Source organism: Cariama cristata, unplaced genomic scaffold (genome assembly GCF_000690535.1).
Source record: "Cariama cristata isolate BGI_N322 unplaced genomic scaffold, ASM69053v1 scaffold34499, whole genome shotgun sequence".
NCBI classification, from domain to species: Eukaryota; Metazoa; Chordata; class Aves; order Cariamiformes; family Cariamidae; genus Cariama; species Cariama cristata.
Window position 1 is genome coordinate 1 of NW_009634749.1, and position 55,020 is coordinate 55,020.

The 55,020-nt window shown below is 43.3% G+C and overlaps 1 protein-coding gene across 1 annotated transcript; it reads left to right on the forward strand.

The window, feature by feature from the left end:
• The first annotated feature begins 15,658 nt into the window (after nucleotides 1-15,658).
• Nucleotides 15,659-34,171, forward strand: LOC104167113 (3-oxo-5-beta-steroid 4-dehydrogenase-like). Its single transcript, XM_009707250.1, has 8 exons — nucleotides 15,659-15,834; nucleotides 20,330-20,446; nucleotides 24,489-24,566; nucleotides 26,845-26,967; nucleotides 28,716-28,825; nucleotides 29,315-29,480; nucleotides 30,268-30,350; nucleotides 34,006-34,171. Exons 2-8 carry the CDS (start codon nucleotides 20,435-20,437, stop codon nucleotides 34,046-34,048), a joined length of 615 nt encoding a protein of 204 aa, XP_009705552.1. The 5' UTR covers nucleotides 15,659-15,834; nucleotides 20,330-20,434; the 3' UTR covers nucleotides 34,049-34,171.
• Nucleotides 34,172-55,020: the final 20,849 nt, after the last annotated feature.

A 55,020-nucleotide genomic window follows, 5' to 3' on the forward strand; every position in this document is an offset into this window, starting at 1 on the left:
TGGTTGGGCTGCACCGAGGCTGTGGAAGCACACCTGATGCTTCTTCCCTATGCGCACCTGGGAGCTCAAAGGCTGCTGGTTATCTGCTGCCTTTCCCTCTCCTAAACTGCCTGAACTTTCAGCAGTTCTTTTTTGTTTGTTTGTTTGAAGAGTAGGAAAAGAGGGATCATGGCCAGAACTCTTCTTGTGTAATAGTATCAGAGTTGAGATGCAATATTGTGTGTATGACTTCACACAACACAAGGAATTTAAAAATACCTTTTTTAAGAAAACTCTTGTTTATTAAAGCCATTTAACAACCACTAATTTGACTATGATATATTAATGAGTGTCGAAGAAGATCTTGAATAAACACTGCTGCAGGCACTGCACGAGTGGTGCAGAAAGGGTGTAAGAAGTCCCCGGGGCTCCCTGGTTAACAATGCTGGTTTACACGGGGAGAATCGGCGGGAACCTGCAGCCTCAGAGGCTGGGCACCATCCCCCTCGTCATTAGAGTTTCTGGAGGTATTTTCATCTAGTGCATTCTTTGAATAATGGTTAGTGAAACAAAATTAAGCTAACAGGAGTTTTAATGTAGCAAAGCAGACTGTTGCATAGTTTGGTGACAAAATAGCTCTGAGCAAACTTGAAGCGTCCCTTTCCAGGCTTGCGTATCATGCCCCCAACCCTCGAGTTGGAATTTTACAGTAGTTTTAAGTTGAGAAAAATGAGGCTGCCAGCAGAAAGGGTGCGTGCTGCGCTTCCCGCCTGCAGCTCGGGTGAGCTGTGGCCTGACGAGCGGCAAGTAACTTGCTGGAGTTGAGAGGAGAGGCAAATGGGATCCCTCTTTCAGAGACAGCTTCTCGGCAACACTATAACCCTACTAAGAGTTCATTCTGCAGAAATTCAAATGTCCCAAAGTCAGTACAGCAACAGTTCTGCTGCTTCCCCCCCCACCCCCCCAGTCCTGCAAAATCCTGCTGCCTCCTTTGCCCTCCTGCAGCTTGAGGTGGACGGTGAGCTTTTGCATGGAGCTCAACCAGCCAAAATGAATAATTTTTGGGTAGGGCTGGCTTTCAGCTGAATCAGCCCCAGCTTTTTGCTTTTTTGCATGTACCGCCTTTGTTTTCTGGTGACAGAATGGGGGGATGACAGGATGATGCAGGCAGGGCATTACTATGACAACTCTAATTTAAAGTGATTGAAGCTGCTGTGTAGCTGCACCCTCAGTGGGGACGGGTGCACATACCCAACAACTCGTTCTCCCTCCCTCCACCTTTGTAGGAGTTTGATTTTCTGAGCTGTCTTTCTCTTTCTACATGATAAACATGTTAGAAAGTTATGGGGGAGCTGAGAAGAGGTAGAGAAAGCAGCACTGATAGTGCACTTGCAAAAGCATCGTTTTCACAGAAGACCAGGTGAAACAGTACGTAGGAACTTGGCTGAAGCTTTACACTAGGATTAGGACTATGTATTTAAGCCGGGAACTTGCCATGGCGGGCAGCTGGGGGAACACTGTAGCAGCGTGTTACAAGATTTGTTTGCAGATACTAGTTAGTGATGGGGCAGGATGTTCAAATAGGTCACGGCTTAAAGCTTGCACATCTCAAAAAGGCTGCTTTGCTGATAAGAGGACAGGGGTCTTCTGTCAACACCTTGCCATGGCAGCGAAGTGCTGTTTAGCTGGGATAAGCTGCTCTGCCGAGTGCTGACTTGTGCCTGGCGCAACTTCCACCGGGATGCCTGGCGAGATTTCTGTCCTATTCCTCCTGCCTAGAGAGCTGAAAGGCTTTGTGGTAACTCGGGACCGTTTCAAGGTTTATCTTAACGAGTGAGGCTATAAACTAGCACTGACATACTTGCCTTAAAATGCTTAGCTGTAGCCTTTTGTGGCTGAATTGCTTAAGAAGCAGCAGCATCTGAGACACCCATTCTCCAGTGGTGGGGGCAGGCAGCTGGTGGTAGCAATGGTTCCAGCCGTCCCCAGCATGCTATTTCTGCTCATGAGTCAGATCTCCGTGACTTCTAGTCATTTTGTGCCTTGATACAAAATACAGAGCCATTCATTTGTCAGATTATTCATCTTGCTCTTGGAGAAAGATTTTTTTTTTTTTCCCCCAAAGGTTATATGGCACCTCCATGTCAGAGCAGCTTGTCCAAAATAAATCTGTTTTCTCAATCTAATACTATAGCCCAGTAGCTCGTAATGAGCCCGGAGTGTTCTTCCTGAAGTGCAGGAATGAGCTTACTGCTTAAGCAAACCAGGCAGATCTAGTGAGCCATGGAGCAGGGAAACCTGCTTCTCCAACGGTCGGTTACAAGAAAACAGAGGCAGGAGGCCAGCTTTCATGTTTTGGGCTTTGTCTGTATAAATTGCACAGCAGTGCCTTCAGAATTGATATGTGTCAGCAGCTTGCCTTGCTCATCTTAAATAACTTAATTGTTCTCCCGAAGACAACTTTGGGAGATAAGTCATACTTCTCCGGTTGTGAAACATGCAACAAAAAATAACTCTATTGAACAGAATTTGGTCCCCTGTACAAGTTTACTGACTAAACGAAGTACATCACTTAAATGGAACAGAGCTGGACCACTGTGGAAAAGGTCTATTTGATAATATCAGATTAATTTTAATTGAATGCTCTTCCCCCCTAGATGTAAGAGAGCTTTTCTTTTGACTGGATACAGGTCAGGATGACAAGAATTCAGCTAATTCATTGAGACTGAACACACTGGTAGTGCAATGCTGTGGGTTTCTTTTTGCTTCACTCTCCCAGCACAGCAAGAAAGTGCAATGAATCCATTTGCTATCAGCTCATCTGCTAGCAGAAAGATAGGAGTCTTCACATGGTCATATTGATAAATTGGGGGGGGTTTATCAAGAAAAGAGAAATATTTTTTGCGTTTTAATTGGTGTTTCCTATAATTTTTAAGGGAAGGTAATAATTGTATAACTAAAAAGCTTAGTTTTCTTTTTGATGCAGATTTCAGTGTGTCAAAGGAAGGAAAAGTGTTAGCTGTATTAGATCCTTGCCTATGTAAATTAGGCTGTTCATCCTAGCAAGGATGGACTCAAGTGAAACACTGAAGATCTCAGTCACTGACTCTTTGCCCTATTCTCTCTTCCCATCCTCAAGTATCACTTCTCCTCCTGGTTCCTGAGGGAACCACAGTGGCAGCAGCAAATCTGGACTATCAAGGCCCTCCAGACGGCTTTAAAATTTGAGGCCAGTTCTGCCTCTGTCTGGCTCTGCGGATCCTTCTGGCAAAGCCCCGCGCGTGCAGGAGCGGCTCTGCCAAGGCTCCAGCAGATGCGCCGCATCCAGCTTTCCCTTCCCGAGGGCCCCTGAGCCGTTGACCCAATTCTCCAAGGTATTAAATAGATGGGGGGGGAAGAGGGAGAGGGCAACCCCATAGGGGAGTGTGGAGGAGGACAGCCCCCTTGATGAGCCTGTGGCATCACCCCATGCCACACCAGAGCCAGATCAGCCCCCCGGGCTCCTGCCACCGCCCAGCGTTGACGCTCAGCTCCCAGCACAGCCCAGCAAGTGGTACTGGTACCCATCTGGAAGCAACTGGGGTGCGGGGACAAGCAGGCTCAGAGGGGAAAGGTGCTGAAAACACTCCTAAATCCTGGAAATCCTATGCCTCATTAAAAAGGCACTTATGCTCGCATCACTTTATAACTCATCCCTGTCAACACGGGTAAGATCATCAGTCCAGTGCCTCCACATAAATACTCGCTGTCTCCCTGGAAGGTCAAGGGGCCTTGGCCACAGCTCCTCTCCTGCCTTCCTGTTTTGACTGAGGGAGGAGAGGGCTTGAAGGGAAGGGTTGTAGCAACCACACTGTACACAGGCGCTGCTTCTGAAACATAAGATTGGGCAAAGCACTCAAGAATAGCACTGGGTGAGGGTTTTTGGCAAGTTGCGACTTTGCTAAAAATGAGGTTCTGAGGTAGCCAAATCCATTCATAAATTGGAAGCAGTTTTGTGGAATAGTTTCAGGCAAAACAAATGGCAAAGCATTTCATTTTGGGCACTGGCAGTACAAGCTGAGGAATCAAAGGATTATTAAAGCAGTTGGAGGTAGCAGTTGCCTTTCCCTGAATAGCCCGCTGGTGAGGGAATCCACACAGGCGGTGGGAAACCAGATTCAGTCCTCCTCTCTGCCTTCAGGGATTAAATTCATATCACACAGCCCAGGGACATAATGTGATCGTGGGGGTATGTGATAGCTAGAGAGGGGCAAGAAGAAACACATACAGGCTGGAGCGGGAGGAACACCCTCCCCCTGGGAAAGCACGCTGCCCACCAGCCCCACAGCTTTGGATGTTGAAGAACTTGGTATGGCATCCAGCCAGGAAGGAGAGAGACCCGTTTCCCCAAATCCTTAACCACCACAAAGTAACCCTTGTGAGTGCCCAGACAGTCTGCGTTTTGTTTAAGAAGAAATTGCTGGTTTGAATCGGGGAGAGGAAAAGTTCATCCAGGGCTCCCATACCCAATCTGAGTGACCAAGTAAAAAAAACTTGTTTCGGATAAGTAAAAACACTGTTTTGGCACCCTGAATTACCTTTTACACCCAAGCTAGAAGCTGAACAAAGTAACTTTTCGTTCTACGGGCCTAACAGCCCCTAGTGCTCTCCTAGGATCTTTTATGTCAAAAAGTTCCTCACACAAGGATGTGCACGCACAGACTGTTTCAGTTGCTCTTAACGGTGCAGGCTACATCTCTGCTGCAGGCTGCCTGCCTTTGAAGCTGCCGTAGGCTACCTTTAAGTCAAAAGAGGTAATAAGTGACTTGTTCCCCTGATGCGATCTGGATCTCTGAGCTGCAATAAGGGGGAGGGGGATTACACACAATTTAATTCCCTTTGTTTTCCTACCGGCCATCACTAGCTTCTGAAACATGATCAGCTGGAGACAGCAATAATCTCGGGTGACTCGTAGAGAAAGTCACCTAGCCTGACCCAAAGCTACGAAATGAATCATGTATTGAAAGTCTCAGGAAGAAGTGACACCTGAGATCTCTGGAGACAGGGCTGAAGCTTAAAGGCTTCCACTTCTTGATCTCTTTCCTACAAATTTCTCCTTCTTTGGCTCAGACAACCGTGTTCCTCCTTCATCCTGAGGTAAACCTCCCACTCGGCTTTTAGATTTTTTTTCTTGAAAGAGATAACAGAGGCGGTGGCAAGAGCAGGAACTGCTGTAACATGCAAGTGTCCTTATAGCCTTAGATTACTTCCCACGACACGCTATTAAAATAAATATATGTAAAGAAGATACCACAGTCCTTTTAATGTGAACAATTACACATGAATATGTGTTTGAACTCAGCAAGTACAGTGTCTGAAGTTAGCTCTGTGATGAAGTGATCCTTGTGAACCTACATGAAATCACTGCAGATGTAGGCCAGGGAGATATTTTGCCTTTTTTCCCCCCTAAAAAGGCTATTGGGAACCTGATTTGAACAGAGCTGAGGGAATCAGCTGAGATATTTGACTATGGAGCCTCATATTTATGCCCTGAACTTAAGAAGTGAAGAAAGTTCCGAAAACTGAATTGTTTTTTTAAAGTTGTTGGGCCATATCGCCTGACCAACATTTCCAAAGTACATTGTGCGCCTTTGCAGTCCCTTTCGGTAATCGTCACTGGCTTTCCATTTGCTTTTTAAGCAGCAGTATTACCTCATGCAGTACTAATTCTTCTTGTCTTCAGGGAGCACTTTGGAGCAGCAGAGCTGCGGCTGGCCGACACGTAGCAACACACAGTCTTTCAGGGTTGGGATTTCTGAGATGTTTCAGAGGGTGGCCTTATGTTCCCTTGGTCTCTGAGGATATCCTAAAACCATAGTCCCAAACCTACATCTGTACACTTGAGGTAAGGGCAGAAGGGAAGGAGATACATTACTGCAGCCCAGGAAGAGAACTGTGCCTGATCTGCTATGCGTCCTGGAGGGCTCCTTGACTGCCTGTCAGTAAACTCTTAGCCTAGCCTTCACACTGATTGATATTTGTCCTGAAACCGTATATCTGTAGCCAGATCACTCACTGACAAAATCATGACTCAGCTAGTTTCACGCTTGGAGGACTAAACCATACCCAGACAATTCTGCTTGCACAGACCGCAGATGGCATGCTGTTCCTTTGGTGGCTGGTATCCTGGTGTTGAGTGATGCCCTTGTTGCTTAATCTCTCAGATTTTACTTGTTATTCCTCGACTAAGTCACAGTTACTGGCACACCCAGTTGCCAAGAGCTGATAAAGGCAGGATTTCTTGGTATTTGGTCCCCAGATGCCTTGAGAAGGCACAGTAGCAGACGTCAGCTTTTAGCACGGAGCAGAACAACATGGCTCTTGGGCAGGAGTGCAGCTGCTTGCTGGAAACACAATCAAGAGCACCGCAAGTAAGAAAATAGAGAAGGAGTCTGTGTGAGGATTCAAGAAACTGCAATGACTTTGGGCTGTATTATTGTCTTAATCTATCCCTGCTGTTTGCTACAGAGATGGCAAATATGCCAGAGGATGAGGGATGAACAGATGAACACTTAAGATACTGCTTTCACAGATCAGACTTCTTATAGCAAACAGGTGAGGGTACAGAGTAAAAAAATGCCCTAAATCAAAAGGGTCTCAGACAAATTCTGCTTTCATCAATGACTTTTGCTGAAAACTGAATGTTGCATAACGCATCTTAAAGTTCCCTTTCATATAGGCCTTAATGGCATATTTACCACCTACGAAAAGTAGAGTTCGTTTATCTTACATTCACCTTTTCGCCTCTGCCATACAACTTTTCTGTTCTGCTGCTGGAACAGTCTTTCTACATTTCTGTGCCTTCAATGCTTTGCCTTCTTGGTGTTCAGCCATGACCTCTCCTCCCCTGCCTGCAACCACCTCGACGCCTCAGATCCTGCTAGCTCCATGTAGTCTCATGTTATACAATGGAACATTTTTGGCTTGCATAAATGCAAGATTGCATCTTTATCTCATTAAGAAAGGAAAACTATGTCATCTAATTAGAAAAAACAGGTAATCAGAAAAGGTAGCTGCTTTTTTTCTGAAATGTGGCAGGCTCAAAGACTCCTATCTTTTGTGTAAGTACTGTACTTTAACCATTAATGTGAGATTTTAAAGTTGGATTTGACAAAATGACTTATAATTCTCTGTCAAGCTGGAGGAAAGACTCTTGCATGCAACTTTCTTCAGGACCCAAGCTTTGTTCTTATGACTTTGATTTGCACAAAACCCATGGCTCTAAGGCACTGTTGAATTTGCAGAAATGCTCATTTACCTCCATGTATCTCCTCTGCTGAAATCTCTGTGGTTCTTCATTTCTATGAATCCTGAAGCTTAATAGAAAACAAATTGATAGTATGACTAATCTCTGCTTCATGCCAACGGTTTCTGCGGTGTTTCCAGCTATGAACACAGTTAGCGTCTAATTATGTGTGGCAGATTAAAAGCTGCATTTACTGAAACGGTCAACATGTAAAATTCCTGATGAGGATGGGCCCAGCTTTGTAGATGGGGGTGAACGAAAGACTAACTTTCTAGCTACAGAGTTCATCAACCTATGGAAGACTTCTGAGCAAAATGGCTACAAAATTGCTAGTCCTGGAAATGGTGAATTATTTTAGTTTGCCCTGAAGAGTAGATTGTGCTCAGAATGACTCCCCCCCCAAACCTGAGCATGCTTTAAATTGTAAGCCTTCAAAAAAACTCTTAAAAAGACAGTACCTACGCTGACATCTCAGCTGCTATGTGAAAACATTTTCAGACTACTCCAAGACCAAGAGACATGTCCCGCCACAGAGCAGAGGACTTCTGCTAATGAAACCGTTGACAGCCAGATAATCGCCTGGCCCTGTGCAGCGATGCCTGCCTAATCCAAGCAGAGGGGCTGGCTCTTACAGCCAACCTGGCACCGCGTCACTTGGCTCCCAAACACGGTACCGACACACACAGCCTGGGACACCACAAGAGTAGTCCAGAGGAAAACGTTCCCAGAGCAAGGAGACATTTAGGAGATGACAACTTTGGGAGTTGGTACGGCTTTCGGATGGTGGATATCAGATGCCAACATCACCCACTGAGCTTCCTGTCTGGCTATGACATAGGGTAGAATTGCATTTAATCAGCCCAGAATCAAAACTAACAGAAGGTTGATTTGGATAAGCTTTTAGGACAGTAGCACTACCCAAAACCAGTTGCATGGATTCTTGTTTGAAAAGTTACCAGACAGAAAGCAGACCTTTTGCATTCCATAGCCACGTACTGCAGTGACCATCACTAGCTGTTTCATTATACCCCTCTTCCAAAAACTACAAATCTAGCTGTTACCAAAGCAATAATACCAAGGCCAAATATTGAAACACACAAAAAATAAATTCATTTTTTCTCTTTGCTTCTGGCTTTCTAAACATGCTGGACTTTTAATCCTGCTCAAGAACCACAGGGAAAGCCCTCCGATGTAAATAAAAGTTATGAAGATTGTTTTACAGGAGATGAGACAGGGAATCACTGATATTGTTGAAGCGGGGAAAAACTGAACCCCTACGAGCGAGTAATCTGAATAAAGACAATTGAAAGATACATTTTCTGGCAAGAACATTTAGAGACCATTTTTCCAGACAAACCTCCATTTTCTAAAACGTCCCTAACTGACTCCATACATTAAATATGGCTGTGCACTCCCATGTGTCCCTGATTCCCTGCAGTTTTCTGAAGAACAGCATAAGCGTGTTCTTACAGCTCATGCGGGAAGCTAACATCTGGGTTGTGTCTTCAGTTGACCTAGGAGGCCACATTTGTCAAAACTTGAAAACACCGTGCAGAAAATGCCTCTCTAGGCTTCATCAAAGCCAACTTTTGTTGGTTAAGCTAACTAGGTGGTGGAATTCCCCAAGTTTTACATCTGCCCTTGCAAACACTTCTTCAAACTGACGCCAGAAACCTCTCCCCTTTAACTCTAGGGAACAAAGTAGAAGAACTACTGGCAACCTTTTCTTTCTCCTTTGCTATTGCACAAGCTGGTGCTTTATCTTCCCCTCATACCTCATGCATCCCTGGGATCGCATTTCTTGTCTGATAGCATCCACCCTTCCAGTTAGATCCGCAGTTTTCAGGGCTGGCTCTTGTGTCCTCCAGCTCTTCAGGAAATTCTCCCAGTCCACCCCGCTACCACTGCAAGTATGGGACCTGGGTGTGCGTGTAATTTACTTGGTTTGCTTTAATCCTCTAGTTGCCAACAGAGAAGCATGGCAGCCCTTTAGCTTAGGCTTGCATTAAGTGAATTTACATCAAGTGAAAAGTTGTGGTGATCCTAAAGCTAAGGATTCTGCAATCAAGTAGTAAAAATAACTCCAGCAGCTTCTGCCAGCTACAATAATAAGACTTTCCTGAAGACAGCTTTGGCTAAATCCTAGAATAACAATGTCACAGGAATTCTAGAAATGCTAAATCTGCAGTTATGCAATCTAATTTCTGTTGTATGGGCAATCAAACCTCACGCTTCGTGCCACTGACAGGACATCAGGCTAGAGGAGAAAGGCATCCCTTATCCACGCTCATTCACAGCATGACACGAGGCAACAAGCTTCACCATTCCCCCCATCTTCTCTGGGCGCATTTGCTGTCCTCCAGTTTCTCAGGCAATGCACTGCATGACACAAAGCAAAGCTCTGGGCCGGCATAGCAGCTCGTGGCTCTCAGCTGTGCTCTCTGCCTCTGTTCTCAGCTCTACCTGCTTTTGCAGAGATCCCCTTCACTGGGTTTTGCTTCCTGGATGGTGGCTGCCAGTGCTTCCGGGGGATGAAAGCCAGATTTTCCTGTATACGAGAGAGGGATGTGCTGGCAGTTACATTTTCCAAGAAAGAGGTGTACAGTACAGCTTCTCCTTTACAAGATTAAACAATTCTAAGAACGTACCCTTGTGTGGCTCATATGCTCGGGCTTTGTAAACTCAACCTGTGCTTTCCTGTAATGTCTTCGGTAGACATTTTCTATACTCTGTTCCTAAAATCTTAAGCCAGTCCTCTTTGTCAGTTTGTCCGAAAAACAGGCAAATGGAAATAAGCAATTGGGCTTCTAGAAACTTGCATAAGAATGTGTGTGAGTGCTGAGCTCTGGCGAAGGAGGCTCTGAGCCCAGGAATGTACCTACTTTCTCCTTCCTGTATTTAGCTGACTAAGATTCCTAAACAGCGGCTCCACATCTCAAATTATAGGTTAGGACAGGAGTACTTAGCCCACAGTTTGGATTCTTGTGTAATTCAGCTGCAGCTAAATTCAGATTTTTCCAGGAGATGGCCCTGTCTCTCCCAACACCTGAAGCTCTTCCTCCAAGGATCATTATTCCCAGCTGAGGGACTGGATACCATTGCACTAACCAGGCAAGGTGCTCAGGACTAAAGTTAACGGTTCCTTCCCCGAAGTGCTGCTTCCTCAGCTCTCACATGCTGCCGAGACGGGTGCAACTCTGTAAAGCTGCATATGCAAAACAAGGCAGAGGAAAATCTGGGAGCCTGAGTCAGACTGTTTTCCTTTACTGTATGCATTAATAAGGAATAAATTACAATAGTGATGTTCAGACATTCATAAAAGCAATGCCCATGGTAGCTGTTCACATGGTTTTGCAAGATTACAATCTGCTGCTAATGTGTCCGGTTACCTTTGTCTTTGGAGGTAACCAGAATCCCTGGAAAGCTGACAGAAATTGCTGACCAGAAAAGGATGCTATAGAAAAGGCAAAAGAATTGGAGGGCAGCTGAAATGCAACACTAAATAACAGCAATGAGTAGGGCAACCACTAACGCTGCTAAGCAAATACTGTTCTACTTGACAGGGAACAGTAAAATTCATGGGTATGCCTGCACAAAAAAATATTATTCTGTGGCTTGGTCACATTCAGTCATGAACAAAACTGAAGCTGCACGTTTTCTATGGTAGGGAGAATAGTTTTTGACAAAATGGGATGTGATGGAAGGTGTCTGGAATAAACATTAAAAAATAAAAAAGTTCACAGTCTCAGAGGAAAAAAGAGAGCAGACCCTTTCAGACAGGCAGAACTGATGAAGCACATTGCTTTTGCAGACTCATAAAGTGTGGTAACTGGCCAGGTGGCTACTTCCTCTGCGGAGAAGGAGCCAAATTGCTGCTTCCTTTCTTGCAGTGAAGGTGCAAATCTGAGTCTGCTCCCCCTGCCCTCCTGCCGGATTTATTTACCATGGAGCCTGAAGGAAATGGATACTGGTTTAATCTGTCATGCATGGTGGTAAATCAGCAGGTATACAAGCTATTGATTGATAGAGGGAATAATCGTGTGTGTTCTTTCCTTAAACTCTATGATCTTAAAAGTAACTTGGATGTCATTGAAGGAGTTATTAGTGATTGAGTGAGTGATTCTAGTCAACCAACCAGTTTTTCTTTTATCATAAAACATGTAATAAATTTAATACCATTTTTGGCACAAATAGTGACTGACTGTAAGAACACTGAAGATAAAAATCTGACTTACTGTGTACAAGTGGTTATAAAATTCCAGTTCTAAAACAACAGTCCTTGATCAAAGTAACATAGTTGCAGGGCACACCGATTAGAAGCTGAAACATTAATTACAGCTAAGGATCAAGCATACCTCTTATCTACACTTAAATAAAAAGTAATAAATAAGCAAAGATTTGTGTTAAGGCCAAAGCATCCTGAGTTACTATGGACAAAGCACAAAGGTTTATAGCACGGAGACGTTTCAGTACCTCATCTGGTATTTGTGCTGCTCTAAACATAAGCCCTGCTTATTTGGGAACGGTGCAAGACTAAAGACCTACCTGAAAGAAGTAGACAGCATAGGCAACCACATTTTAGATAACGTACGCTAGTGAGTATAAGGCACAGTAAAGAGGAAGAGGAGGAGGAGGAGGTCTGTCTTTCCTAGTGAAGGTGGCTGCTCGGTGGCCAGGCAGCCTGGGAGGCACTGCTCCATCAGCTGCTGTGGTTGAAGTGCAGACCCTTGTACAACACCACAACATGTAAGAGCAGTCGTATCACAAACTTCTATCTGCACTTAAGTAAAAGTTCACTTTCAGTTGGTAATCTCTGATCTGGTCCCTACTCGTTAGAGACTTTATTTCCATGAAAGACAGAAGAGATTGAAACACATCAGGCTGACCAGTGGGGTAAAGGGGAAAGATCCAGGTTTGTGCCATCTCTGATGGAAAGAGAGATGAGCAGTGGTGATCTGAGTCATCCAGCTTTAATATGGTCTGTCAGGAAACAATGGAATAAGATACAAAACTTAAGGCAACACTTCTAAAAAGTGGCAAAACCACAACATGACTAGCCTGTGCAGCTCATCAGCACGGTTTACCACAGCCCATTACTGCAGCATTTGGAAGGATTAACCATGCAAAATGCTAGAAATGATAGTTTCTCCACTAGAATGAAAATAAACATATGGTACAAAGTTTCCAAACTTGCAGACGTCCCAGGCCTTCAGCTGGGATGGTTCAATAGAGGCAGGATTTTCCAAAAACTGTTCCCTAGGTTGCCTTGCATTTTTATATGAAGCACCTTAGACCAGAATCTGTCAGAATTAATATACCACATCAGATGAAATGAACTAGTACAATGAAAATATTTATATTTAATATAAACCCATCTCTGGTCCTTGGTAATCAAGACCTGATCCAAAAAAACCTCCTCAAGCCCCTAAAGAATAAGATTATTCCTTGAGATGGAGGAGTCTTTCACAAGATTATTTGTACAGATGTGTGTAAGTCCCATGTAAAACATTAAGAAATACATAGAAGTTCAGCTCTAACATAAGCCAACTGAAGGCAATTGTGATAACTGCAAGCTTTCTCATTTTCCTCTATTCCATGCTCCCAAGTCTGCAATTATGTCATTCCCCTATATGTGACACCCAACCTTTCTCCACCTATTCCTTCTGCTTTTGTTACTGACCAAACTGGCCCTCGTGTTTGAGAAAAGACGCAACTCAATAGTCAACATCTCCTTGCTTAGTGGAGTTTAGTTTACAGCTTCAGGAAACAACTGGGAGCTGTGTTCATACAATCTCTCAAGAGTGCAAAGAGAAGAGAGAGGAAATCCTAGGATCAGGTCCACACTGCATTTTCAGGCTTTTCAACAAAAGAGAAAAAGTAAAAAAAAAAAAAAAAACAAACACCAAAGCAAAACCAAAAACTTTTTTAAAAAATCTATATTAAGGTAATGCTTCACTGTACTCTAAATGTTCTGCTTTCATACACTTGGATGGTATAAGTCAAACGGGCTGAAGCAATCTAAAAGTCACACTGCTGGAAAAATCAAGTTTCATAGAGAAAACACTGATAACACTTTTAAAAATATATTTCTCCTTTGGATGACTGGTTGTCACTTAGACTTGAGCTCACAAGACCTGCAATCTGAGCCCCGCTGCCCTGTGCCAGTCAGCCTGAGCTTTGCAACTGTGGCTACAGCCTCATGCAGCTCATTGCTGAGACAGAAGTCTGAGGTTACTGTCATCAGTAACTGCAGGCTTGTAGTACTCGTGTCAGAGCTTTTTGTCTGCTGCCTTCGTGAAATCCTTCCTTGCAGGTTCAGGCAGGGACAAAGCAGCGAACATGTTGGAGGTTGTCACTGCTCCATGCCTTGCGCTTCTGTAGCGCTGCCCAACATGCCCCGAGTGAAAACTAGACATTGACTATGCCTGAAAGGCTTTTAGCTGCCGTGGTCTTCATTACATCCTACTAACAACCAGGAAAGGGCCCTGGCAGGGGCTGAGCATGCCTTTGGGAGGCTCCCACAATGAAAGCAGCAAAGCATTCAAACAAGTGTTTCGTTGTCTCTCTCAATTAAGCAGACAATATTACATCGTCACTGCTGTAAATACTTCAGCATGCCAAATTGTGTTGTTTTGCCTCTCAGCCCTCACTCATGTCTGTAATAAATCAGGGCAAGCATGAGCAGCTTTGCTTTTTAAGTAACCTTTAGGCACTGCATGCTGGAGCAGAAAGTCTCCTCTGAGCCCGAACAGAAGTTGGTCCGGTTGTGCCCGATAGCAGCCAGCCCAGATGGGACACTGAAGAGCAGAGCAGAGCAAGCAGGCTGGGATACGGTCCCATTGCCCCAGAATAATCTGCCACCAGCCTACAGCTCTGGGACTGAATGCCAGAGAGGTTGACCCCCATAGATCTTCAGCAGTCCTTCACAGATCTTTGTTCCCTGAATGTGGAAGGGCAGACCAGTGTCCTTAGTTGCTGCAGCATCCTGTGGCAGCTACGAGTTTCACAGCTTCTAGATCAGCAGGTGGTGGAAGAGCAGCTGCTAATTTTATGGCAAACTCCCGGACAGCCAAACCAGTGGCTGCTCTAAAAGGGGAGCCTGGAGGGGCAGGAGGGAGACTGATTGCTGTGGTGACAAGTGGTCATTCCCAACAGCACCTACTGCCAGTCCTGCTTCTTGTCTTTCCTTGGCATCAGCAAAACCAACAGATTTTATATCCTCTCTTTATATCCTGACTCATTTCCAGATGTCTCTAGCATCTGTTTTCTTCACAGGAAAAGCAGCGTGGTCTTGACCCTTCACTTGGAAGTAGCAAAATTCACCTCTTGACATTTGCTGCTGACAGACAGCAGCACAGCAGAGCAGGTTGACTCACCCTATTTCAGTTTTCCTTTAAGTGAATCAGATGTCACTGTCACAGCAGAGCAATGCCTATGAAAAGGGTGGGAGAATAGTGTTGCCATGTGTCGCTGAGAGCCCTTCACCACCACCACTTAGAGCTGCCCTCTCATTATACAAAGTATGGCAACAATAAGATGTTTTCAGTACAATTTCAGTGACCAGTCATGCTTTTTTTCTTGGTTTGGCTTACGTGTATTTTGCTTGCCACATTGGCTAATGGAAAATATGACTGTTCAGAAAAAACAAGCTTACTCTGAATTTCGGCGAAGATGAGTAAACATAAGTGCAGCACACAGTACAAAAATGCCACTTGAACTTATTAAGAGGTTTCTTGGGCTCATCTTAAACTGAAGCAGTAAGATATATATAAACATACACCAAAGCATCTACTGATTCTTAGCCATATGGTAAAGCAACTGCCCAGAACTGGGAATATCAGCAGACAGTCCTGAGCTATCACCCTTCAGATTGTGATACCACCAATAGTAAGTCGATTTGAGGAGAAAGAAGTCAAATCCAAATTCCTGCTCTGCTGAAAGCTCTACTGGGCCATAAAGTATTCATACAGCCTCTGATCAGGCAGGTGGTTGATGAGCTCTGCTCAACCAAAAAGCCCTCTTCTGCTTGAGTAAGGGATTTTATCAAATGGCTGTTATAGGAAAGCCCTTGCTCTCTAGATAAGAAATTCTGAAATTATTTTCATATCAAATACATTCAATTCTACTTTCTGAGGACTCTAGTACTCTCTTTCCCAGACACATAGAGAATTTTTTTGCTTTGTTCCGTTTTCCAGTCTAATTCCACATTCGCGACAGTTTTGAAGAAAACTGCACAGCACATTTTTATTCTGAAGTTGAAACACAGGTGTCTGGGGAGGTAAGGGATGGTTAAACTGGATGAACTCCAGCATGAACCTTGTGCATATCGCAGGGACTATAGCATTGCAGGAAAGATGAGCAGGAGGCTGAAACTATGTTTATTCTTTTTCTTCTCCCATTAGACTCCCAAAGGTTCCTGTTTGGAGTCGGTGAAGATTGCCATTGATACTGGTTACCGCCATATCGACGGTGCCTTTGTTTACTACAATGAGCATGAAGTGGGACAAGCCATCCGGGAGAAGATTGCTGAAGGAAGGATCAAGCGAGAAGACATTTTTTACTGTGGCAAGGTGAGAAGCTGCACTAAGATTATTTACACCAAATCCAGGATTTCTGTGAATGGGCTTTCTTAAGAATGCTGGTGGTCAACATCTGGCATGCTTCCAGATCCAACATCCTTTAATTTTCTTTCCTAGCATTACCATAATGCCACAGAGCTTTATAAGCACTAGATTTGCTGTTAAGTGCAGGAATCACTATTGTTCTCAGTTTAAAGCTCTGTTAGCCATGGGAACCATATACTATCCATTCTACTTAGTATTATAGGTACTTGCAAGTTTAGACCATTGCTACACTCAGCTGTGCTGCCTAAGCTGTTACTGCCCCACGTGTTGGGCTGGCATGCACATTTGTATAGTCACACACTGAGCCTGATCCAGACAATGATACTGCAAAAGAGTTATTTTCTGTTAGAGCAATTCCCTGTATAGGTTTGCTGTGAGGGCGCACAATAAAAGGGGTGGGAGCAAACACACGCATGCAAGTGTCTGTGTATGGGAGAACAGCAAGTGCTTACATTGGTACTACTGCCAGAAAATTACTGATCAAGCTACAGCCTTAGTTACTCTATCACCTGTCATTATAAAGTTCTAGGATAATGAATCAGCTTACTTGGAGAGAAGATGTCATTACACTTCTGCTCTAGAGCAATGAGGCTGGAGTAAAGCATGAGCTAGTTAATGCTTTAAAGTCTTAGCTATAAGAGCTGATTCTCTCCTAGAAGAATGAAATCTCTTGTCTGATGAAGTGTCTGACAAAAGCTGTTACAACTATGATGACTATATCTCAGGTATAAGACAGCGAGCTCATTGCACGTTGCAGAATAAAGATCAGATGGCCCCAGAAAATTCATGGTGCCTATCCAGTTTCTGATAGTGTTTATGGCCCCAAGTTCCCCTTCCTGCAGTGCTTCTTTGAACATATCAGTCTAATATTTTCCCTTTCTCCTTTGCCATATAAGACGTAATCCACAGAAGTTACTCATCAGCCTTGGAAATAAATACTACGGTTCCTAGAGTGAAAGATCCCATGGGATAAGAGGCCCATTTTACTGTGAGCAGTTTAGTTAAACTCTATGATCTGGGAAGTTAAGCTTTGGATTGGGTAGTTCGCAGATCATGTGGATTTTCAGCAGTTATAGACCAATTTCCAAGTGCAGCAATTTCCAATCTGTAAAATATGCAACTTTTTTCCAAGTTCCCTGCTTGGTTCTACTGGTAACAACCTGGCCATCCTGAGAAAAGCTTCATGTCCTCAAATTTTCCACTTTTATCAGGGTAGTCTCTCAGTTTCTTATATGCCAAATATATTGATTTGAATCAGTCAAAACGTTTTGTTTCAAGAGTTTTATAGTTTCATTACTGCAAATTACCTGTAATATTTCAAATCAAAACCACAAAGTTGTGCCAAAAGGTTAGAACAAGATGTCCTAACAATGTTGAGTCTTTTAACTTTCCCAACTGCTTCCTCTGCAGTTTATTTTCCCATATAAACCTTTAGGTTCTGTGAAAGTGCACCTCTTAGTAAAATTTCCAGACTTTATTAGCCTTTCTATATTCAGTTGTCTGACCTAATCGCTACGTGATTTTCCTAGCTGATAATCACTACTTAAAACATTGAGCCATCTATGAAACTACATTTGATTTCTTGATTGTAAGTTCAGTTGTTCCCTAAACTACAGATCCTGCAAGCCACAAGGCTGCAATGTGCAGCACCACGAGAGTCAATGACCGTGGTTCCAGCCCTCCTTGTGACTGTGAGATGGGACATGCATGGATTTGTCTTTCTGTTGTGTCCTGTTTGTGCTTGACAAAACTTCAGGTGCTCAGGGTGATAGTTCATTAGAGAGTCTCTATAGTCTTTAAAGAGTTCAAAGGCAGAATTGGAAAATATTCTGCAACCAAGTCAATCCATCGCAATCCAGGATTTTCACAAGTTTCACTGAATATTTTCACAGCAGCTCTGAACTTTCCAGGAAGAGTGGGACTGGATGTCCCTCACCTTATGAGCTTATGTATCTTTAGGTTAATGTACCTCACAAACTTATGTATCTTATGAACTACAGGCAAATATCAAGCCACCGGAAGATACATCAGTCATTGATTGGTAACTGACTGATCTGAACTGTTGCATCTTCTAAGAAACATGGTATATACAGTAAACCATTCTTGGAAGCAGTCTGCACAACAAAAGTTGTATTTGTTTTCAGCCTTAATGACATCAGAAGTACCGGAAATTCCCAAGACCCTTCAGACTCAAGCCCCTCATGTAGATCTTTCCTTAAACAAAGATGAGGCAAACTGAGGGCTGGTCCATCAGCAGGGACTAACAAGAATAGCCCCTCTGAGTGGCAATCTTACTGGAATAGTGACTTGGTGCAACGGGCTGCATCTGCCAGTTGAAATCATCAGCACTTGCACTTGGCTCTTGCTGCTGGCTGGCTGATCAGGCAGAGCAGCTCAGCATCCAGAAATTTTAGAGGTTTTATATCAACTGCCAACATCTCAGTTGGCTTATGTAGCAAGACCTTTTTGGTCTCCTCTTTCATCCCAGGATATTTCTTTCATTAAACTAGAAGTAACATTTCCAGGAAATGTGGTGTCCTGAAATGCCAAAGCCAGCTGGCAGCTTTGACTGCTTAAATGTCTACATGGGTTCTACTTAGGTAGATAATACAATAACTTGTACAAATCATGAAAACAGTTACAAAACTCTTAAGTTTCCATGGCATCTATGTATTAACATAGTATAAATATTTGCTATTTCTAAAGGCTGTTTCTCTAGAACCTCCGTAGTTTTTTTTGAAGGGAGGTGTATTCACTGGCAAGTACTGAGCTCAATAGCACTGGGCTAGAAAGGACACTCAGAAAAACTGCTTCTAAACTATCAACATATCTCAGGTTACTAAATTTCTGAAACACAGTAATGAAAGAAACTGAACATGAAGGGTATACAGACTAATTTCCTTACCTATATTTAAGTCCAAAGCAACATCTCATTTTACTTGTAAAATGCTTAAAAAACACCCAGACCAAAGGGCTTCAGGAAATCCAGTGGAACAGCTCAAAACTCTGACAGCAGGACCTTCGTCCCTTTACTGTAGTACAGCTCAGCCTGTGTAACCACCCTCTAGTGATCATAAACTCATCACACCTTGCAACATACAACTGGGGAAGGTCTAGTATGAATTTCCAGGTGCCAGACCCTGTTTTGGTTTGTCAGCTTAGGGCAGGGTCAGATGTGCTGTGTTCAGTACAACTGAGTTCAAGATAATGTATCCTTGCCTCCGCTGGCAGAACTGAGCAGATAGTTATTCCCTGGGAAAACAATAATCTGGTTTAAAATAACCAAACATCTAAAATACTTTAAAACTTATGCAGGCTATGTCCTTTGATATCTAAAATCAGTATTTTCTCCTGAAAATGGCAATTCAAGCATTTCCTGTCTCAAGAACGAATTCATTCTATAACTTGGCATGCGGTAGCTGCCAGCTTTGGCAGCAGAACTGGCTAGACAATGACCATACCAACAAACAGCAGGTTTCTCCAGCCAATAAAGGTGTCAAAAACCTCAACACGACTCCACATGTCAGTTTTGCGCATTGCAAAAAGAAGACAAAATAGCCCAGCTTATTGTGTGCAAACGAATGGCACTTTAAACTTCCTATTGTGTGTTAATTCTCGTTTTTGTCGATTTTAACTGCAGCAATCAGTTTACAAAGAGCTCTTTGTTACTAATTACCATGCTATGGTTTTATTCTTGCAAGAGATTTGCATCAGCAGAGTTCAGTTAGAGATAGTACTGAAAGCTAATCAACTAAGCACACTCCATGGCAACCTCAGGGCATAACCCCACAAGGAAGCAGCTGTGATTAAAGAGGCTGAAAAAGCTATGCTTTAACTAGTCACACCTGTGTTACAGTAACTAAACAATAATACATCTTTCTGTGAGGACTGGGGAATAAGTTAAAACTTCCCTAGGTCAGGCAGTCACTCAGGCTCCATGACCACAGGAGAAAACCAAAAGATTCTCTTTGTGCCGGGTGCTTGGTTGTTCAATAGCTAACTCATGACCCGAGCTTCTGCCTTCAAGCATAAAACTGACCACAGATTTCTTGTAGGAACAAAGTTTTCCAGTGAAAGCATATGCTTGGAAAGCTCTGAAAACAAAAGGAATCTGTCTAAGTTCATTGAGCAAGAGTTTGCAATATACTCAACTCAGAAGAATCTGTGTTGTAATAAACAAACATGCAATACCTTTACTGTGTCGGCACCAGTCCTGGGCAAGGATGCCTGTCTTAACCTCTACATCTACCTCTAGCAGAGGATAGGATAAGGCCCTTCACATTGTAAGCCACAATGTCTTTTCACCATGCATAACGGGCTCTGTCAGAAGGAAAAGACTGTCTGTGTGTGTGTGTGTGTGTGTGTGTACAGATGGTTTCAGCTGGAGGATGCTCACTGTTCCTCCTGGCACCCAGAAAAGAGCCTGTGCTTGTCTCCCCAGCTGTGGAATACCTGCCATCCCCCAGAGCTGGTGCGTCCCACGCTGGAGAAAACCCTGAAGATCCTGCAGCTGGACTACGTTGACCTCTACATTATTGAGCTGCCAATGGCTTTCAAGGTAAAAAGAATTGCCCCCAAAAGTGCATGACTGGCTTGAACCAAGGTCTCCGTCTAGCATCTTCCTTGCAGATTCCTTCCCTTGTTGAACATAGCACTTTAGCCTGATAATGTTTGATATATATTGCATACGTACATTTCTGTGCGCTACCCACGCAAAGAGAGGCTTATAGATGGTGTGAGAACAGTTACTGACAGCTGCTGCATGGGGTCTCTCCACTGGAAGGACAGGTGTCCTAACTAGGGCTGAACACTTCCTATGCTGAAGAATTACTGTAGCTGAAGCAGCACGTGCATCTTAATCCTCTCTGAGCCATGAGGAGGGACTCACTGAAGGAAAGTGGTTATACAAAGCAGCAAAGGGCTAGGGGCAAAGTTTGGAGGTGGAGAGGGAAAAGCCACCAGGTTGGTTTCCTTACTCTGTCCCAAAACCCAAACATCCTCAGTAGTACTAAAGCCACCAGGCAAATTGTGGTTATGATCTTATTCTCCTTAACTCCAGTGCTCCTCTCAGGCAGCTTCAGTAGATCACGGTTGGTCACAAACACAGGCTGTCCATCTCTCGCTCTCAAAAGTTAAAGCCTGATATTCCTTCATACTGCTGGCTCTGGGCAATCACCTTAGACCTGCAATCCCTTTTTCCCCAAGGAAGCCATATCCCATTAAGACCTGTATAGGAGTAACTGGACTCAGATATTAAAACTTTATTTATATAGTCCCATGTATGGAATCATTTTGGGTACATTTTTAAAAATTTCCCACCACTTGCAATTTCCTGTTTCCCTTTGCTTGTGTTTTTGTTCTCTAGTAGTTCATTCTCCCACATAGTGAAGGTCATTGTCTCACATTATATAGACAGCTGGCTTTAAAGTAATGTACATATCTGACTCCCTGAGGCCTGTATCAACAATCTGATTTGTTAAAGGAGTAGCAGTCCTAGAGATTCATTCATGTTCCCCATGAGAGAAGAGAAAAAAAGAAGTCTCCTTCTGCCTGAAAAAGACACCTTTTTCTGTGCCAAATACAGAAAGAAAACCCCCCACCCTTTTGCAATGGTGACAAGTTTGCTTTCTTTGCCCCCTCTCTCACAAATACACCCATCCCGCATGCAATGCTTACCTTTGGTGAGGAGCGCGCAGGTGTAATGCTAACAAACTCTGCCCCAGACTGCAAACATCAGTGCTTTCCTGTCTCCCCAAAAGCCTTCTAGCAAAAGCAGTGTCTGCTTGAAACCAGTGAAGTACTTGAAACAAAACTTACAGTCCCACTCTGAAACCAGTAAGAAACGTGCCCCTGCAGAGCCCAGCGGTGCAAGCTGTTGTAGGGGCTCTTAAGCAGAATAAGAGGAATCTGTTTTCAGAGAGCACCACACGGAGGAGGAAAGCCCCACCATGTCAGCACTTTTGGATGGATCAAGAATGGCTGACATCTGAGGTGACATTATTCACTGTCAGCATTAGCCCACACCTGCCTGTATTTTTCCCCTCCAGCAGATTCCCCATTCAGGACTTTTGTCCTTCCTTCCTTTAGCCCGGCGGTGGTGCTCGGCCCCTCTACCCTAGCAAGGCAGATGACCAGCAGGAACAGGTCTCCTCTAGGCCACCATGTGCCCCCTGCCCGGGGAGCTCATATCCACTTGGCAGGTTTTCTCAGGGGCTGCTCAGATGACTGATCCATCAGCAAGCAGGTACCTGTGCACTAAATGATTTCCAAATCCCTCCCAACTAAACTATTCTGTGATCTCACAGGAAAGCAGGTATTTTAGCCTTACATTGAACAAGTCTCATCCAAGTATCTTGTCATTTTAAGAGAATAAATCAAAACAGACCAATGGCCTCGCTCTTTGACTTCCTATTGCCTTCAGTTTATACAGTAGGCATTCACAAGTTGTTAAAATTGCTCTCTTGAGAAAGTCTACTTGTCAAAGACCATTTTGTGAAAGCAATGGGATGTGCAGATCTGTCTTCCTGCATCTGTGTTGATGAGGAAATCATTACAATGGGAGCAGGGGTTTTCCTCTCAGTAGTCAACTTGTGTTTTAAATATGAAAGTAAGTTGTTGGGTAGCTTTTGGAGTGCCTCCAGACTTTGAACATGACATGATATGATGCAATCGCTGTATAGTGGCTGTGACTGTATGGTGTTGTCCCACTTATTTCAGTGCTCATACCGCAGCACAGTAGAAAACCACCTTACGTTCAGTCTAAGGTGCATGGCTGTCACCAAGGGAACTGCAAGAGAAGACAACAGCATTTGTGGGAATGACTGGTGCTGTGTGGTCCATGAGAACCCAAAGCTGAGAAATATGACCAACTTCTGAAAGACCTTTTTAAAAGCCCAGTAACCGCCATCCTGTCACCATCAAAATATTGCCTTTCTCTCAGCACTTTATTGCTTTTTACCTATCTGCAGACAGTTCTTCCATTCAGCAACTCCCTTGCATAAAAAGGTAGCTTGGCAGAGAAAGTATTGTCTGGAGACTATTGAGCAGGGACAACTGTACTTCAAAACCTTGTGCAGTTCCCTGGAGGCAGAAGGAAGGATTGATCCTTGTGGAAAGCCACAATAGCTGGCACCACTTATCTCAGTCAAGATAAGTTAATCTTCAAGCACCGTTCATCCTGACTTTGTTCACTTTTTAGAACACAAGTGATAGAAATAGAGGAAAATGGGGTTTGATAAATTAGCTAATGTAATTGCTATCTATTGACTACTATAAAAAAGTAATGTTGAACAGAAGTTAATGAATTAGAAGTGGAACAGAGTAGAAAGGTCTTTCGTTCAGACTCATCCCCTGAACCCACAGAAGTCCAACTGCTCTGTGTTCAGCTTGCAGTCCTTGGAGAGTCTGCTGGGATATCATGGGGATGAATGGTTTGTTCCAAAATACCATGGGGTGCTTTTGTAAATTGAGCTTCTCCACCTCAAGTTATAATGGCAAACAGTTTGCCTTGTAATAGAAAAAAAATGTATTCAACAGCCACCTACCTCCTTCTAGTGAAAATTTTTTTCCAGCAAGACACAGCAACAAAGGCAACAAGTCATCTTTGTGGAATTCATTGAGGAAAATCAGCACATTTGGAGGAGACAGGCTTATGCTGGTAACTTAGACATTGGCCTCTGAAATCTGAGGCTGTGTTTTGCTTAGGCTCACTTTTCCCATGAAATGCCTTGAATTTGAACTTGACTGAATTGGGAGGCACCAGTTACTGATCGTGTTAGTTACAGCTCCATGTTCCCAAGGGGTTACAATGTCAACATCTTGTACCCAGGCCTTTGAAATGTAGCAGTTTGTGGTCAGATCAAATGTCAAACATCACTGAAGAGTTTTTATGAAAAAAGTGAAATTGCAATCAGACAAAAGGGAAGGAGGTGTCGTTGCATTGCCTGCAACAGCAGTGAAATGACCAGCAAGTAAGAGAAAGCTGTGCTTGTGAGATATCAGTTCATAACTCATTTCTGAGATCTTGTTTATGGGGTATAGAGATAGGAAGAAAGAGTTCCTAGTGCCCAAAGAAAGGTTGATAATGCATTTAAGAGGTTCACAGCCTGTACTATAGCTATGCATGTAGCCCTTTATTACTAGTAAGTAGCTCTTGGAAATGGACCCTCCAACTTTTGGGAGCTGGACTGGGCTGGTACTCTTCCCAGGTGCCTAGGACACAAGCAGGATCAGGGGAAGGGCTGGGAAGAAAGGAAGAATGAAGTGGAAAAGAATGCAGATTGGTACTCTAACCCAGCCCTTTGGAGGGAGACTAGTCCTTTGGATGCCATAACCTAAAGGTCGAAAGTTTATTGAAAAACAAGGCCATCTGGGAACTCCTGAGTGTGCATTCATGTGACAGTTCAGAAGCATATCCAAGGACGATCTAGCAGTGAAGGATGTGGTAAGCCCAGCATGAATGACCTGTTGAACTTCGGGTGTTTCAGAAAGCTTTTGAATTTTTTTTTTCCTTGCTAGTAGAAACAGAGTCTGTGGAAAAATCTTTGCTGAGGAGTGAAAATTTTTCTTTAAAGCACAGAAGTGTGGTTTTACTTTTCCAGCCTGGAGATGCAATCTATCCAAAAGATGAAAATGGAAAAATTATCTACCATGAGACAGACTTATGTGCCACTTGGGAGGTAAGCAAACACAACATCCATCCATATATGCTTTAAAAACACAGATCCTCATTCTCAGTTTTACTTGTGGCCTTCATAAACAGAGCTGAGGCATATTGACAGGACAAATGGATCAAATTCCACTAACTCCAATGGATGAGTTTTACTTCTGTCCCCAAGGATATTGCTTCTTGCCATCACTTAATTATTTTTATAACAAAATAAAACACTGTTCAAGTATCCGACATCCACATTCCTTCTTTCAGAGAGTGCACTCTACATTTGCTAGTTGTGGTATCTGTAGGTTTTTACCAATCTCTCCTCTTTATCACATCTTTACAGGAGAAAGTTGGAGCCCTAAGAAGTGACTGGATCCTCCTCAAAAAAAAAAAAAAAACAAAAACCAAAACCAAAAAAAAACCCCACCACACAAAAAAAAACCCAAACACCAAAAAACCAAGCTTTTCACCTTCAAGAAAAAACAGCCCTAAAGGTCACCATAAAAAAGACCAAACAACAACAACAAAAAAACCTTGCCATCAGAACAAGTTCATGCACTTCTAAATTTAATTGTCAGATGAGAACACAAGGTTTTTCTGCTAAGAAAACTTGGAGGGAAGTAGCATTTGCCCGAAAGATTGCATCCTAAATTTGTTTGTGATGCACTCTACTCCTATAGCCAGATGTGTCCTTAAGTCTACTGCCACTTGGCTTCAGGATCTCAGATGAGGCAGAAAGTGAAAATAGCAATCTCCTCACTTTCCTGCCTTTCAAAGCCTTGGACACTCTCTAATTCATGGCCAAAGCTGGTCACCTCTCCTTCTGCACCAGGTCTGCTGCAAAAGCATCACTAATTCAGCCCAGTTCATACTAAGAGAGATAACACGGGTTACTACATGCTCCACTTGAGCTTGCACCGTCCAGAGCTGAATAGTCATGTCCCAATTTAGCTCTACTCAAGGTGCAGCAGATGAAGATGGAGAATGGGTGAAATTCCAAGTGAAAGTTCAGAGTGGGAGAGAGCCTGGGGTGGGCTTGGACTTTCCCCTGGCAGCTGAGCCATCCAGGCTGTGTCTCAGGGGGAATGGGGACTTCCACATTAGCTGTTTATGTTACCCTTGTCTTTGGCTGATGCAGTTCATTCCTCTTTCACAGGCTAGTTGCTCAAATGTTGAAAGGAACAGCTGTCCTAACTCTGTTATGTTTTTATCTTTAAGCTGGTGCTTATTGTAAATGATATATTACAGCAAGTCACTCACTTCACCTAATAAGCCAAGAGAAAAATAGGTGGTGGTGAGTGCCTGCAAACAGCAGCATCAATCTAAATAAAACTGGTTAAACTCAATCCAGATAATTTCACTCTCTCAGTATGGTGCTAGCAGGCAAAAATGGCTCCAGATGACTATATTTGCTGACTTGTCACCAAGTGATACAAAGCATACGAGGCCAACTAGAGGTCATCAAATACGTGGTGCCTCTTACCTCCCTGTTTTCAGCTCCTGTGAGACAGAAAGGAATAACAAAACCGGCAGGAGGGGCATCAAGCTCCGCGGTGGGGTCTGCTCTGCCTCAAACAGTCACCGCATCATTCGTGTGCAGAGTTTCTGGGAGCAAAGGGGAAGACTGTAGGAAAGGACTCTCTTTTCCCCTTAACAACCCAGCAGATGAAGCTAATGAAAACTGGGGCATGTATTCATATCCAGTATTCATAAGGCTTTCTCAGCTATTAGGATTTGTCTGACGTGCAGAATATCTAGAATTCCTCTCCCCACTTTTTTTTCTACTTTATACTGTACCGAAGTTTTCTGTGCTGGTTTTACGATGTGCCTTGTCAGATATTTATAGGATCTCACTGGACAGAGACTTCATATGAAAAACTGTCATGCAATCAAAAGGAACAAATTGACTTATCAAGGCAGCCATCTGTTTTGTTCACTTTCCCCTTTCAAACTTTGAGGCAGTGCTAAAGCAGCGCAAAGTAAGCAAAACTCTTTGAAAGAAGATATCTGGCACTTAAGCATCTATATCTTAGATTAATCTTTCTGCTCTCCAGACAAATTCTACCCTCACAGGGGGTATAAAACATTAGGGTTTGGTGTGAAAAGTGGCTCTACACAGGAATGGAGCTCAAAATAGCAGGACAGCACCAGCCCTCATGCTAACAGAGCTGTTAGTTCTGCTGCAGCAAAGGTTTTTCTGCAGTTCCAAGGATTGTCTAACTTCCACCTATCTTTAAAACGCATGCTTCAAGGAATCAAGTCAACATGTGGGACTCCACTGGTCTTTGCTTTCTTTGCAGGCTATGGAAGCATGTAAAGACGCAGGCTTGGCAAAGTCTATTGGAGTATCCAATTTCAACCGCAGGCAGCTGGAGATGATCCTGAACAAGCCAGGACTTAAGTACAAACCTGTCAGCAACCAGGTACGACTGCAAACCAAGGGCAGTGCCTGCCATGGTGCCACTGCCCTGTAGGGAACATAGAGGCAACACGTCACCTAAACCACCGTGTGCAGAAAGGTGATGTACACTTTGCCACAGAGTCACACTTCCATTTCTAGCTTGAAAATATTACTCATCCTATTTAGCCTAAAGATAAATAATTGAAGGTGCTTTAACAATTGCTCTCCTCAGTTCCTGCTCCAGGACTATAAAACTGGTACCTCTGTGCCAGAGCTCCATAACAGGGTTGAATGCTGAGTCAATGCAGATCTTAAGTTTCTGCCACATACCTTACTTCAAGTCCAAAAGATTCCCAAGACAAACCATTCAGAGCTAACCAGTTGTCAGTGAAGCCATGTCTATGTCAGCTAACACCAAACCAAAACAACCCTAAGTATCAGGGATCCTGAGTCACTCTAAGCCTCCCAAGTTTAAAAGCCATTAGAAGTAACTCCTAAATTTCCTGTATTTGCTTTCTTGTGCCTTTCCTATAAGATGTCAGTAAGAGTTTGAAAAGAAAAAAAACCAACACACTAAGTGAAAGAGGAGACTCCATTAAGTGACCGACTCGAGCTGAACAAGCTCATGAAGATGACAGGCATGTCCGAAATAAATTACAGTAGCAGATCTCAGAGAAGGCAGTAAGTGGCAGTGACCCATCTGAATGCCCAGTACCTTTGACCCTGGCATTTGGCAGGTCACTGCATTTCCTAGAAATCTCTAGGAAGCTCTTCTGACTCATCTGGAATGAACAAATATCCACATTAGCAATATCAGAGAAGAAGCCAGAGACCAAATGAGACCAACTTCCTGCCCTCAGTGCATGGCCTTGGAGGGCTGGGGTTGACATGGGGCAGCGCAGGGAGGCTGGCCTTCATTTATGTCTTTGGCCTGCAGGAAGAGGCAGCCTGTGATGGGAGGAAATTCCAGCACCCTTCACTGGTAATAACATTCCAAGCAGATGCAAAATGCAATTGCTGTTTCTGGTGTACCCCTAAGACTGCATTGAGCATTGCTGCTGCTTCCTGCAGTCAAGGAAAACTGGGCAAAAGATTAAGCCCAGCTTAGGGCAGCTAGCCAGCAAGCATAAATGTCCCAGCTAGCTGCAGACTGCCTGCAAACAGTGGTTGCTCTGTCACCTTGTAGACATCCCTTTCCCAGAGACTGAGAACACAGCCAGAAAATCCTTGCTCATAAGGGAACAGTATTTGCAATGTGGGAAGGCAGAACTTGTAACAAGGTCATAACCATTATGGAGATATCTCGCCTTTTGCATATCCCCCCCTCACCTTTCTATCTGGGGCAGCTTATGCCAACACTTCCCCTAAAAACAACATCAGATCAGTCATCCTGAACATAGGAGGCAGAGAAATAAAGATCTGACCCACATGAGATGGGTTGCCTTCTCATCCTACTTCTCTAGTGAGCTTCTCTCACCTCCATCCCCCCCACTTATTGCGACCGTTCCACTGGGGGTCAATAAAAATTCCCTGCAGCCAAATTATAGTCACAGATGTTGATTTTCTGCCCACCAAAAAAAAACCAAACTCCATCACCCAGCAATGTACAATTAGAACGGTAACAACAGATTGAATTTCCCTATTCCTTAACTTACATGTATCCTTTCCTGAAAGCATCACCTGGTCTGTAGCTCTCACAAATATTGGGACACCATCTGCTTCCATATCTGGTCTTGTTCATTAATCATTCTTTCTATGTTACTCTTGCAGGTTGAATGCCATCCCTACTTCACCCAACCCAAGCTCTTAGAATTTTGCAGACAACACGACATTGTTATTGTTGGGTATAGCCCATTGGGAACCTCAAGGGATGAAACATGGTGAGTCCTCACGTTACTTTCTATTAGAAGGACAATATCTTGGAAAAAATAATAGTTCTCCACTGCTGGGTCTCTGTGCAAAGTATCTTTGTCCCCTTTCTTCAAAGTAGTTTTGAACTTCCGTATCTAAATGTTACTGTTGTGAACATAAACTTGCAACACTCCTACTGCATGCTGTCACAAAAAAATGCCGTGTGTCTGTGTAGGAGGTCGCCTTAGGTCTCCTCTAACACAAAGCAAGTGTCTGTAACTGGGAATGCTGAGGCTTAGGTGAGGAAGTAGAAATTAAGTCAACATTGGGCCATCACATAGGAAGTTGCCTTTGTCAGTCCACCAATCTAAATGCCAAAGCTTTTCTCCAATTTTTCACACTGTTTGTCAAAAAGGTGCAGTATTCTGCCCAGGAACAAGTAGATGCCTTTATGTTTTGACATTAAAGATAAAAAAGAAGAAAAACCCACCAACAACTCCTTTCCTATTTTCTTCCAGGGTAAATGTGTCCTCCCCTCCTTTACTGAAGGATCCTGTGCTGAATGCCATTGGCAAAAAGTACAACAAGACAGCTGCACAGGTTGCTTTGCGTTTCAGCATCCAGCGAGGGATTGTAGTCATCCCAAAAAGCTTCAATCCACAACGCATCAGAGAGAATTTCCAGGTAAATTTGTACTTGAATGGTGCATGGATAAACCCACTTACATTAGCTTAGGCCCTATAGAAGGTGATTTTCCCATTTCTTTCTGTACATATAAGCCTTGATCAATGTCAAGCTTTGCCACTTTTGATGCTTTTATGTCCCCATTATCTAATGGTACCATGATATGACAATAATAGAGCAAAGTAGAGAGGAAATATTGGTGTCTTTTAACCCTCTGGAGTACCTAAAGTTCCAGCTGGTGATGGGTACCAGCACACCAGTTGCTGCAGTGAGCAGCACAAGAGAAATGAAGTAATTCAATAGGTCAACAGCCCAAAGTTGCTGTCTATAGGTGTTCAGGAATGACTGGATTGTTCTGCCCAGTCTTCAGGTATAGGGAAGCTTTGTTAGGGAAGGGTTGCTGCATACAGATGTGCCAGAAAGGCTCATAACCACATCAACAGAAAGCATCTGGCTTGACCACCACACCCAAACAAGATGAAGAATTTGATCCTGTGTCACTTGCACCACTCAGTACCCACACTGCTCCCTGCTTCCCCTGCCAACGTATTGCTTTCAAAGCTGGTGGCCCAGTACTTGCCAGACTACCCTTCTCTTCCTGCAAAAGTGTGTAAGCAAACATCACTGGACTTACTCATGTCCTCAAGACTTTCCTATAAATGCAAGCAAGTATGGATTTATGGGGGAGATGGGGGGAGGAGGGGGATTGTTCTTCTGAAATCTGGAATATATGAATGTTGATATGATTATGAAATGCTAAATTATTCCTAACATCTCCTTCTGTTAGATCTTTGACTTCTCCCTCACTGAGAAAGAGATGAAAGAAATTGAAGCCCTCAACAAAAACGTTCGTTATGTGGAACTGTTAATGTAAGTCCAGGAGGAATCCGAGATCCTCACAGAACATTCTGCCTTTTCAGAGGATTTTAAAAAAAAACTTCCTTTAAATATTAATTTTTCCATAAACAACCTTATTTTAAGGCAAGGCTTAAATATGGGAGGTCTTTAATGCAGTCTGAATATGCTCCTGAACTCGTTGCAAAAATAAGTGTGCAATACTTGCTTACAGCTCAGATGTCTAAAGCCCACTAGAAAGTTACTTTATCTGGCTATTCCATCTCTGCTCTATCTCCTTAAACACTTTCTGCTATACTTTGTAATGACAGCCTCGGCCACTGACAAAGCATAGCATTGCCCCTGTCCAGCAGCGTGGATATCAGAGCTGAAATTCAAATAGGAGCACTTTCTTGTCTTTCTCCTCCTTCTCATCTTCACTTCCAGTGCTCAGCAAACCATGTTGTTGCTCGAGTACAACGGCCCATGGATTGTAAACCTAGTGTTTCCAGAGGCAACTTGGCCTAAATTGCCACGTGGAAGCCTAAGAATTAAAAACACTGCTACATTAAAACCACAGGGCTAATTTAGGGAGAGTTTTGCTCCTTCTCACTTAATACTTTGGTCAGAACATCAAAATTTGCCTATCCAACTTCCTCATAAAAGGGGATACATCGTAGTGACCACAAGTGTTCAGAAACTTTGTTTTGGCCTTTCCTCTGATGCTGTCTTCTTCAGCAATCTCCCCCTGCTGCTGTCACGTTGAGCTGTACCTTCTTATATAGAAAGCAGAAAACCATGCAGCTTGTTTGACTTCTAGACCACTTCCTAACTCTCTTCTGAGAAGTAACAAGGCTTGATCTCTTGCTGCTTGTGATATAAAGCTTACCATCCAATGCAGTTTTGCTTCACCTGAAGGCTGCACTACCCCAGAAGGCTCACACTGTCCCGACATCTCCTCTTCCAGAGAATGTGGCCATTTGTTTTTCCTTCAGCTCAAGAGCATCTACAGTTTATAGCCAAACTTTATGCTTTCCCCTTTACAGGGCATTCAATGCATAGCCAAATGCTACAAATTTCTCTTGTTACCTTGGATTATCTGTGTCTTGCCAAACTGTAGTGTGCTCAAGCGCTGAAAATAATGAAAAGCAGGATAGCAGCATCAATAGCACTCTAAAACATTGACTGCTGCTCAAAAGATAGGGGGAAATGTTGCAAAGGAACAAATAAACCACTTATTGTGCTGCTTAAATATGATAGTAAATATGAATTAAGTTAAAAGCATCATAATGGAGTTAATCTTTCACATTTAAGCTCAGCCAGGTGCTCTGAAGATTTAGGTTCTTAAAACTTAAAATAGCCTTCCATCAGTTAGCAGCACTTCATTCCAGAAGGCTTCTCACAAATAGCCTAGCAGATACTTATGTATGTTTTGGTATTTGAAATTGTTTGTTTTTTCATAGCTAAGTTGAGCTATAACATCATTTATACTTTTAGTGAGTATATACACAAAATGTAACCTTGGTGCAAATGCAAAAGACTTTTCCAGAAGCGAAGTTAAAGGATGTAAATGCCCACAGGAGAAGAACTTTCTAAGCCACCAATCCAAAAACTAATAAGCTAAATGCTTTGTTTTATTAGACTAAATTTGGTCACAGGAGGCCAGTGAGGACAAGGAAAACAGGATGGACATTGCCAGCTCTATTTTTCACATGAAAACATTTGGGAAAAATGCTTAAATACAGTCTGACCTCAATGTTGGTAAAGTGATGTTCCCATGTAAGGAGCATCTAAACATATATCTGCCTACTATGTGTTCTCACACTGAAGTGTCTGGAATTGACACTGCAACAGATGAATTACCAGCCTAGACAGATTTCTTATTTCATCCAGCAATACGTATCTGAAAAAGTCAAACCATCATACAGAAAGACCTCTAGTTAGTCAATTTTGCACAAAACCTGTGATCACTGTGATGCAAAAGCCAGCAAGAATGGAAAAACCCAACTTCCCTCTGGCCCTTCCAGTTAGCAGCTACCATGGGTACTGTGTGCAAATCTGTTGTTCTGATTGTGTGAGTAAGCCCATACAAACAGGATATTGCAATCGGTGAAACGAGTTAGCAAGTTCAGCACCCGAGCAGAAAATGGAGGCTTTAGAAAAATTATGAGTACTTCAGGAAATCTCAGTCTGAAATGGTTTCTCATCCCCTTGAAGAAATCTAGAAGTATTGTGCTGGGCAAGTTTTACATTAATCTGTCTGCTTGATTTATCTTGTGCTCCCAGTCTCCGCTACAGAGATTCTTCCTGACCAGTTATTCCAAGCTGCATTGACTCCTCCGAGTGAATCATTTTCACTCAAAGGGCTCAGACCTTTGAACATGTGAGATCTGATTAGCAAGCATGCTCCATAGATGGAAAGTAGACATTATGACACTGGCAATCCAGACATTGTCAAATTATACTGAAACAAAACAAGCCAAAGAGTTGTGGCTTGGTTTTTTTTGAACCAACTCAATCTGTTAATGTGTAAACACTTCAGCTTGGCTGAATATTGGAATGAAGTGTTTTGACACAACCAATTCAAAATGTTTGATGCCTTCCAGTTAGTTAACTTCAATATTGTGAAATGTATCCTTCCCAAACTGGAACGATTCACAGCTGGGATAAGTGCCAGTATTTGTTGTGCTCTGCTGTAAGGCAAGGCAGCCAACTGCCATGTTGCACCTGAGAATGCTCTTCAGAAATTTCTGATTTTGCTAATGAAAGTGTTTGTCAAGCCAGGGCTTGTGGTTTAGCAACATCTTCTCAAACAAACAAGAAAACCCACAATAAAAAACAACTACCTCTCTGTCAAGTCTGCCAATAATGGGCAAACACAGTGTTATTTTTTTTCACCTGCAGTTGACTCAGGAATTTTCTTCTTGCCTTTTATAATGATCCTGGATTGCGCATCTTCCCTGAGCATGCTGTTTCTAAAATGAAGCCTGAAGCACCTCTGCCTTTGGTAGTGTGCAGCCATGAACATCCCTTTCTTCCTGGAACTGGGTCACCTCAAAGCTTCTTTGTAAATTCTCTGCCACTGGTGCTATTGACCTGGCAGAACATCTACATCTCGGCTGAGTTAAAGGACAACTAGACCTAGTCTAGATATGGCAGCCACTTGGAGAAAGCATTGTACCAGAACCAGACCTGTTCATGCCAGCTCTAAGTCCATAAGCCAAAGTAGTACAAGTCTGGTGTCTCCACCTCTCCTTCAAATATAGCCCTTATTTCCGAGGGTCTTTCTAGGCATCTAAACAAAGAAGTCTTCCCCTTCCATAATGCAGACATAGTGAAGCCATCCCCCTTCCCTACGACACTTCTACTAACCTGAGTTAAACCCACTGAGTTAAATAGCAAGAATAGCTGACATCCAAACTCTTGTTGGTTTTTCCAATCTATCCTTAAGCTATGCAGTCTGTAGCCCTGAAAAATGGTCCTTCACTATCCTCTCCTTAAATGCACAAGTTTGCTTCCAGCTCTGCAGGGAAGATCATTCAGAGCAGACAGTTTCTGAATAAGCAGAACAGCCTTCCATGAAGGCCACCTATATATTGCAAGGAAGAGGTTTGCTAGGCACAGGATGTGATGTGATGTGATATCCTGCTTCACCCAAGAAGCTCACTTGTTCAATCTGACCTGTCCACAGGTGGCGTGACCATCCAGAGTATCCCTTCAGCGATGAGTACTGAAAACAAGGTGTGTCTGGGCCAGTTCCTAACTTGGTGCCATTAGACTTTGCTGAAAGAGACCCGACATTTGGTGCTTTGACTTCATGGGAGACTGTTAAATCAGCATTAAAAACGTGACATTTACTTCCTCTTGTCTTGTCAGTCTCTTATTGCTACTGAAGAGCAAATCTATTTAACCAATGAGTCTCTGATTTTGGCTTAAGAAGTTTCAACTCTGAGCGTTGAAGCTTCAAAACTGACAGCTGATAAAACTGAAGATTTCTGTTGAAAACAGACTCACTAGTTCAAGCCAAAGCATTTTCACTTAATGGCACGTTCTTCACTGAATTTGAAACAAGAAGTTCTGCTTCAGTAGATGTGAAAGAAAGTTAGGAGTGGGGAACTAATTGGATTTAAGAGATATGTAGAATCATAGAATCATTATGGTTGGAAGAGACCTCAAAGATCAATCAGGTCCAACCATATACCTGATGCCACCGTGCCCGCTAAACCATGTCTTGAAGTGCCACATCCAAACGTTTTTTGGGAGGATAGTGAATGTATATGCATATGTATATTGATATATGGATAGATATATTCACTGCTTCATGCAGTAAAGCCTGTTGCACTCTAACCAGGGTATTCTTCAACTGCATACATGAGCTGCATTCCGTCAGAACACCCCAGCTGGCTCCACTTGCAACTAGTTCAAGCCCTAAAGCATTATAAGCATGTTCATATGCTCCCTCATGTCAACTGAGGACCTCAGTGAAACACAGTAGAGTGTACAACTACCACATCTGTATTTGAGCTGCTGTACAAGGATGGTATTGCATAGCATTGCATACGCAACCTGGAGCCATCCTGGAGCTAGCACTAGAGAGAGCCTCATCACATCCCTCAAACTTCTTTCCTGCTCCACAAACTGATATTTACCCAAGAAAATTTCTGTTCACTTCAAAATTCTTACAGTCTCTTGTATAAACTCCTGACCAAGACAATACTGAATTAGGAAGTTAAATTTTAAAGGAGAAAGTTGTATTTTGTTAAATACCACTTTCTACCATGCTTTGAGACTGCAGAACATGGACAGGTCCAAGAAAGGGTAGGAATCAGGCAGAAGCAGCCAGGTTGAAACCTGAACATTTCCTTCAGTCTGTCCTCAGCTCTGTGAAACATGGGGGCAGAAGCGTGGACACCAGAGTAAGGAAGACTAAATCCTTCAGCATTAATTTCTTTTTCAGACCACTTGTTTGCCTAACAAGTTTTGCAGCCTACAGGTGGGTCAGCCTATACCCACATCCAAGAAGGCTACTTTCCCTCCCTCCTGCCTGCAAGCACTCCAGTTTCCTGCTGCTAGAGAGATATTGGAGAAGAAATTAAACTATACACAGAGAGAGTACTTCATATACCAAAACATGAGAACTTCATGAGGTTTAACAAGGTCAAGTGCAAGGTCCTGCACCTGGGTCAGGGCAACCTCCGGTATCAGTACAGGCTGGGGGATGATGCGATGGAGAGCAGCCCTGCAGAGAAGGACTTAGGGGTGCTGGTGGATGACAGGCTAGACGTGAGTCAGCAATGTGCACTCACAGCTCAGAAGGCCAACCGCATCCTGGACTGCATCAAGAGAAGTGTGGCCAGCAGGTCAAGGGAGGTAATTCCGCCCCTCTACTCCGCTCTGGTGAGACCCCACCTGGAGTATTGCATCCAGCTCTGGAGCCCTCAGCACAGGAAAGACATGGACCCGTGGGAGAAGGTCCAGAGGAGGGCAACGAAAATGATCCGAGGGCTGCAGCACCTCTCCTATGAAGACAGGCTGAGAGAGTTGGGGTTGTTCAGCCTGGAGAAGAGAAGGCTTTGAGGTGATCTCATTGTGGCCTTCCAATACCTAAAGAGGTCCTATATGAGAGATGGGGACAGACTTTTTAGCAGGGTCTGCTGTGACAGGACAAGGGATAATGGTTTTAAAATAAAAGAGGGTAGATTTAGACTTGACATAAGGAAAAATTTTTTTTACAGAGGGTGGTGAAGCACTGGAAGAGGTTGCCCAGAGAGGTGGTGGAAGCCCCGTCCCTGAAGGCATTCAAGGTCAGGCTGGATGGGGCTCTGAGCAAGCTTATCTAGTTGGAGATGTCCCTGCTCACTGCAGGGGGAGTGGACTAGATGACCTCTAAAGGTCCCTTCCAGCCCAAATGATTCTATGAAAACGTGTGTACTGCCATTGGAAAATGGGTCATACATAATCTTCAGTCTATGGCATCTGCTTTTTATTTATTACCATTGCTATTTATTATTCCTGGAGCAACTAGAACAGGAAAACGTCAGAGTGTACAGCTAGTGGAGACACTTCTGTTGGGTCAGGGTGCGCTCCTCGGAGCTGAGGCAAAGAGGTACAGGGATGACCGTTTCACAGGAGGAGCAGGCAAGGCTCCCAAATGGCTCTAGTGCCAGTGCATCCCTGGATGAGCTTAGTCGGCACCACTAGAGAAGTCAGACCCCTTTACTGTGGGTGGCCTTCATGTAGCACTTATAAATCCATTTATAAAACTATGTCAATAGAGGAGCATTCTGCTTGCTGGAGGTTACCCAAGGGCAATTCCCATTTTATTCCATTACCACTTAGACCAGAGAGGGAAATGGAAAAGGTGGGGAGGTATAGATGAGGAGGAAGAAGATGCATTAGAAATCTGCTGGTGTAGCTCTAAGGACAATCCCAAGGTCAGGTGCAATGCTGCTCCCAGGGGTGGTCAGAACTGTCACAGCCCCCCTTTGCCCCTTTGTGAACAGCTGAGGTCCTGGACAAAAACCTGAACAAAATCCAAGTCTAAGTTCAAGTGCCAGAGAGGAGCATAGTTACCACCATACCCAACATGTTATTCCAGTTGCTTCATAAGTACAAGCCTTAAATAGAGCTATCAGGGCTCAACTGCTTAACAGTAGCACTGTACAAATTTTTGCACTGTAACTTGACCAGGTGCAAGTCTCCAGCCATAGCCAACATTCAGGCCAGGTTTGGCAAAGCTCTTGTTTTCTACAGTGCAAATGTCAACTAATGCTCAGCTGAAATGCTCACACCAGCCCCTTCTCAGCTATCAGCTCTTTCCAGACATCCCACCTAGAGGTTCAGAGGTTCTAATAAATCAGGTGACCTGTACACATGAGTAAGGAAGACAGTATGCTGAAGCCTCTCTAAGAGGAAATACCCTATAATCAAGTCTTCAATCTGTACTGAGTTAACAGGCAGGACAGATTGTGAGAGTTCCTCCAGCCCAAGCCATGCCAGCAAATCCTTCCCCCCCCCCCTCCTAATTTTAATAGAATCCTCCTCCTCCTCCTCTGCATTGCCCCATTTGAATCTGATGAGAAAAGATTCAGCCTCTTCCCAGTGGCAAATGCTCCCATACTCGTTTCCATCGGTTATGAAACTGCTACTGACGTCTAGCCTAGTTTTTTTCCCCCTGCTTTGCTCAGTTTCAGACCATTGCTCCCCATTGTTCTCCATCTTGCCCTACAAAGAAAAGGTTTAGGGGAGGGTAAACAAACAGGTCCGCAGATGAGGGCTTGGGAAACGCACTCCACCAGCAACTGCACAAAGAGACAGAAAAAACCCAAAGCCTGGCCCCACGTACAATCTGCTTGCATCTAGCAAATTTCAGAGGGTTATTGAACTTGCTGCCTGGTGCAAAACACGATGCTTGGAAGCACCGCATGCAGCCCTGCTCCAGCTGGAAGGGTCACGCGCGGACAGAGGGGGCTTCAGCACCTCTGCTCTGATAGCAATCGCACATGACAAGAATAGACCCAAACGTGTACTGGGAAAACTTACTCGCTTTTACTGTAAGTAACCCGAGTAGTTTGTGACTCTTCCTGTAGCTGTAAAGTGAAATGAAATCCAGACCAAAGTAGTTTGCTTCAACTATGCACACGTGACTTTATGGCAAGGAGAAGTACAAGTGATGTGGCATTTTAGCTTCTTTTTGCAACCCAAGACCCACTCCGGTCTGGCCAGCAGAAAACCAGGCGATATGCTCATATCCACAGCAGCAAAGCAGTTGCCACAGCTGTGCATTAAAGCATGGGCTTACCTGGCTGTCAGAGGAACAGGCATTCCCTGTTGTTACACAAGCTCAAGGCAGAGCACAAGGCTTTGGAGCTGCAGCAGCTGGGCCCTTCCTTGGGCACATGCATGCTCATGTTTAATAGACGAAGCAACAAGGAAGCACCATCAAGCAGTTATTGAGCAATGTGCTGCCACTGCCCCCACCCTGCACTATGTGGTCAGCTGAATTTGTTTCTCCATGGGGAGGCAGAGCTTAATCTTCCCCAAGACCAAATATCTTGAATAGGACTCTGTTTCAGAAGGGATCTGAATCCCATTTTCCCTGATGCTGTGCACGTGCTTGCAAGAGGAATAAGGAAAACAGTAAGAGGCAAAGTAGGATGGGCCTTGTGTACATTTTACAACCTTACATTAAAGAATGCCCTTTGGATTTATATCACACATTTTTGCACCACAAAGCTATCAAGAGGTTTTAGAAGGGTGTATAGTGTGTTCTGTGGAGGAAAGGGCAAGTGACCGTACCAAGCCATGAGCCAGAATTAGGACACAGTTTTGGGGAGACAGAACTGGACATAGGGGAAGGGAAGGCAGTACCTCCCATAGTTTTCATCCCTTGGCTGCCATTAGGGCCTAGATGCCACAGAGCTGGGTGCTCTGCAGTAAAAATGAGATCTCTCTTCTCCTGGCCAAAGTGTAATGGTAACAGAGGACAGAAAGTAAGTTTTTTCAAACAGTAGGAGAGGCTCGAAGGCCACAAAAGACAAAGCCTTTTGTTACATAAAGCAGGGTCCTCACCTGATGAGGCTTCCTGACTTCATTCCTTTCTTGAATCCAACAAACCCCAAAAGCTGCTCACCCCTAGACAGACAGGATATTTAACCATTACCATATCCTTGGGATATGCAAAGGCATTCAACAGCAGAGAGGCTGCTGTTTTCCTTAACTAATTAAGATCACCTCATAATCAGAATCAGAGTTGATTCTTCAGTTTAGTGTGCAAACCATCTAAGTGTGGAAGCAAAGCCAATGTTGTAGGAACTCATAGAGGAAAAGAAATCACCCACCTAGGATGTGCAAGACATCTCTCAGGTCTCTGCAGCAAGCAGAGAGGACAAACTCGGATCCCTCATGTACAGTAAGTCTGATTTGTAGATTTAAGATGAAATATCACCTTCTTCACTGTGAGTAGCATCGAAGTCCCCTTGTTGCCATCCACCAAATTGAAACACTTCGAAATAAATCAGTTAGGTATCTGCAAGAGGAAGGGAGAGAGCTGCTGTTTCCAGATACATTTTGCCCAGCTCTCAACAGGACACAATTCAGACATCTAGATGAAAACACTGTAGAAGAAAGTCCGTGAGAGAATGACCTGCTAGAATGAGATTCAACATGCTTATTTCACTTGTGACCTAAACTGCAAACACATTTGCCTTTGGGAGTGGGGTAATCGGAACACAGTTGAGTACTAGTGCACTTTTAATACTAATTGATTCTCAGCAGTGCCACATTTCAGCTCTTCCCAACATCCTACTACCCCGGAGCAAAAGACCTAGCTTATAATAAAGGGCTTTGAGAGTGTGAAAAACAAAAAAGTTAATTTTAATTTTTCAATGCCAGACAGACTCCTCAGGGAACCTTAACTCAACATGCATGAGCAATACTCACAACGGGACAACACATTGCAAATAAAATGCAAAGCAGAACCAAATGGAAAAAGAGGAGGGAGAGAAGGAGCTGGAGAGAAAGACGACACATGTATGTGTAAACACATACACAAGCACACAGAGGGGCACCACTCAATCAAGCTGCTCAGTTTTTGCTCTGTGGACTGCAAATCTACCTGGATGGCAGCTTCAGGTCAGTCCAAGGTCATTGAACATAGTAGAGGCAAAATCCTGCACCAGGACAAATGTGCACTCGATTACAAGTTAAATGAGAACTCATGATGACCTAGAGCACATCTCAGAGCAACCTCATGCATAACGAGGAAAAGGCCATGTAAGCGCAGGGTGCTGAGGACACTGGGTGGGATCCTGCTAACATTTCAGCACACACAAATCAGGAGTGACTCTGCTGACTCAACATTTACACTAATATAGAGGCACAAAACAGATGCCCCACACCCTCAGTGCAAGGAAAGTCATCCTAAGTTTTCTGTTCCCCCAATTAGCCCAATCAATGCTGCTCTCCCAGGTTGGGGCAGACCCTGGGGAAAGCTGGCAAAGAGTATTTTGTCCTTGTGAACTCTTAAGGAAACTACTTTGCTCCTCATGCCACCATGTCTCAGCTTCCACCTGCAGGCAACACCCAGAGCTCCTCAGGGGTGAAACAGAGAGGTTTCCCAGTAAGGTGACCCCACCAGCCCATGTGTTCAGTATTGATGTCCCCAGGCATCAGGTGTGAACTATGACTTTCCTGTGGTATTTGTGATGGAAATGTGGATATGCTGTGCTAGACCATGAGAATTACAAGCCAAAACTAATTAGGAGAGATAAAGCACAAGGAAACAACGTTGTACATCTTTCAGTAAATTTGAGCTTGTGAAAGATTATGAACTTTGTATGGAATAAAGGCCTGATGTGCCCCACAGAATACAGCCTCTGGCAGAGTCAAGACTGGAAAAGTGTAAAAATGGTGGCGGGGAAGCTGAGTAAGTGAACTAACAGGTTATGAAGACTGGCTTGTTTAGAGTGGTACTAAGAGAAGCAATATTCTTCTATCGCAAGCCATATAATAAGGGAGATTCATTGACCTCGACATTTACAGCCCATATCATGTTACAGAAATGAGGAAATACTCAAAGAAATCAAAGAGCGTAAGACTGGTCAAGATAAGAGTTTTTAACTCTGCAGGGGCACTCTCTGGAATTCATGTCTACAACCATTAACAGGCCAAACAAGAGTGTTGGGGTGTAAACCTAATGGCTTGTCTAATGGCCAGTACATAGTACCTCCATGTCAGATACTGCCTTGCTAGCTGGAGGCAGTGATGGGAAGAGGAGAAATTTCCCACCCCACCCTGCACAAAGGGTTATATGACCAAGGACTCGGAAGGGATTTGTCTGGTGCTCGGATCTTAATACTTTCAAGTCTCATTCAATAAAAGCACCTTTTTTTTTTTAAAAAAAAAAAAAAAGTAACTCCAGTGCTCCAAGAGGAAGGCCAGAAAACAGAGATATCTGAAGCTTTTCAACCAGGAGGTTGAGTGCATTTATGATTGCAGGCTCACACGGGCATGCACACACATGGGCTGGGAATCCTGCTCTCTGCAGAGCTCTGCCACACGTTTCCCTGGGGAGGTGCTGGGATGAGGCACACCAGCTTCCATAGGCACCCACAGCACCTCATCTCTTACAGCCCTACATACAACACTTCACTGGCACTAAGGAATCACAGGCTGAGAGCAGCACAACAGCCTAAATCCAACACTTGCACGGCAGATACAGCCTCCAAGGGAATATCAGTGGGGTCTAACAAATGAAACAAAACGCTTAATTCCTTTGCATTAACTCAGCACCAGGCTGATATTAGCCACAGTAGACTGTTTTCACACCTACTTTGCTTTGTAGCTTGACAATTTCTTTTTCTCTTTCTCTCTGTTTCTTGACACTTTCTGAGAAACAGAAAGGTTTCTCAAAGAGGCCTGAAGCAAAACCAAGAAGCATTTCCACCCCCTACACTCACCCAGTCTTTTTTCAGTTCCTCAGAAATCACTGCAGCATCCCATCTTGCAGACTTATCCTCTGACCAGGGAGAAGGCAGGTTCCCACCTCCCGAGTAGGAGTTCAGCATCCCAAGCTGCCAGAGCAGACATACCTGACACTTTCTTCCTTTTTCTTTCCATCCCCCTGCCCCTGCAGGTGCAAATGTCTTACCTGAGGGAAGGAAAAGATACAGTACAACCAGCAGACCCAATCTCAGCAATTTGAACCAGAGCCAGGAAAAGAAACAGACCACCCTAACGCTCACATTTGAGAGATTCAGAAGCTATGGTGAGCTTGTGTGCTGCTAATTTAAGAAGTCACAGGTGCAGCTGATCTCAGTTACCCCACCCTGAGAGGGGGAAGAGGTAGGGGGAAAAAAAGCCTGAGCAAACCTCTGTGCTATATTCTTGGTGTTGGCTAAAGCTCAGGCTGTGAGGTAAACTACTGAACTTGGGAAAATAACAGTCTGTGTATGGCTTTTAACTTATTTTTTCTTTCCCCCACATATGCAATTTATCTCTAGTGTTTCTGGGTCATCAGTCTGCAGATCTGTCTTAGTCATCCGGCTAGGGTGTTCACACAAGAATAAATAAATGAATCACGCTCTTTGCAGGCATCGCTGTGAAATAACTCCCTCCCCCTTGACTTTCCTGTATTTCCCAAGCCAAGGAAGCCAAAGCCTACAGCAGCCGCAGTGAGCATGCTTTGGTCATCAACCGTCTCACCAGGCAGCTTTGCAGGAAAGCAGTTTCCTTAGATATTGAAAATTAAAGCAGGCAGGAAAGAAAAGGCAAAAAGAGAAGCTTGAGATAAATAACCTTTTATGCTCCAAATTCCTCCGATGTGTGGGTCCAGGGGGCTTGAATCCATGCTCTGCACTGAGCCATTCAGATATAATTTTGGGAGGCATCCTACCCAATGTGGGAGAGCCGTAGGTGGAGGGAGATCTGTTACAATCTGGCTTGATTTGCAGGGTGAGGGCCTTGCATGGTGCAGTGCCAACCACTGCAGCACCAACTTTTGGTCCCGCAATGTCTGTGACTCTCAGGTTGCACCTGGGTCTCTGGTGGGCAGCAGGACCTCAGAGAATCCGCAAGGGTCGTGGGTGTCAGAAGAAAGTTCAGAGAGTAGATGTAAGCCTCAGTCTACTTCCAGAGTGAATTAAACATTAATGTTTTCATTGTAGGAGGGCTCCCGTTTCCAATTTACCTCTCTCCTGGAGAAAAATATGAAGGTTTTCCTTCTGAAAATCCAGAGGATAAGTATTTGGCCTTTCAGAAACTCCATGAGAAGAACAAAAGGAATTTCCACCACACACTAACAAACTCGCTTCTCCAGTAAATAAGCAGAGCATTAAGCAAGGGCATAGAAGACCTTGATTTTCATCCCTTTTTGATCCTAAAATATTTGTTCCCCCTGACATTTTTGAGGGAAGTGTCCTAGCAAAAGGTTTCAGGAGATCTAAACCTGTGGTTTTCACAGCTCTTTCAGGTTATGTGGTGAGTTTAGAGAAATCATGACAATCTTTGCCGGAGAACTCTTGCAGCCTTCTGAGCAATCGAGTTCAGAGTTTCAGTTCACCAGGAGGATTAAAGTTTGTTTTAACTGCCTACTGTTTATAGCAGGAAACCCAAAGAGCACTGCCAGGATCCTATAAGCAATTGCTCTTGCCTATTTGTAACTACTAAGATGCATTAAGACGGGACTTTCCACCCATCTGGGGAACGCTATATTTTGGTCTAATTTTCCAAAGAGTGCGTTCCTGCTGCGATCGGTCCCCCCTCCAAGCTGCCCCTTGTTGAAAGTTGTTGACAGAGAGCTATGCAAAAGAGATTTCTGTGCAAAGTGACCTATTTTTTTTTTCTTTTCTTTCACTAATTTTATTTTTCTTTTTCTATACCTTAAGTGATCACCATTAAAAATTGTATTTTGCTAGTTACTGAATGTGATGTTCAGTGTGAACCTTCTGTGAATAAATTAGTTCAGATCACTTCTCCGAACAAGCTCTGAGACGAGTCAGTTCTCAGGACTTGCCCACAGTTAGTTGTTTTCTGCATTTCTAGTAATTAATGGAATAAAATTACTCGGCCTTCAGTATTTTGATAAAACTTTCCTCTTCCAAACAAGGTGTTATGTTGTTGTTAAGTTGTTACAAATCCACAGAAGAATTTTTTCCTCCAACAGAAAACTGTTCTTCTGGAAATATTTCAGTTTTGGTAATACATGTATAATAAAGTTATAAAACTTTATTTGTTTATGTATGTACTTATATTTAGATTTACCATTCTGTTTATCACTTTATTTATCCACACTTCTCTTATGTGAATTTGTGTTGTCTTTTAACTAAAGGAAGCGTTTTATTAGCACAGTGTAGAGAGCAGTGCATTTACCCAGCACCTTGATACTTAGTACTATCTTCATTCCCCATCAAGCAGAGTCCCGGAATTTTAATTAATACTCAGTATAATTTTAGAAAGTTAAAAAAAAAAAGCATAACAGAAAGTCCATGAATCCTTATGTATAACAAACATGCCTAATAGCCTAAAGTAAGCAGTCATCTGTCTGTTCAAGTGATCAAATGGAACAAAAGACATCTAGCCATAACACATCCAGTCTTATTTACTAGTTCCCCTTCCTGTTCCCAGCTATACACACAAATGGATCTCTGACTTTACCAGAGTGATTCATTTTACCAGTGACAGAAGAACAAAACACTGTAATGCTCCTGCAAGTCTCTCAGGGCTGCAGCCGATGCCAGTGCCCTGCCTGCACCAACCTCCACTGCCGCCTTGGTGTCTGTGTCCTCTTGAAACCCCTTCTGTGTCATTGGCACTCATGGGTCCCTGTGCATCAACCTTATGCCCGTTAGCAAGCAGAGACTCCTGGATCAGACATCACAGAGAGTTTCTACCTTTACAAGAATTGCTACTCAATGCAAGCCTTTGGAGAATCTATGTGCGCGTAGTGTGATAGGATGAAGCATGAGTGGGACAAATGTGCTCCCAGAAATGGGTAAGGTGGCCCCCAGGCTAGTTTGGCATCGTTAGAAAGATGAGAGGTGAAGTCATGATCCAGCTAAACTCTTTGAAAGCCATAGTTTCAGGAGCTGCCCGTGGTCCCTGTAACTTCTGAGCATTTCTTGTGCCTGTGAATGAGATCTTAGAGAGCTGATGTTCCAGTTGCTATTTTTTTCCTCCAGTCAGAGGTTGAGAGTGCTTTGTACAACAGTCAAGGAATGCTGCTTCAGAGGAAATGGTTGAAAACTATTTCAGAAGTGATTTCCGTACGTGAATCATAGCAGGAGAGGAAGAAACAGCTAACAAATGTTTTGTGATTTATAGAAAAAATATGCAAAAGAATCTAGGCAGGACCACAGAAGGCCATCCAACCCCAGGATGAGGCACCTGTACCATTTTGACAGATATTCTTAAAGACTTTCCTGAATGGGATTCTCACTCCCCAGCAATCTGTAGCAGGGTTGAATTGTCTTTATTGGTATAAAGTGTTTGTAACCTAAACCAAACCTTCCCTTGCTGCCTTTCACAGTCTCTGCCTCCTGCTCTGCCCACCAGGGACTCAGCCCTCCTGGTAGGGATGCCCTCACTTTCTCCTGCTCCCATCAAATAACACACAACAGTTACGGGGCTAGGTCTTTTACCAAAGACCTCCAGGTTGTCTTGAGGGGCTTGGGAAGATTTTTGAGCTGCTTGGAGGACATCTTCTACCAAGACTTTTGAACTAAACATCTACTGCTTGCTAAAAAAGGGGTATGGGTCTCAATGACTTGCCATCTCCTTCCAGCACCGTTTTGGCACTGAGTATGCGACTTAGACACCATTTCCATTTCACGTCTGAGCACTTGAGAAAGCTATGTTCCCAAAGCACACAAACTGCCATGTCAGATCAGATCAGGTCATCTAGCAAAAATAAGAAGAGAACAGCTATGGGAAAATCTGTCCACTGGAGAAATTTCATTCTAAACAGCCATCAGGTACTGGGCTGGGTCATGCCTTGAAATGGTAAAGGAGTTATACTGAAAGGTGGTTGATGAATATGAGAGGGAAAAGTATTGTTTTGGATTAGCAAAAAAATAAAATTATTTCCAGCAAAAGGAAAAAATTTTAATAGGATGAGTTGTCAGCCTTCTGCAAATTAAAATGAAAGGACATTCCTTAAGGGAAAATTGTTTCAAAATAAACCAAAAAATGTTGTATTTAGAAAATCTAAACCATTGTAACTTTCCCCAGCTTGCTTTGTTTGCTTTAGCTTAAGGCAGTCTGGATTTGTAGAGCACATGCTCCATCACCTACCTAGGCTGTCCGTCCTTTCTCTCCTTTTTTTCCTCGTTGGCTCAGTTCATCTGCAAATGGTTTCCAAGCATCCTGTTTCGTCTTCATGGGGTTGGCACTCTGGACATGGTTTGTGGATGTTGCCCTAGAGAGAAAGGCTCCAAAGACATTGGACAAAATGTAGATAGAGCCTTTTCCCCAGCATGCCAGCAGCTGCAGGCACCCTAGATAAACCTCATACAGACTGAAGGTAAAAAGTTGTATTAGGTCATCTAGCTTGTCCTTCACAAACCATCATGTTATTTAAACTCAACGTGTGTGGGAGTGTCCCTCTTTTCTGATCAAGTCCTTTAGTCCCGCAACAACCTCAGCATTCATTTACGTGCCACAGCCACTTTTACAGAGGCAAGGAGGCTTTGACAGTCCAAGCGACTCACTGGTTTTGGTGGTTCCTCATTACTGCAAGATGGATGTATCTCCCAGTCTTGAATGCTTTTACTCCCACAGCATTCATATGGGTCAAAGCAGTGACCCCACTTTATGCGCTGGGAACTGAACCCCAGAGAGAATAAAGACTAGAGCAACCTAGGCAAACACATAGGTCCCCACATTTCTGCCAGGCCTCCACAGCTCCCACTATCATGACCACAGCTAAACATTCACATGAGCTCTGTATCGTGCTGAGGTCCTGCTCACACAGTTTAGCAGCCCAAGATCAGCATGAGACCAAAGCAGCAATGCTCATTGCTTGTTATGGAGGAGGAGACGATGTGGAGGGTAAGAAAAAAGACAGACCTTTTTTTTCGGTGACAATCTCTGGCTGCTCTTTCAGTGAAGTATTAACCAAGAAACTCCTGCTCAGATACATCTTTCCATTCATTTTTTAAATTGTCATTATTTACCTGAAACATATAGTTGTAGATGAGCAGTGATTTTTCAGTGCTGACTTGAAGCTGACATAGCAACAGCACAGACACACTTGTATGTCCACGCCTTGGGTGGAGAATATGACATTGACTGCTGCTGGGTTGCTTCATCTCTCCTATTCTAACACCTTGATTTTCGCCACAGCTAACTTTGCTCTGTGTAAATATTGACATTTTCCATGTTGGAGAGCTGCTTCCGTGTGGTTATTGTTGTTATTTAACAACATTAATATCCAAGGAACATTATAACATTTATTCCATGAGGAAAACTGCGCTTTGTAGCAGAACATCAAGTCTGGCAGAGCAGCAGTTTTCATGGCAAGGCCGTGTCTTTTGCTAATCCCAGAAAAACCTGCCCAGTTTGGTCAGTTTATAAGTCTTTGCAAAATTACACTTCACAAATGTGCTGTTGAAATGTCTTTAGACTTCTTGGCAGCTGAGTTCCCCTATGGTTTCTCTGTGTTGCTCAGGCATTTGAACAGCCAGTCCTTGGGACTGCAGCTTGTGCAGTCTTCACTACCTTCCCTTCCTAACTTCTTCAAGAAGTCACTTTTGTACACTCGACGCTTTCTTCAGTCTTCTGATTTTTGTGCATATGTAATCGAGTACAGGCAGGCTATCTCACGGCAACAGTCTGAACTGATTTGAAATGATTAGACGACCTTGGCAGTAGATGTTAGAGGAGTATGAAGTGTTTATACTTCATCTATTTGCTTGTCATGCACCTTTGCCAGAGCCATAATTCAATTTATGTATACAGATCAAGTTTTTAATACCTTCCAGGAATAATTATTGTCATCATTTTGTGTTTCAGTATGTGTATTCAAGTAAAATATGTTGCAATTGGATTCAAAATGTTGAATCCTGTTTTGAAAAGTCTTATTTAAAGTTAAATGGGGTTTGGCACTTTCGGAATAAAAGTAATTTTAAAAGTAGCAGTCTCACAAATACATTTTTGCAAAATATGGAGATATATATTCCTCTGTATTCTTACAGAATTTAGCCTAATGAAGCGTGATTTCATTTAGGAGCTTTCAATGATACATACATATATATACATGCATATGTATATATAAGAAAACAGAAGTCCACAGCTCTGTATGTTCCAAATTATTTTTTGTGATCTTACCTAGGACTATTTGAAATTTGTAATTATTGCTTCTTGACTTTCATTCAGAAGCACATTCTGATGCAGTTGCAAGAAAGCACTGGAGCTGTATGCTAAGATGCATGCACTAACAATGGTGTAGGTAGGTACGCACAATACACCGCAATCCCATACCGTTCCTCCAGTTGCAAGAAGTGCAGTCCCATACTTTTCTCATTATTTTAACTACTGAATGTCAAAATATTTTAAAAACACCCCTTAATAAATCAACGCCAAAAGTTTCTGTAATAACTACTTTCTTGATTGTCAAGGCGTGCTGCCAAAACCAATAAACTACTTGTCCGTGGTAAAATTTGTCAGTACTGCTATGAACCATAGAAACATATTATCAGTTATTTTCTGTAGACGCATTTGCTTTTTTATTTTTTAACTGTCGGCTGAAAATTGACCTTTCAGTTGGCCATGAAATGGATGTTCATTTTCACGGACAGGCACCTGTCTGAGATTGCAGACACACCCCAGACCCTGCAAACCGAAATACGCTGTCAGGAAGGAGTCCTCTTTGCACAGCAGTCACCCACCAAGCCAATGTAACTCCTGTAGCTTCTGTTCATGTCCACATACCTGACTTCTCCAAGGTGACTGCACATCTGGAGTGAGTAACAGTGCAAATCAAGCCTTGGCTGTGTCTGCTATCAGCTTCGCTGAAAAACACTATGGCTGCTGTGTTAGACCTTCTGTCTCGTTCACCTGCCACCTTTGCAGCCTGTGGAGACTCATCTCCCTAGACTTTGAGGCTTGGGGTTATTCTGCAGCATCTGAACCCCAGTAAGTGCTGACATCGGGCCAATGTTTCCCATCCTTCCCACCCCCCAGTCTGGTCCCCTGCACCTTTGCTCATGCATATTGGCAAAGGAAGCACCAAAGCCCAACTTCACATTTGTACCACGCACAAAAGTGGGAATGCAGAGAGACTGGATGATTTGGCTGAATACCATCCAACATGCTGCACTGCAGCAGTGACACGATTCTGCTGTTGATTCATACGAGGATGCTCCTGCACACACCTCTTGGACCGAGCACAGCAGAGACCTCACCTTCACAGGGGACTGTGGAGGTGCTACCACAGCTTACTGGTAATACTGATAATTTGTCAGAGCTATGGAATAGACATACCTATTTTACCACTGCTGTGAACGAGTATATAAGACTTCAGGTGACAGTGGATCTATTGCTGTATGTAGGCAAAGTCTTCTAAGAGTTACCTATAGTTTAATTCACACAGTGACTACAGATATAGTACCTCACTGTGCTTCTTGTCTAGTCACGCCAGTTTGTTACGTTCTTCATGTCAGCCTTAACATGACTGAGTGTTTAACTTAGTATCATTAGTTAGGGAGAGACCTTTGCAATAGAGATCGCCAATAACATCTCTGAGTGCAATAAATAAAGACAATTGAATTAATTTGATTTTTCACTAATCAACACTCAGACCGTGTTATTTTGACTCCAGCTGAGCAATCAATGAAGAAGTTTTATTCCAATGGATTCCGAGCTTTTCTAGATCAACTGGACTGACTTTCAAACTGCTCTTCAAGAGCGTAAGTTGCAATTGGAGACAATTTTTCCAGAAAAAAACAGGTATCAGAATAACTTTTCCAATCACTGCAAGAAGAGCTACTATTTAAGATTTTGCTTTGGAGTGGGAAATAGCTTGTGGTTTTGTACAGCAGACATTTTTTGTGGCACACAGTCAGCACCACGAACTCTTCTAAGAAGCTGGCCGATTTTAGTCCTTGGCATCGGCGGGGGGGGGGAAGGAAGCGGCTGCGGCCACCCTCTGTTCCCCTGCTGCTTCAGTGGGCCTCTAAAAATGAATCCTCACACACTTGTTTTTCAGAGAACAGCAGCGGGCTTGTTTCACAACAGCTTTTGCTATATTTTGCTTATGTTTCTTTCACTGCCTTCAAGGAAGAAAACACATGAATCGAGCTTTTGTTCAGAGTGGCAGTCTACATGGCTTAACCCTCGCTGCCCCAGTGACATGCACCGTCACAGCCTTCCTGACATAACACCCATCGGGGACAGGGCACACTTTGTCACCCGTGTAGTCATGAAAAACATGGAATCCCACCTATATATGACAACATACGCCTTTGTTGTTTTCCAGCCTCAAAATCATACTTTACCAAATCTAAATCTTAAAGTTGAAGTGTCTGCATCCTACTTGGGACTGAAAAATGTTAAATACAGTATACATTACTAGTGGTTTGCTTATGCCTTACTGCTTAGAGCATTGCAACGGTGCTGGCCGCTGATGAACAACTGCTGTTACTGTCAGCAGTAACACTGTCACACATAGTATCACAGAATCACAGAATCGATTTGGTTGGAAGAGACCTCTGGGATCATCGAGCCCAGCCTTTGCCCTAACACCACCACGTCAACCAGACCACCACACTAAGTGCCACGTCCAGTCTTTTCTTAAACACCTCCAGGGATGGTGACTCCACCACCTCCCTGAGCAGCCCATTCCAATGCCTAACGACCCTTTCTGTGAAGAAATGCCTCCTCATGTTTATCCTGAACCTCCCCTGGCGCAGTTTCAGACTATGCCCTCTTGTCCTGTCACTAGTTGCCTGCGAGAAGCGGCCAACCCCCACTTCACTACACCCTCCTTTCAGGTCATTGTACAGAGCGATCAGGTCTCCCCTCAGCCTCCTCTTCTCCAGTAACATCAGAGAACTTCAGTGTTTCAGATGTAGACAAACTTCAACTTTTCCACTGAGATATTTAGATTTCTGAGTTTTGTCCAAACCGATACTGCCCAGGTGTTTTTTCAGGAAAAACAGACCAAGCAAATATTGACATATATCTGATTACTTAATTGCTGTCTTGAATGTTGTTAAACACCAACAGAAGACTGACGCAGCATACAAGTGTCCTCATCCACTTAATACCTACGTCACTGCACATCACTGTTAATGGATGCCAGCCAGCCCGCCCAGGTTTGTGGCAATGTACAACATGGTGTAGTGCCATCTTAAATTATTATTGGTACAACTTAGAAAAAAAAAAAAAAAAAACTAGAAATAAGAAAGTCACACTTAAGAAAATGCACTGATGAACCACAGAAAGAAAGAAACCAGGACACTATCTATGAACATTAACATCAGAAATTTTGCAGCAGACCGTTTTCAATACATATTGCCACAGAGATATATTAGACAGCAGTTTGTCCATTGGATACTGACACTGTTATTTTTTAAAATGATTGAAATATTTCATAGAAAATGCACCTAATTTGATATGATAAAAATAAACTTACAAGAATACAATTTTTTTTAAAGTACCATACTTGTATTCTGTGTTTTCTTTGGGTTTTCATTATTTTACTCCAAATGGGATGGAATCTACAATAAACTTGTTCAAGTTTTCATGCTATGTCAAGAACCCAAGCACTCAAATATCGAATCGTGCACTTCAGTCACTCTCTGGTGATTTTTAACCCCAATACACCTCATTGTTTATGTTCCCTACTTTATGCTATTGATAATACCAAGCCTAACACTGGCTGAGGTTAGATGTTAACCAGGTCATCTGGAACACCAGCCGGAGCTGGCAGACTCTGCTGCTGCCTGGGTGAATGATGGAATGGGTGATAACAGCTAACTCCAAGGAGTCAAACATCTCACCCACATGTACCAGCCCACTTCTGGGTGAGGCTGCAGAGCTCTTGGGGCACACTGAGAAAACCTTGTAGAAGATCCCCTAACAGTTGCCACAATTTTGTGAGGACTTAAATTGTATTACTTGTTATTCAAGAACAAATTCCATGAGTCTGGGGAAAAAAAAAAAAAAAAAAAAACAAAATTGCAGATGACCTGCAAGCCTAATCAACAGCCTGTCAAAGGATTTCTGTGAGTTCAAGTTTGAAGTTGAGCTGCAATGCCAGGACATACTGCAGAAAGTGAGTGTATATGCAATGCATAAAATGAAAAGTGCAGCTGTTGACAGCCAGACATCGAAACAATTTGTTTAAAAATAAAACAACTTAAGAAAACATACTAGCAACTTCAGTGCCTTAACAGAAGCAGACGCAAAATGTTATGAAGTGAGAATTAGAGAGAACTGTCTGAATGCATAGTAATGTTGTGCAAGACAAATCAGTTTAGAAATGTACGGCTTATGATGAAATATTTGCTTGTACCAAACCATAAGAATACAGAACATTGAGTTTTCTGTTCTGAGGGTGTGGGGATGTTTGGTGGAGCCGGGGTCCTGCTGGCCAGAGGGCACCCTGTGCTCCAGCAGACACCACCTTCTGATAACATTTCCTTTCCTTCTGTGTGGGAGGACAGAACCTGGGAAGAGAAATTAATGACCCAAACCAAATAGATTTCCCACAGTACCAAATTTCAAGCTTGCGCTATTTGATGCTTCTGCCAGAGACCGTGACGATGACAGTGCTAACACAGTGAACAGGAGGCATGCCTGTGATTTCTAAAGTCTGCTGAGGAAGAGCAGCATGTATATGCATGTGTGCCTGTATGCACTGGGCTCGGCTCTGCCTTTGAAAAGAAGCTGTTTATGTGGGAGAGCTGAATCTCCAGCTTTTTTTGCCCTTTTTTTTTTTTTTTTTTTTCTTTTTTTGCATAAGAGTGCTCTGGCAGTTTGCCTGATTTCAGAGCAGGGCTATTTTGCAATTATTGTTGTCTGGTTTGTCTTATGCTTCTTTTTCTGAGACACATTGCAGCAGGACAACCCCTTGCTGTACTCTCTTCTCCTGCTTCCAGGATACAAACCCATGGCTGCAGAGGGGCAGAGGAGGCAGCAGCAGACTTGCAGAGAAGAAAGGACTGGAGAGGGGTGTTTTCAGTCTGCTGATACACTTATCAGGGGTACAAACCACACAACAATGTATGAGGGTCCAGCAGAAAGCACTTAGGGCATGTTTCCTCGGAGGGGGATCTGGGTAGGGGCTAATGCACAACTGATCCTTGCAGCTAGGGGATTTCCTTTTAAACGTGGCTAAAGCAAGGCAGAAAGTTGTTTTGTCTTTTTTGTTTATTTTCCAGAATAAAGTCTGGCCCAGAGACCTGCCTGAATGTGGCTGTTGCATTCACTGTCCCTGGCAGGCAGGAAAGTCAAGGTCCATCTGCCACGTGGTTTCACACCCTCACAGGTGGGCAGTCTTGGTTTCTCACCTGGACAGCCTTGCTTGTACCACTGAGTTTTCCCCTCCAGAAACCTACTGCTACCACCAGACTGCTATGGATAGGGATGGCGGCAAACAGAGCTCCTGCTTTGCTGCGAGAGAGTGCAATGGATCGGGCTCAGCCACTGACCAAGAAAATTAGCTGATGTGGCTACCTTGTGAGAGCTGTTCCACAGTTACAAAGGTAAATTTCTTCCCCCACCATTCTCTGGGAAAGATGAAGGAGCAAAGGGAGGACCCTGAGTGGAAAATACGCCTTTGACAATCCCAAGCTGTAAGAAGCTTTCCATTTCCAAAACCAGGCTAAGTAAATGTCACAGTTCCCTTACTCATGTTAGCATGTTCATTCATCCCTTCTAGGTTTTAAAGGAAATAAGTCACCCTCTGTGTTTTGTCTTATCCCCTTATCTCAAAATTTATCCTAAGTTCTCATGTACTCTCAGGTTCATACACACAGAAATGTAAAATCCTGACATTGTATCAGTAAATGCATTTTTCACTAATGAAACTGCAAATCAAAAATGCTCAGGTTTCATTTGGATAAAAGAAAAGTTTGCATTAATATGTGCTCACATTCACACCATATGTCTGCATATCTATATACAAGTTTGTTTAAAGCTATTCAGGAAGAAGAGTGTCTACCATTGGATACAAAATTTTAGAATCCATCTAGTAAAATTAATATTTCTAATGGTCATGAAATAGAGAAATTAAAACCATGGTGACTGGGAGGGAGGGAGGTAAGAAAGTGTCTAATTTCAGAGATCAGAGAGGAGATAAAGGAAAAGGAACGGCGCTGTGCTGAGATGCTAAAATCCACAACACCTCCCTGGAAGATACACTTTTTGAAACACAAAGATAATCTCTTGTTTATTTTTAAAGGACATTGCCACTAGAAACACCAGCAGGTACTAAAGCATGTCTGATATGGCCATCAAGCATGAACTACGGAGTTTTCAATACCCTTTGGAGATACTCACTATCTGATGGACCATTGTCACTGTTGCTAAGCAGCTGAAACAAATGGCAAATGAAGTGGCCAGAGCATCATTTCAATAGCACACAGAAGAATTCAGATCAGCGGTATCATTTTTGGGATCCTTGTCCACATTAAGAAACCCAAAGTAAACACAGCCTTTAGCTCAATAAATGTATAGTGAAGTAGGAATCCTCATTAATTCATTCAGTAAAGGGGCACTCACTAACTTGTTTGCCAGGACCATTAGTAAACAAGATCTAACAGAGTGTGACCTAAGCCACAGGACTTGTTCTCACTCAACTTTGCAAAATAAGAGCAATTAATTAGGCAAAGAACATACATCCTCCTAAAAGGAATGGAGTATTAAAAAAAATAAGTTAAAAGACCTGCTCAGCTGGAGAAAGGACATTGTGTTGTTTCTGCATTTTGAGCACACACACTCCCTCTGTTATTATTAGGGCTCAGTTTGTAGCAGGAGCAGAAAACCAGATGGCAATCCCCAGTCTTAATAAACGAGAGCCTTTCTGTGTGCTGTCATCTGCTTCCCCAGCCTGTGCGTTGTGAATTCAAGACCCCAATGTGGGGGAATAGAAACAATTTAATTGACAGATGGAATTGCTGCTATTTAAGGACAGATGTTTATGTATGTCATAAATTAAGGTCTGCATGTTGTTAAACACTTGGTTACAAGAATTGGGGGGGGGGGG

Excerpts from the sequence above, each read along its gene's own strand:
- LOC104167113 (XM_009707250.1), top strand. Across the intron at positions 26,968-28,715 it reads ACAAACCTGTCAGCAACCAG|GTTGAATGCCATCCCTACTT; the intron begins GTACGACTGCAA and ends TTACTCTTGCAG. Across the intron at positions 29,481-30,267 it reads GCATCAGAGAGAATTTCCAG|ATCTTTGACTTCTCCCTCAC; the intron begins GTAAATTTGTAC and ends TCCTTCTGTTAG.